The sequence below is a fragment of the Arthrobotrys flagrans genome (assembly GCF_004000055.1).
Source record: "Arthrobotrys flagrans strain CBS H-5679 chromosome Unknown unitig_1, whole genome shotgun sequence".
Taxonomy (NCBI): Eukaryota; Fungi; Ascomycota; class Orbiliomycetes; order Orbiliales; family Orbiliaceae; genus Arthrobotrys; species Arthrobotrys flagrans.
The window spans coordinates 1,217,398-1,285,826 of NW_027137556.1; the positions used below are offsets into that span (position 1 = coordinate 1,217,398).

Consider the following 68,429-nt stretch of genomic DNA (forward strand, 5'->3'; position numbering starts at 1 on the left):
ATAATAGCTTCCCCACCAATCTTTGATATGGTTCTTGACGCGGCTATGAACCCACAGGCACCAAAATGACCGACTAATTTTCGAACCCAAAAGCCTCCTGCATCATGCCCTGCAAAGCTTCTACAGCGCCCTTTGATTTTAAAATCCAAGACAACACACCTCGAACCGTCTGGGATATGATAATCCGGAGAAAGAGAGAGCTCTCCTGGACGTGGGATCCTCTCACGGACACCAGGCTGGATCCATGGGTCGAGATGGGTATTTACAGAGCGCTCTATATGCAGAGTATGTGGCGGTGGAAGACCGGCTATGATAATTTCCGGCCTTGAGATCAATCTTCCCGTCGAAGTTTATGTTCAAGTAAAGCTACAGCTCCCTGCAGGGAAGAGTACAACCGACTATGGGGGCAGCTTGGGGGCGGAAACGACCATGGAGGTAATTGATGGAAATACGCATATATAGACTTTTAATATTGTATTACACAATCAGCTGAAATTCCGAAATGCTACCTGTAAACTAGGAAGTATTTCGCTCTTGTATTTCAGGCACCCGCCGCAGCAATTCCTCAAGATCTCGAAGGCCCTCTGCTACGGCAAGGTCGAGCACCGTTCGACCAAGCCTGTCCTGCCCATCAACAAGGGCCCCATTCTCTAACAATAACTCCGCCATTCTATAAAATTTCTCCTCGCCCTTCAGGCAGAAAAACAGTGGTGTCTGTCCCATGTTATCTCTCGCATTAACAGAAGCTCCTGCATCAATAAGTTGCTTCGCGATTGCATACTGTTCCCATCTCTACTGCGGGGAATAACACAGCAACCACGCTGACAACCGCTCCATGTTTTAATAAATATTCAACAATGTTATTGTCTCCCCTCTTCGTCGCAATATGAAGGGCAGTTTCTCCCTTCTCACTTCTTGCATTTATGTCGGCACCGCTATTGATGATTAACTTCAAGATATCAAGATATCCTTTTCCTAGCGCGGAGTGAAGTTCTCGGGTCTTCTTGGTGTCATCGACTATCGTCCGTTTCTTCAACACCAATTGAACCATACTCAGGCTTTCGGTCCTTATTGCCACTTGAATGACTGTACTCTTTGTGTATATCTGTTCCAGACGCTCTTCTGCGACTGGGTCCATTATATATTCGACAACTCCTTCATGTCGACCATTTATTGCCTCGTAAAGGCATATCCCTCTGTTATCCTCCTACCCCTCGGACTTCTCGATAGGAGGACCATTGTCTTTATGTTCGAATAGAAGTTTCAAGACTTGTAGATGTCCATGCTTTGCTGCTGAACGCGCCGCAGTTCGCCTGTGCTGGCGATCACGGGGTGTCCAAGGAGTTACAAAGACCTGTGCACCCTTCGTTAGAAGGATGGTGACCACACTTACATGGCCGGATCCGGAAGCCAGGTTCAGTGGGGTCCGACCGGCTGAATCTTGTTGTTCAGTATCCAATCCCTGATCGAGAAGAAACCGTACGATCTTCCCATCTCCACGGTTTGCGGCCATATGAAGGGCTGTCAGTTTCTTTAATGTTCTTCAGCAGCCATGTCGGCACCATGGGATAATAATAACTGCACGATCTCGAAATGACCTTCCATTGTTGCAAGATGCAAGGCTGTGCACCCATTCCGGTCCCGTCTGTCGATGTCAAGATACTGTTCTTTCAATAATAGTCGTACACATTCGATGAGCCCTTGCTTTGCTGCAAACATTAGGGGTGTCATATTCGTCAAGTTATCAGGCGTATTGATATTCAGTGTATTTTTTTTTATTAGAATTTCTAGAACACCCAGTAGCCCGTGCTCTGCCGCATACGATAGTAGCATCTTGCCATCCTTGTCTGATATATTTGTTTCGACGTTATGCTGTAGGAGCAGCATTGTCATTTCCGTATTTTCGTGAATTATGGCCCAGAATATCGCAGAGAGACCATCCAAATCGTCGCGAGCGTTCAGATTGACGTTTTTCTGACCAGCGAGGTATTTCATCATGACAAGATTGTTCCTCTTTGCCCAGTCGATGGGATTCAAGCTGACTTCTGGTGTATACCGGGGACTAGATCATCTCTTGCCCCGCTTGCTAGTAGTTGTTTCTTTTGATCATCGAGACCTCTTTCTTCTGCAATGCGGAGCCCAATCCATGCATATTCTCGAACCTTGAGTAAAATATCCGGATCCTTGTTTTCCTTCAACATTTTAGATATGCCGTTAAATCCAAGGTTGGAAATCGTCGTATCAAGCTCTCGCATCGCCGCGTAGTACAATTCTGCGAGTGCTTCAAGGGCGGTATAAGCCTCAACTACGACCGAAGTATTAGATAGCCATTGTAGAAGGCCTTCGGCACCCAGCCATTTGCCGTGGCGTTTGTAAGTCTCGCATTGTGTGAGAATAGCGTTGAGTATATCGCCCACGTTCGGCATGATGTTGAGGTGCTGAAGAACTGGGAAAATGCACATGTATGCATCTTCTCTAGATCCTAGGCCGCTTTTTTCGAATCGATCTGCTAATGATTCGACGGTGCTGTTTTGAAGGGCCATAGCGATAGAGTGTATTTCTGCCCGATCTCGAGTTTCTGTATTCCCCTTAATGTCGTCAATGTCCTGAAGAGCGGCGGATAAGAACAGGCCCGCATATTCCATATAGCCTTCTTTGAACCCAAACATGATACCAAATATTTGTTTTGACGAAGTCTTTGGTTAAAATTATTCGATGATTTAGGATTATTTCGTCTTCCTTTTTATCTCGAATGTCGTAGACCGTTATTGATAAGGCCCAAAGTCCGATTAGAGACTCTAACTGTGATAACCTGGCTTTCCATGATAAGCCATCACCTTTTTCGACGAATAGGGCGAATGTGTCGGATATCGGGATGCCTCCGGAGCCTTCTTGGAAACGGGCTCTTTGAGACAAACCAGAGAGCACAAAAGTCTCGCTCGTGTATCGGCGAGTACAAGCTCCACCCTCTGCAAGTGGATGTGAAAGAATTGTAGGCCGGTCCAGGCTCGAAATCGCAGTAGTATTCACGGTGACTTTCCATTTCAAGATTTCACTGGGTGGAACGGTAGACCCTTTGAGTGCGGTTAGAACCTCCATCACACCTTCAATAGTAGCCGCGAGCTGCTTGGCAGCAACTCTAACCTCTAAATCATCCCATGAAGGGCCCTTGACACTACTGGTGGTTTCGGTTAGTTGTTCACGAGCTTCCAGAGGCTGTGCGACATTCTCTGGGGAACCTCGACCAATGTCGAAATTGATTTCGAGACTGGTATTCCGCACACCTGATGATTTTCGTTTTTGTCTTGGGACGACTAGGCAGAGGGGGTCAGCTATTCCGGACCAATATTATGCGACTTGATGGGCGGAGTACACACCTTCCAATTGCGCGTCTTTATCAACGCTAATAGTCATCGTATCAGCTTGAAGAGATGTAAAGCAAGCAGATCCAACACATGTCCATGTAGAAGCCTTGGATTTTGCGAAAACGGACGTTTCCCTCCGTCCCGACTATCATAAGAACCCAATACATTCTGTATGCTATCCAATCGTTGAGTCCGCAACATAGCTCGTATGACCGCCATCAGTAGAGTGGCGCCAACTTGGAACAATATCACACTAGCATGCATAGCTCTCAATCCAACGAACTGGAGTATGAACCCCAGCACAGAAGTAATAACCGCAATCCATAACACAACGACATCTCCACCTCCCTGATCAGCTTTAATAGACCGAATATAATGTAACTTTTCGGAGTACCCGATGAAAGACCCGAATACTTGGTCCCCGATGTTCTGTCCACCGGGTTGTACCCAATATATCTTACATTTGTTTTTCGGGTCGGGATCACGTTGTTGGTAGTGGACCTCGTCGGCACTGCGTTCGATGATAAAGGCGCAAAGAAACATGCCGAAACAGACTAGAATTGTTCCGGAGAAAGTCATGGGAAAGGCGTATGGTTCTGCCGTGGCGGTTAAGAATTTGTCAGGGTATGTGTAAACTGTGAGAGCTGCAAATACTAGCATGCCTAATATCGTTTTATTAGTCGACAAGTACTAACGACCTCGATTTGTGTATTTATGCGGTACCTGATTGTAGAATCACGCCAACAACTGCAGCGCTATATGTTACCAACTTAGGCAACTGCGTGATCACCACATTGAGAGAAAGATTCGGCCGGTGATACCTCGACTTCAACTTCTTCTCAAGACCCATATGTCCAACACCGCCTCTTAACCTCAAAAGCAAATCTCTACTCGAAATCCCAACTTCTTTCCAAAACGGTCCGCGAACATCTGAAAACAAGCCAACCGTTAATGCCCCCGGACTATCATCCCTACCCTTCACCATAACTTCCAAAATTAGAGGTTCCCCAAAAACCCGGGCTATACCACCTTCATTGAATAACTCTGCAGTAGTCTCCGAAGTGCATGATAACAGCTCTACTTCAGCTGTACCGGGGCTCTCTTGGGCTCTTCCTATAAATGCACGCATGGATGGTGTGCCGCATACTCGAATTGCCGATACAACGGCGGTAAGTAGGCCCAGTGGGGCTATTGCAAATATTACATTGTCCCATGTGCTTAGTGATTCACTTAGGAATTGTTTGGATACTTGTTCACCGAAGAGGGTAATTAGGGGAGCCTTTTTTTTTTTTTTTTTGCTGTCAGCTCGACTCGGTCGTAATTGGAATTTTGTAGCTATACCAAGTCTGTGGCGAAATTGTTCGTAAACTCCTCCCAATCCAGTGCAGATACACAGGGTGCCACAAGGAGAAGAAGAGTTGATTGCGAACTTAAGGGTGTAGAGATTAATTGTGTTTAGTTCAAGCTGCTAGTTTGCGCACTCAGGATAGGTGTACTAACATATGTGTTGCATATTGTATTCCGAACCGTTGACAAAAATCCGGGGATCGCACAAGGGAGAAAAACTTCGTCTAAACTCAACTGAAGACCCACCCGTTTTCGACGATGCAAGGGTTCCTAGGCGTTCAGGATGCTATCGAAATCGATGCATGGTAGCTAAAGCGTCGAGATCCGATCAATGTTCTAGGGTAGTTGAACGGGGAAATTTCTTCATGGTCGCGCCTGCGATTCGACTTTTTGAATTTCGAGTTTCAAAACACTTGTGACCCCCTGCTAATTTTGTGGCCGCAGCTGTAGCCTCATGATGCGACCCATGCACATTCTAACGAACCACAGGCTGTCACGTTAGATTCTTATTCAAAAATTCATGAAGTTCTTTTAGTCTCTATCCTAGGCGGTCAAGAGTTTTGTTAACTCCGATTACTAGAAAATTTGTCAAGGATGTTTTCGATTCTTTGGTTCGCGTCACTCTTCGAATTTATATTTATAGACTCGCGGAAACGGGTAAGCAGTGTGCGGCGACCACAGCGTCGCCCAGAGCGAACCCGAAGAAGCCCTTTGAAATATCTCTTGATCGGCATCACAACTTTCTTCATATAAATATGCATGTTTCATTATATATTATAGCTTCCATCAAGGTACAAAATGTTGAGTTTGTTCAGGCTGTGTGATATTATCTGCATGCATGCGCTTTATGCTGAGCAATTAGCACGAGCAATCGAGACTGTTATGGGGAAGCTCGAGGTTAAGTGTAACATACCACCTATGACGCAAAGAATGGATCCGACTAGTTCCCTTTCCGATGATATATAAACCAAGCAGAGTTTCTTGTTTCCTTCGAAAATTGCTCACTGTTATTTCAACCTTTATTATTAACTTGAAATACATCCTGGAGTTATATCAACTCCTACTTCAGTAAGTTGACTTTGATAGTAGATTCGATTTTTGTGATTTTGTTTGAAATGTACCCTAGGAGTTGAACTCTGAAGTGTTTGTATTGGGCCTTATCCAGGCCTTGAATCCAAATCCCTATCTTCCTAAGAAGGTTGGTGCCTATGCACTAGCTATAGCCATTCACGCATGCTCTTCTGTAGAGCTTGCACTTTCGGGATCTACAGATCTGAAATCTGGGGTCCCGCATAATTATTAGTGCAAATCTGATTAGATAATCCAATACTTCAAAGGTAGAGACAGAGTATCGATACATACTTAACTTTTTCAACGTTAATTACGTTAGTCAACCACACAATGGAAACCCGAACCGCAAACGAGACGCAAATATCATCCCCATTGCCCAGTCTTACGCACCACATAACGGCCAACAATGAAGAAGGAAATGCCGTCATTCATTCCTCCACCCCGGCGACATGGATCCCCCTCCTCAATAACAAAATGGCCTTCAACGTCGTTTACACCAATACCGTTCCACCTCAACTCTCTACCACCGCTGATATCGAATCTTACACTTCATTGATGCAGAAGGGTGGACCGGGTCTTACAATTGAGGGAGGTACTGTCTGCCGGATTGTAGATTTTGGACCGGGAGTAGAACCGGTTATGCATCGAACTCAAAGTCTTGATTTTGGTGTCGTGTTAGAAGGGGAGATTGAATTAAGCTTGGATGGAGGGGAGAGTGAGAAGAGGGTTTTGAAACGAGGAGATGTGGCTATACAGAGGGGTACAAATCATGGTGAGTGAAACAAATCGATGATATTATATATCATGACTTGAATGGTAACTGATTTTGATAGCCTGGCGTAACGTTACACCGAATAACGGGTGGGGTAGGATGTTGTTTGTGCTTCAATCGTCGGAGGAAATCAAGATCGAAGGAAAGGTCCTACGAGAGGACGTTGAAGGTGCCAAAGAGGATGCGGGATGGCTTAAACAAAGATGAGATGGAAACGTTTGAAACTGAAGGGTCTAGCAATAATGGAATTTGATTTGCGGCGACTCGGGCCATATGCATGTGGAAAGCGACCCTGTGCTCGTCCTATGTTGAGTTGTACAATGATTGGGTTTGGTGTCTAGCGTAACTTGCTTTATAGTTTATCCTATCGAGACCAACGCTACTGTGACTAAAACATATCACAATTTTTCCTATTATGAACATACGGCCTCCTGATTGTGCGGATAGTACTACTGCGATGTCGTGCAAATATAAATTGACCGTCTAAATTTACAGCAGATAAGTATCTTTTAAATTTAGTTTATATACACTGCCTAATTCAGGAAAGTAATTTACACAATCATTTTTGTCATCAATCGAAGTCGTACCAGGAACAATAAGGAAAAACAATCACCTCTTTCATATTCCACCAACGTTGCAACTTCAATTATTCTGTCTCTTGCGGAGGACCCTAACCGCAGTCCGGCGAAGCAATCGAATCTCGGGTAAGGTACCCCATAAATCGCCGCAATCGGTTAGTTCTATCCCTCGTCTAGTTAAGGCATTGGGAATAGTAGGCATTTGAGGATTTACCTATAGATCCGAGAGTTAGTATTTATATAAGTAGTGAATGAAAAAGGCATCCATAAAACTTACAACTTCCAGTTGAACAACAGGTGGGGCCCGTCCAGCCAATCCCTCCACACTGCCCCCAAAGGGCGGAGCAGCTGCCGCTACCACCACCTCCATTATTACTTGGGGTGGTAGTTGGATTATTCCCAGTTCCAGTTCCGGTCCCAGTTCCACCGGTATTACTAATAGACTGCGAGGCCGATCCGCTACCGCTCCAACTCTCAACAGCAATAACCTGGAAATTCATAGTTCCAAGTTTCATACCCAAGTTCGCCCAGGCCTGGAAGTGGTTCTGAAGCGTCACAGTACCGCTGCTGCGTGCTCCATTCCTGACGGAGATGAACTGGGTGAAAGTCGATGTACCTTGGATGGAAGGTTGATTGACACGGGTGTTCGTGTAGATGGTGTACGTGCCCCCGTCGCTGGTGACAGAGCCCTTGACGGTTCCGAGGCCGCTGATGCCGACATTTGTCTCCATAACGTAATACTCGATGAGTGGGTTGGTAGTCCAGCCATAGACACCGAGACTCCCTAGTCCACTACTGACGGAGAAAGTGCCAGAATAGGTGATTGCACTGAAAAAAGTTAGTCTACTATACAATCCGTAGTAAAAGGTGGGTAGGGAATAGAAGAATAGTATTTCATACGCAGTGCTACCAGGATTCCAGCCAACTCCGACGACAAAGTCATTTTGAGTGTTCCAGTTGACCGAAAACCCATTGGTTCGTGGCGAAAAATTAACTGTCCCACCAGTGGTATAGTCTTGGTTATAATTAGTATTAGAGCGACGTGCCAGTGTCTCATTGCGACGAGCAATAGCTAGTGGATGGTCTGGTCCGAACAGGAAATTGAAGTCGCCACGTTTTTCGAGATTGTTCTCGTTGGTGGCTGTAGGGATGGCAAGAGCGAGCGCAATGCCTGAGAGCCCGAAGGCAAGGGTAGAGAACGCAACCATGATGACTATAGCTAGTAGTATAGGAAACAGAAGCTTGTCGATATAATGCCCAGAAGATCGGCCAAGCTCGCCAAGTAGGTCAAGCTTTATAGTTTTTGGAGACGATTCTGCGTGGCGTCCTTGGGAGGCATTTTAGCCTGAAAATCTAGGTTCTATTTTCATGAAGCCGGGGCAAAGGAAGCCATTGTTTCCGGTTATGATATATGTACATGTCATTCTCTATAATAACGAAGAAGAGGAATAGAGATTTCCAGGGTCTATTTAGGCATATATTTAATTGTTCTCCGTCGAGTTTCTTGAGAGGGAAGTAGCTGAAGAGCGTCCGGCGTCTAGAGATCGAGTCTGCCTTAGGGTCTAGACGTCTAGTTGCGTACGTACGCATCTGTATCGGAACAAAGGGATAGGAGCTTTTTTAACGACGTATGTTCAGATAATTTATTTCGTCGGCAAAATTTGGATTTCTCTTTAGCCTATAGAGTTATAAGATGAAACACTTGCGGGGTGCATTCGGTAAACCGGATCGCCGGGAAGTGTTTTGCAGCTGCTGATCAAGCTTTGCCCCGAGCCCATCGCTGCCTCATGTCCTGAACGAAAAAACATATGCATAGATTTCTATTTATTAGGGGCTTGCTTTCGACTATAGTTAGTAGCAAGAAAATATTGGTCGGGTACTTTTTGGATTATTGCTAAGCCCTGGTTTAGCTTTACCCAACCAACACTTTGGATCTAGAAAGAAACATAAGAAAGCTGCATTCCATCACGAAGATTACGTCCAATGAGCCGGCCATATTCCCATAGATATTTTCAGAGGAGACATTTATCCGCAGTCGTGGTTCGTATTTTCTGATTCTTTTGCTTATACAGCTTCTTAGATGTATTTAGCCTCAGAAATGGAATCCGGAAATATATGCCTGTATGTGCTGGCTCCAAATGCCGTCGAGAAGGATATTAGATGAACAAGACAGGAATACACCTGCCAGCCGTAGCCATCCATATATATTGCACCCAATGCTTTTAGGCTAAGAGAGGGTACTAGAAAAGCATCGGAGAGCGAAGAGAATGGCCTCGTGGAAATCTCAATCGACCGTCCTTGTCTCGTGTTGCCAGTGGGTATTGGTAATTTTTTCACTGTGTTGTTTTTGTTGGAAACTGTCACGTAGAATTGTGTTGTGCTGATCATGATCGGTGCGCCAGTCCACGCCGTACCAATTGAACTGCATCAACCATTCATATCTCATATCCTACGTACACACCTCAACCGCCGAAGTACCTGTTACCCTTTAAACCTTACAAAATGCCCTGCAAGATTTGGATTACTCCTGCAGACTATGTGGACTATGTGCCACCCAGCAAAGGCCTGACGGATAGAGTCTCTCGATTCCAGCTCGAAGAACGAAAAAGGGCTCATGCCCGTAGACCTCCATGGGAGGGTCTTAGTCCTACCGGGGCAATTAGTTTACTACAACGTATTGGTACCCGTAATGCGGTGGCCATATAGCTACTTTAGTAGCTATTTGGGTGTCATCAGTTGGTGCTGAGAATTGATCGAATTCGGTCCATCAAATTTGAAGAATTCGGCCTCTTAGTTCGTAACTTATTCAGTCAAAATCAGCCCTATCTGGGGCGCGGATTAGGGAAAGATATTGTCTCGTGCAGAGAGATATACTGTGTATATAGCGACAAATTTGCTGGGGGTAAACATTGAACTCTGCACTGCATGCATGCAGCCCAGAAGATTCCAATTTAGTTAAATTAATTTCCCGTTTGATATCAAAGGTGGACTGTCCAGCACTAGAGTCAATATTCATCATTTCCTAGGCCGTATTTCTTCCTTCAACTGATTTCGGATCCAGGAATCCAAGACTAGCGTTTCCCTTTGTATACTTATTAGTATTTAACGTATTCTGGAAATTTAACCATGCCCTGTGACCGGTATTCCTACCCGCTCTAATAAAACTGTCGACTCCTATGCTCAGACCGACCAAATAAACACCGAGTATCTCATAATTCTCGACGAGCTTCATAATTTGATGCTCTTGGTTGCAAAGCTCGATACACTCCTCGCACGCAATGAATCCATTATTAAAAGAATCCGAGCATCGAAACATCGGAGTTCGAATACATAGCTGAAAAGAAAACGAAAGCACACAGGCGTCGAAGAGACCGAGACGATCAAAGCGTCTGGTTTCTCGAGGGCTTAATTGAGGAGAATATTCAAATAACACTTTAAAGCTTTCAACAATCTAGCATCCTTAAGTATCGCATAGATTTACGCAATAAATTTGAAATATTAGTATTATGAGGTTCCTGCGTTCATACGAACTTGGATGAAGGCCTATCGTTAATATATGCACTTTTAGCCTTAATGCAGCCATGCAGCAAAACTCAGGTTTGTTTCGATGTGCATATGCGGGCAAAACTTGTGGGCACTTCTGACTAACATTTCTTCTCTTCAAGAAAGAGAGGATTAATCAAAGTTTAGTTTCGTCAACGTTGCCCTACGCCGCCAGGAGAACTACTAGGCTCACATATTTAGAGGGCGGGAAAGCTTCTGGCCTTCTCGCGCGGTCGGATTCACTCGCGCGCAAGATAGGGACTTAGTCGACTAGGTTCTCTAGATCTGGGCTAAGAAACATTTCAGGCTCACTTTCGAGCTTATCAACCGCAGGTAAGACGGTCCCCTAGATTATTTAATCATCATTTTGGCATCGAAAAATGAATTTGCTAAGAATTCAGTGTAGAACTTGTCATCGATTTCATGCCGTGCATACCCTATACAGGGGTATAAATTCGATTTTATTACAAATTCCGATCCGCTACAGGGCTAGGAGATTCGCATAGGTAACACTGTCCGACAGGTCACTTAAGAGTTTTATTCTCGTCCGGGAGCCACCACATGTTGCAGAGTTCGACCAAACCTCGCTGTTACGAAGGATATCAGGCCTGGTCAGCGCAAGAAATCACATCCTACAAGCGATTTTAGCAGGAGCTCGAGGTAGACCTATAGGTTTCAACATCCACAGTTCCAATCGGAACGATGCCTTGCGGGGTTTATGGGCTTGGCTGCCAGATTGCTTCCGGGAACTATTCGATGCAACGGCGACTTTCAAGCTGGGTAAAGCAGTCGCAAGTAGTTGGGATGTCCTGAAGGGTATGCGGTTTTGGTACCTCGAACGCTACTATGCGCTGCGTCTTTGGGAGGGATCACGTCAACCTGGGGCCTCGATCCTCGCAAGGATGCGAGATGCATAGACCCAAAAACCTATAGATTAAAAACCTGTATATATATAAATGGCATCGACGGAAGTATCCAAGCACAGACATTTGATTCTTCAAATGTGCATATGCACGTTCTGATGCACTGGCCTTTAGCTGCATTTTCCTAGGACGCCAAATTCATTTTCGGTCTAATGTATACTGTGGTAGCGCTACCGGTTGTCAATTTTTCCGAGCTGGTCCTTGCCCCGGATGCCCAATAACAACTGATCCTTCTTACTCATGACGGCGCAACCAGATCTCAGTCTAGGACTCTTCGATCGGCCTCTAGGTTCGGATACTTATCTAAGCTTTAAGAGCTTGAAATACAGGTCTTGAGTGCCGTTCGCAGTTAACTTACCTCTATACACCAATATTTTCACATAGTTTTGGGCGAGGTTTGCGTTCAGTCCGAGTATACCAACGCTGTGGACCACCTCGCTACAATTGGATCCCGACCGTGATAGTATAGATACCTACCGGAAAAATCTCAAATAGCACCTTTAGAAGCAGGACAAGTGGCCAGAATTACAAGAAGCCGGATTGGCCAACGAATGGAGTACGCGCAGTCGGAGTGACGTTTCAGGTGGCTTCTTCATTCCAATGGGAATCTTGATAGAAAATGCCATTGATAACAGCCTATCTCTCCCTTCAGCCTTTATTTTTCGGGTGCGACTAGTAGGTATATTAATTAACGGATGGTTCCTAATCGTATCTCGAATTTCGGATCGATCTGACTTTGCGCACCAAATGCAAAATGCCTTGCACTACGACCGCCTATCCGTTTTTTGATCTTTACGAAGAAAGTATTTTGGGATACCCACAATTTCAGCCTTCTCCAACATTTTGGTGGGCAAGATTGAAAGAAATGATCAATGAAGAATACGCTATCTTGAGAGTCGCTCAGATATATCAAATGGAGGCGAGGGAACCTGCAACGCTACGAAATCCAAGCGAGAACTGTGAACCGGAGCCATTGATTCAGAGATTACGCAGGGCATCCGAACCTAAGCTCTGAGCCAAGCATTTCCTCACGCGCATGATAGCACAACTCAGTACGCAATTTAATGTTGGTCTCTCGACTTCAATGCCTAACTGGATCCTGCAGGCCTGGCCGGATTTCCTCCCAATCAATACCTTCGTTTAAATTCAGGACTTCCATAGCTTCGTCAGCATCATTATATTGCCCGATATCTATAACCCCGCGAAATTTCGACGTCAGTACAAACACGGCGCACGGTAGACGGCCCACAAATAGGTCCACAGTGACCAACCAACCTCTTACGGTTCTATTCGACTAGTCCGTAGGCTAGCTTCCACGAAACTCGGTTCAGCTTCGCGACTTCTTTCGACTCTTCAACCGGGATATAACAGCGATTCGTCGAGTTTTGGCGAATCCAGGCATACAATCGCTTACTTCAATCGAATTCTAAAACTGTGCAGCTGCAATACCTGCACATAGAGCTATCAATTGCAATTGCAATTTCATCCTACAATATAAACTTCTTCATACAATACATAAAATGCCATGCAAAGCATATTCCGTCGAACTTCTACGATTTTACGACCACTCATACTATCGACACGAGTTCAGCCGCATCATCGAAGTTGAATTCCTCGTTCGACAGAGCGCAAGGAAAGAGGCAGAAATCGAAACAAGAGATAAGCTAGAGATATTATTGGCTCGGTTACCAATCATGCCTGCTTTCATAATACAGAGGATACGGCAGCAGCAGATCTAAATTACCGACTTATATAAAAATGGTACAGGGCGTTAGTTAGGTGGTAACATGATTTGAGTGTGGGATATGTATGTTATATATATTATATACCTTACCCCCTTCTTACACTGGATTTTGGGATTCTCTTGTTTTCTGGGGCTGAACCTGGGGTCTGCTACAGATATATGAACATCTGAATGTGTATAATTTTGAGGCTCCTCGAGTTTTAATTTGTGGATTTATCGCCGTACTCCGAAATATAATGATGATAAATACATGAACCAAACCCGAGCTTTCGGGAATAATTCGAGTCCCTAATAGAAAAGATTGAGCTAGACCTTTTGGTGGGGCCCGAATCCTATCACTGATATAAACTACTGCAGTGTATATGGTGTCGAAAACCAAAGGAGACGTCTATCGAATCCACAGGTCTATCTTTTGATGATACGAACATATTATCTGCTTCCGTTCGTCCCGATGCTAAATAACGCGGAGCCTGAACGTTCGAGTTTATATATAGAAACCCATCTATCCCTTTGCCAACTATAACGCCACCGTATCCGAACCCAATTTTTTTTATAGCCCCCGACGAAAGTAAAGATCGAATGTATAAAACTGTTTCAAAAAGTTTTCGTAAGGATATATTATTCGACTTCCAGGATCCCAATTGTCCTCGTGTTTGGGAATCGAAATTCGAAAGGATACAACAGCCACCAACTTTCCACCCAACCAACCAGACACAAAACCATATTTTTATTATTTTGCAGCTACAGCACGGTTTACGCCTGTATTCCCTCTGATCTTCTTGATAATGGGAATTCCGGTGGCCAACTTGTAATTCCAACTTTTGAAGATATTTCTCCTAGCCTCGGTTTCACGGTGTTCTGATATCCGACGACACCATCTGGACTCCGTTGCACATTTTGAGAATGCGACTTCTGTGCCGAGTGTTACTTCGTGGGTACGGTCGATGTACTCGAGGCATATTTCGGTCTCTTCGAGAGGCCAGGCGTGTGCTCTGCAAGGCATGGTTGATAGTTGTAGTTGCGGCGAGGTGTTGGATGAGATTTTAATATGAAAGCCTAAGAATCGAGTTTAGCATTATACCAGATGAGATTAGGAGTTTGGCAAAGGATTAGAACTAACCTATAGGGAAGAGGCAACGTTTCAGCAAGATTGTTTTGATTGACCCCGATATCCCTCGTCCAATAGTCAAGCAAAGGAGGTTCTCAGACTCCTGTTGATGGAATGTGATGTCGAGGATGGTGGGCTGAGCAATTGTGGGTTTCCAGAAGAGACTGATGTTAGGTATACGTTATAGGTCCACGGAAAGTGATGCATATGCTTGAACGTGGGGGAATCATCAACAATTATATAAACTCCTATTCGCAACCATATCTAGGTTGTACGCAGGCATGCTTTCGTGTGCTACATCCGTCAACGCCATACCAAATTAAGTCACACGGGTGGTATCGAGAAGGCTACTCCCGTCGCTGATACCTAAGCTAGAAGAATATGTAAGTACCTAGTCATGTCAAAATTCCAAAGAGACAAAAATCGTTCCTTGGGAGAAACCCGGGACTTAGCTCCACAACAAAGAAACAGTGAATCTTTTGAGCTATGTGCCAGGGACTAGGATTAACGTTGTTGGTTCCGCAACATCACGAAGAGGAGGGACGTTGCATTTTGTTTTGGTTGTTTCTCCTGCTTGGAGTGCCCGCGGCATTGCAATGTTAGGGTGCCATATCAACAGGCTAGGGTTCGCTTTCAGCCTCATAATATACTATCTTTGAAGCCGGAGGCATATGTATCCCGTTGGGATATACAGAAAGACATGTTTAAGAATCTAGTTCAAGTATATCAGTGTTCAAAGTTCTTTGTTAAATTATAGTTACCGCCTCGGTTCCAGTAAGTTAATTAAATTCGGGAAGCCAATCGATTCTTTCAAGCTTTCAGGCAGCGGTTTACCCCGCAACCTACAGGGTATAGTTAATTCGAGGTCTCGCGTGATTGGCTTAGTATCGATCCTGACAGCCTCTAATCTAGGGATGCCCCTGTATAATGTTGCGATTTGTCTTAGGACCTATCTTGCCGTGATCCACATCATTTCAACGACCTTTCCTGAGAAACAGGTTGGACTGGCATGGTTTCTAGTTCAGATCCGTCAATTACATTCAACATTCTTGACATTTCGGAATACCTTCAGGGTGAAATTTCTCATTGTCAACTAGACTCAAGGCGGCAGAGTGCTTTGACGGCAAGAAACCCTGTTTTGAAAGTAGTTCCAAATACGCATACGCTAGGGTGGTTGTTCTCAGTAACCACGATATATACTAGAGTCTAGTTCGTAAAGGCAATTCGGCGATCATTAAGCCTAACATCCAACATTCAACAAGTGAGAAAAATCAGATGCGAGCATCTTTGGTCGGGTCTTTATCGTCTTTTATAATCCTCAATTTTTAATTATTATCTTTAATCCTAGTACTACCTCGTATTTCATTATATTATATCTGTTGCATGTTGTTTTATATACATGCGGCGTATGTTTCTTTTTAGCTAATTAGCTAATTGCGCAGGGAATGCATGAATATTATATCATTGAAAACTCCCTTTATTATAAAACATGATCTGTGACGTAAATGGGCGCAATCAGGAGGTCTTCTGAAATCCTTTCGTTTGTTGGGGAAATCTATAGATTTAGAATCTTCCACTCTAATGTTGAAAATCGGGTTTGCTTCGTCCGGCGGGTAGGCTAGAACGAGACCCGGAGGGGAAACATGTCAGTTAGGAAGCTGGCGTTTCGAAAGCTTCTTGCGATAGTAGTGAAGGTGAGAATGGATTACATTTTATGGGGTCATGTAGACAGTTGCCTTAATAATAACCACTACTAGCTTCTGGGTTGAGCATGGTAGTACTACGCAGCCCAGAAAACCGAAGGGGTATATATATTCTTTGTGGAGACTTCAAAAGCATCGGTAGCCTAATCGTTGTTCACAACTGCCTCGCCACAAACAATTACCGTCTCTGAGTTCGAGGGGGGGGAGGGTAATTACACTCTCAGAACTAAGACCCGGATTCAACTCACTAGTCTACCGTCTTTTTTTTCCTTATTTGCGCCTTTTTTTTTTTTTTTGTTTTCTTACTCCGATATATAAGTAAATGCTGGAACCATGGAGGCCGGCTTGAAGCTCGAGTATCGATCCTGAAGATAGACCCCATGTATATCGCATATTAGTCTTGATTTTGTAGGTGTATTGGGTTTGTGGTATATTGGTCAACCTGGATCGTTACCAAACCACGGACTTGCTCTTAAGTGTCGGCATGACCGTTTCTAATATATATGACATGCATCTATATTTTAATTATTGAAGTGCCAACTGTGTAGCTTATTAGGGTTGTTCTGATCTCGTTTATCGAAGTATAGCTAGGTCTCTGCAACTCTGGGGGCTTATACATCTATACCGGTTGTTCTAGTACTAGCTTTCTAGAAGGCATCTTTCGGCTACCGGCACCTTTGACCTTCAAATCATTTGGTAGCAAAGGCCCTGTACAACATTGAAGTTCCATAGCCTTGATAACTATAACTATAGAAGAAGTTTATAAGGCCTTGCGGACTCTCATTATAATTGTAAAGCCAAATCAAAGTCGGGTTAAAATATAGATACATCCCAGTTCCCATACTCTATTAATATTTTGACAGGAAGCCAAAGATATATAAAGCTCACTGTTCCTGTCATTAGACTTATCGACGAAGCTGAAGACCTAGATTAGCCTGTTTTCCCGATGCGCTACCAAAGGAGTAACTCCTGTCCCTGATCCCCTGTAAAGTTTCCTTTTCGTCTCGACATTCTTGGTCCGCGCGTTTTCCTTTGGATCATTCGCAACAAGTTGCTTCGTTCAGCAGGCGGTTACAAGTTCATTGTCTCTTTTGTGGTATTTGCTTTCCCACCTTTCGATCGACGCTCTCTCAAACACACGACCTTGACTTTGCCTCTTCAACTATCCAGAGGATCGTAAAGATGCCTTGCAAAGCTCACCCACCGCCTTACCCCGCTCTAGATTCAGCCGCAGACTTCCTCGCCTTTGATGTGCACACGCAAATGAGATTATGGGAGTTTAGATGGACGCACTCGACACAACCTTATCAGCGCGTCGAGGGGCCATCTTGGCGAGCTGCGGACACAGAATCTCGTAACGCTAAAGAGGCAAATAGCTCTTTGATAGACAAGATCAGACGAGCGAAAGGTCGGGTTTGAGAGCTATCTTTGCGCCAAAACGCCCGGCCTCCCTTCTCAAATTCCTTCCCGATCACGGGATCGAAATAGTTTTCCCCGCACTAATCATCGAACTTCTGGCCTTTTGCCACTTCCTCGGATTAATGGTGGCGTTCGGCGCTGCCTGCAAGCTAGCCCAACGCACAATGCACAAGAGCCCCCACCATTGACAGCTGTCCTAGCTGTACCTCCGGATCAGCTGAACCCTGGATATTACAACTCCCCTAGGAAAGTGCGACACGAGGCCATGCCGAACGTTTTGGCCAGTAAGGGTTCTCTATGAAGCTGCATCCGATTGACCGCCATGTCAGACATTTGGAGCAGACTAACGAGTTTCTACTGGGCGGCTTGAGGAGTAGACAAGGTGACATTTCCGGGCTGGATTAGGAGATAAACGCTAGGGACCTTGAATGGAGAGACTTTAAATTCTGAGCATGGTCGCCATACTATGCAGCTTAGCCTAGTCCTCCAAATCCTCCTTATCGTCCTTAACGCTTTTATCTATCTCGCCGCTACGACGATACCAATTTTCTACTCCAAGCTACCCACCTTCGAAAATCAAAGCATTAAAAATGCCTTGCAAATCCCACCCACCGCCAGCGGCGAACCGAACCGCAGTTTCAGTACAAGACGAGGTTAGAAGATGGGAATTTACTTGGCAGTACGGGGTTATGAAGGCGAAGCTTCGGAGCCTTGTCTGGGGCTGGGGAGGGTCAGCATGGCATATCGGCCAAGTTGGCGACGGACTGCTCGATCGGATTAGAAGCATCAATCGGGATATATCCAAAGTCATCGCGCGCAGTTCAACGACTGTAGACCTCTAAATCACAGGAATCTCACGAATACCCACTATTTAATCGTTACACCTACCCCCAGGTATTCGATATGCACACCCCTTCGTTATATTGCCATGGTCAGTACACCAATTCCCCAGGAGGAATATGCTACCATGTCCCATCTTTACGTTTATTAATTGCGTCAAAGTCGAAACCGATACCCCCTTCCTCTTCACCCGGTGGACAATTATACTAGCATTCACATTTCCATATATTTCATAATTTCTGCGGCATACCTCCATCCCATAGATCGGCGTTGATAGTAATTTCCTAGTTCAATACTGCTCTCAATTTAATTATGACAACGCAAGAAGGCTTCTTTAAAGGGTTTTAATGATTTCACGAGGCCACTTTTTACCCGCTAACGTAATCCACCCACCTGCGAGATGTACCCCAACGCGAGATGCTAACCGTGTTGGGATTGAGTGGTTCTCTTCGTCAACCCCTTATCCCCTCCGAAATTTCTATCTTCTGTAGATTCGTTCTTCTCTGTATTTACCATCGAAATTCATTAATTTTTGCTCAAAGCCTAAGAGTGGGTTTTTTAAATTTATCGAAAATGCCACCGATTCGACGTCGTAACATCGATCCGAAGAAAGAAGAGAGAATTCGTCTAGCATTAAAAGCGTTGAAAGCGGGAAAGGTATCATTCCTGAAACATGCAGCAGAAAGTTATAGCGTGCCGGTATCGATACTGGGACACCGATTTGCCGGCCGAACCGCCTGGGGGAATCGCCAATTTCAGCATAAACAACTACTTACTCAGGCCAAAAAAACAGTTTTAGCGAAACATATGGAGAACTTATGGAAGTCCAGGTTTCCCTCCAACTACAACATCCTTCAAGCTATGGCAGGGAAAATGACAGGCAGGCTAGTGGGTATAAATTGGTATTATAAATTTCTAGCACGTCATTTTTAATTGACAACAGTCCATAGTCGCTTATTGGAGTCGAAACGTGGAAAGGCGAATAATGTCGAATCGATGCTGCATTAGTTCTGTCTTTATAACAAAATCGTGAAAACTCATAAGATTTTGAACGAAAACATATGGAATATGGACGAAAAAGAGTTCATAATTAGGTTTGGAAAGCCTGAAATCATTATAGTACCCACATCCTGCAGAAAGCAGCGATTCTGTGCTCATGACGCTACTCGAGAGAGTATGACCATAGTCAAGTGTATATCAGCGACGAGAGAATATTGTTCTTCACTCATTATTTATTCAGACAAGGTTCACATTCTCGATTAGCACCGCAATTATGAAAAGAGAGAAGAGTAGCTCTAGGGCACTAGTAACAAAAGCATAACAAACGAATATCTTTCTTTAATTTAATTAGAAAATTACTTTCAATCTACTACCGCTCGAATTACTAAAGGCTCAAAACGACTACTAATCCTCGACAGTCACGGATCTCACGTTACTACAGACTTTATCGACTTCTGTCTCAAAAACAAAATTATACTCCTCTATCTTCCGCCGCATTCTACGCACTATTTTCAACCTCTTGACATCGGACTCTTCAGCTATTACGCCACCGCTTATAAGAGAGAGGTGAACGAATATTCACGTTTTAAGGATATGGCGATTGGGAAATCTGAATTTAAGAAGCTTATTGGTATTGCGCGTACTAAAGTGTTCACGAAATGCTATATTATTGGCAGTTGGAAGAGAACTAAACTCGTCCCCTTCGACGCTTTACAAGTTTTAGAGAAACTGCCTGAATTTCAAAAGGGGGATCACATCAAATCGCTGCGTGAAATCATCCCAGAGCATGAATTACAGCTGCTGCAAGAGTCTGGTGTCCAGCCGTTTCCAACGCCCCAATGCTCACGCACGCTGCAGACTTACATCGATGCAGTAGATGCATTAACTGCGCTGCATCTTAGTTCTCCGCTACAACAGCAATATAACAAAATTATTAAAGTTGCAGCCGAATCCTTCCCCAGGCGTAAGGTTCTCGAAGTAACTAATGAAAAGTTAACTGAGGTATTGAGAACGAAACGGAATAAGAAGGAAAGGAATAAAACTTATTTATCAAAAGCAAGGGTATTAACGGATGCTGAAATTAAGGCAGCTATCAAGGCAACTAAAAAGCGAATAACTGCTCGATCTCTGGGGATATCTTTACGAACCCATAGCACCGATAACAGGCAGCTTAATTATACCCAGCAGTTTTGGACCTGGACCCTGAAGGATCAGTAGCACCCGAGGGGGGTTATGGGGGTGCCGAGACGAATTGCGTTGTGTTATTGCATTTTTTTACTTTTTTCGACGAAAACCGTCGATTTCACAAATAATTTATTAATTTTTTTTAATAATAATATAAAATTAGTTAATTAAAATAGTTTTCACCACCATTTTCACGTTTTCGAGGTCCCGGAGGCATTAAATTTTGAATTTTCGGTGAAAAATAGCATCTCGCGTTGGGGTACATCTCGCAGGTGGGTGGATTACGTTAGTTTGCAGAGAGGTCTAGATTCACAAATCTCAAGGTCATGAGGATGGAAGCGCTGAATACTACTTTAAATTTAGCTTGAGGTTTCTTATTTGGAATTGGAGGGCGTCTTAGGACATCTATCACAGCATTTCTTAATCAATTGAGCGCACAGATTTATATATAGGGTGCAATTTTGGAACGAACAATGTTTTTTTTTTTTTATAAAAAAAATAATTTATACGCTAATTTTCACCATCCTTCGAGGTCTATCTTCTCCTGACACCAGTCAAATTTAGTGAAATTTTACGTGGACATAAGAACTTCTCATCGATGACATTATAATGGGTTTCACCAATAAATATCTATAGTCAACCAAAATGAAAACGAGTGTCGAACTCAATCGCTGGGTGCAATTTTGCTCAACAAAATATTCGAGACCTCAGACATTGCGGAAGAAACCGGTAAGACTGGCGCGTCCGTTTCAAAGGTACGACGTCTAAACTAAGGCTGAACGAAAAACCATGTAACTCACTCACTTGCTTATCCACGCCGAATATACATCGTTGGAAACCCTAAGCCAACAATACGGGTGAGATTCCGCATATTGGTGTGGAGATAATTACGAACGAACCTCACGCTTGCTTTAATTGCGAACCATTCGCAACCTCCGGCCAACCATGCCCTGCAGTGCCTATTCCCCGTGGCTACCCGTCCCTTTAGGCCTACGGCTCCGCAAGGATGAAGTCTGGTACCGAGAACTCATGTATAAACATCTGCAAAGGGGCCCCGAACTCCTCGAGAGAAGGTGGAAAGAGTTCCATACTCCCAGAATTGACCCACCGGGGCAGGCCATAATCGAGCGCATTCGAAGTGCAAAAAACCACTAAACCCGCCTTCGATTCAAGCCATGATTGCCTCGGGTTTGAAAAACAATGGCGGTGAAGTGACGCTATACTGAATTCTCACCAAGTCACCGTCGGAATTGGTCTATCCTGCAAATTTACCCAACTGCCCTGCTCAGAGGTCTGCTTCCGAAGAGGAGAAGGTGATGCAACAGGGACAACACAATCGTCGAAAATAGGAAATTAGTCGTGCGACACCATTCCAGTTTTAGATCCGATTTTGCACGCAGGTAACGACCACCAGACTATTTGATTCCATCCACCAATATACAGTCTAGTATTACAATTATGCTTCCATCGGCGCTAAAAGGTATAAGGAATTGTCGGGCGGCCACGATGAACCTTTTGCTTACTTGGGGTTAGCAAAGACCAGCTCGGATGGCGGCGAGAGTTCCGAATTTCACATTTCAATTTTAAATGCGAAGATCTGGGGCAATTCTTCTGCTATATAAAGCTGGTATCAGTACGGTTGATAGCTGAGAAGAATAGTTGGTATTGCGCAGAATCATCATCTCTGCTCTAGAAGTCTTTCGGAAAATTCTGTAAAACTTCTTGAGTATCAATATCAAAGATGAAGTCCGCTTCAGTTCTCACTATTCTCTCGCTCCTCCCGGCTGGCAGTTTTGCCTCATGGGCCGGGAATCTTAATTACCTTTCCCCTTCTATGCACCATCCATCTCTTGGGATCTCTATCCGTCGTGTGGCCAAGCGACATGTCCCGGGTGCGGAATACACACCTCAACAGCTTAATTTCACACATGGAGTCGCAAGTGGTGACCCGCATGCTTCGTCTGTTATCCTCTGGACTCGAGCTGCGCCAATGATGCATTCCGTTAATGACGATGGAGCCGTTACTGGATTATCACCGATGTACTGGCATGGACCCGAAGTTACTTCTACGGCTCCAGTGTGTGTGGAGTGGAAGGTTGCGAAGGATAAAGCAATGAAGCAAGTAGTTTGCAATGGAAAGGCATATACAAGCTCTGATATCGACTTCACAGTCAAGGTAATGACAGATCCCCTACTATTTTCTAGAGCCCGTCTAGCTACAAAAGTGGGACCTGCTCGAGCTCGTGCTAATTTATACTTGTTGTCGACAAATAGGTTGAAGCCAAACATCTGAAACCATTCACCAACTACTACTACCAATTCAATATTTGCGACTCGAATGTTAAGAGCCCTGTTGGACGAACAAAAACCGCACCAGGGGAAAATGATCACGTCTCAAGAGCACGCTTCGCTGTTTACTCTTGTGCCTTCTATGGTGGGATTCCCATTTTCCTCAATGCTTAACGCTAAACAAAAATCACGGTTCTAGTTGTATCCCAATGCTAACTAGCGCTTCCTATAGCTTATGGCTACTTCAATGCCTACGGCCAATCCGCCAGAAAAGACTCTGTTGATTACGTCATCCATTTGGGTGATTATATCTACGAGTACGCACGATACGGTTATACAAATGAAGGTCCTGATATCGACCGTGTCCCCCAGCCTGAACACGAACTCTACACTCTCTATGATTATCGTGAGAGATATGCAACTCATAGGACTGATGAGGATCTCCTTTTGTCCCATCGAATGTTCCCTTGGATCCCAACCTGGGACGATCACGGTAATTAAATACAACCCCCCTCACTTATGTCGAGTAGACGTGATACTAATTATGAATTCACAGAGGTTGCAAATAACGCCTGGCGTGACGGTTACTCCAAGATGAACAATACTGAAAACAGTTTCATCGAGGATGACCCGGTTTCCGTCGATCAAAGGAAAATGAACGCTGTTCGTGCGTACTTTGAATGGATGCCTATCCGACAAGTCGATATGGATGGTAAGCTTTCCCCAGCTCTCTTTATATGGGTGCTGCTAGTTTCAAGTGCTAAAAGCTAGTTGATGAACCACAGACAATCTTCGAATTTGGAGATCGACCGCCTTCGGAAACCTCGTTGATCTAGTCATGTTGGATACCCGCCACTACGACCGCTCTATCACTACCCTTTTCTACAACGATGATTACATTGGAAAGATTGCCAATGAACCGAATAGATCTCAAATGGGCGGCCGCCAGGAAAACTGGTTCTTCCGCCAACTTTCTGAGTCTCATAAACGTGGGGCTACATGGAGACTTGTCGGCTCGCAAACCGGTACGATACCAAAATAACACCATGAGTAACTTTCGTTGAATTTTACTAACAGAGATTTTATAGTATTCTCCTATTTGAACGTCAGTGATCCTACATCTGATTGGGATATGACCTACAGATACGACGCATGGCAAGGCTACGTTGCTTCCCGTAACCGTACGCTTCACCACCTCTACAGCAACAACATCCCCAACAACATCGTCCTCGCCGGTGACTCCCATGCAAGCTGGGTCTCCGACCTCGTCTGGTTGAACTCTACAGACCCAGATCCAAAACCAGAGGATCATCCAGACTACGATCCAAGGACCGGACGCGGCGCCATCGGTGTCGAATTCGCTTCTACCTCAGTTACATCTCCTGGCGCCGGTGGTTGGGATCCAAAGGTTGATGAAACACAGGCGAAGTCTGATCTCTTTGTTAAGCAAAACCCTAGCTTGCAGTGGTCGGAGCAGTACCATCGTGGGTATTTGGAACTTGATATTTCGCATGAGAAGGTCAAGACGACTTATTTCGGTATTCCATCTGTTATGACTCGTAATCGCAATGAGATTCAGATGGGTCAGTTTGAGGTTTATAAGGATGAGAATAAGGTGCACAGGCCTGCCGGCGGATACAACGTTAAAACTGGATCCGCAAAGAAATACCTGAAGGCTTAATCAACTTCAGGATGTCGGAGGCGTGTGTCTATTATATTGCCAACACACTGCCTATATGGTTTTCTTTACGATACTCTAGCTACGATTTGTAATTATTTATAATTTAATATATTACCGATGAGATACACCGAGACTGGTCGACTATTATCAAGTAAATTATGTAGATACTGTTAGTTTTTCGAATTGAAGTAACCATAAAGTCTTATTGTCGTCCAAAAGTCTCAATAAAGCAACCTTAACGCCTCTGCTATGCTGTAACTAAGATATAATATAAACATGGGTCCCTCTGACATGGAAATATTCCTCCCTTAAGCTGGAGTTTCGTTTTGTGTGACACCATTACTAGCTTCTCCGTTTTCATCCGCCTTCGGCTTCTTTCTGGGCTGCAGCACATTAACTACTGGCTCTGGTTCCTTCTCTGGCTCCTTTAGCTTTTTTCGTGGCGGAAGGACATTGATAGTCACTGTTTCAGTGTTTGCGCCCCCATCTTCTTTTCTCCTTTGTTGGAGTAGATTCACCGTTAGGGCATCGCTGGCACCAGAACTCTCCGATTTCTTTCGAGGTTGCAAAACGTTAACCGGCACGTCTTCGCTTTTGGATTTTTTTCTTAGTGTTAAGACGTTGGTAGCCCCACTGCCCAGCTCCTCTTCGCTCTTCCTCTTCCTCATTGTCAAAATATTGACCTTCACTTCGTTCTCCTTGACGGGTACCGAAATACCATCTCTTTTGACGGCCTCGGGTAACTGCTCCTTCCCTGCCATTTGAATCCATAACTCCGAGCTTTCCTTTGCGCACTTCTTCCCTTGGAAATCGCTATCTAATAAACTGTGCATTAATCGGTCATAGTCCTTGTGACTCAGAACCCTGCCCCTTCTCCCGCGGTCGTTGGGAGATGCATCCGTGCTAGCGAAACTACTTGAGCGGCTGCTCAGTGTGCTCGACCGCCTTGCGATAAACTCTCTTGTTTTCGGATTTCGTAACAATGATGCGATAGTATAGGTGGATGCGGACTGGATGTCGTCCGGCAGCTTGACCTTCCTCCTCTTCGGTGTATTGTCCTTAAAATCTGAATTCGGTGAGTTCCGTTTCTTTAGAGCTGGTGGGCTTGGCGACTTTGTAGATTTCTTGCTTTCTTGACTGCCCTGGCTACTATTCAGGACATCTGCCTCCTTTCCTCCTCCATTCTTTGCAGGTTTTGAAGATTCAAAGATCAGACTTAAAAATCCCACACTTTTCCCCAGACTACACTCCTGTCGAAAGGACATCAGCTCCCAAAATTCCTTCATGTTCCTGCAGCCTTTCCATCCTTCCTCCTCCAGTTCGTTCAAAAACCGAGCCTTCGGGTCGTCTTCAAATTGAGGAATACATTCCCTAACGGGTTTCGAAGGATGCGAATAAGGATGTCCGTGAATCCATTCCTTAGACGGAATAACGTTTCTAAGGTCGGTCAATTCAAGACCAGGAACGAGGAGATAACTTTTTGGCGATTCCGAAAAGTGGCCAAGGTGTGAAATAGAGCTCATGAGGGGATCAAAAACCCGTGCCCACCAACGGATTAATTGAATATCAGAGAGGACATGTTTAGATTTGTTATTAACGGAGTTAGGGAAGAGGTATTGGTCCTGAGCTCGAGCGAATAGTGTTAAATGAGTTGGAATTCCAGGACGATTGTACTCGTTGATGAGGTATTCGAGAAAAGCTGTTGTGGTAGCGCGAATTGGAGATGCCGAACCCTTCGGCTTTGGAAGAAACCCTGTGCTATCGGCTTTCGAGACGAAGATAGTGGTTGAAGACCGAGTGGTGTAGATATGGACTTCGATCGCGTATACGATAATCGATGTGGAAACAGAAGATACGGCAAGAAAGTGGCGAGTTAGTCTCGTGGTTAATGCTTTCTGGCCACGGGGAGCAGAATAGAGTGGGTCGCAGATAGTGGGAGGATGGGAGACATGATGTATATTGAATTCTGAGGAGAGGAAGCCTGAGAGAGCAGACGCGAAAGCCGAAGGTTGCTGAGAGGAAGCTGCCTGAGGAGGGTCAATAACAGACGCTATTGCCGAGATGGAAGTACGGGTTGAAGCCATTGAAAATGGAGGAAGGATATGGATGAAGTATCTTGATGAGACGATGCTGAGGTTGGAATCGAAGCTTTAGCTGGGTCGCAGTTGAGGCAGTCGGCTTGCAGGCTCAAGCCTAAGTTCAGGAGACAGCAACAGGAATGTGTTGCTGGGCGTGTTGTCGGAGAATACACACGGGAAATAGAACTTGGTGTGCAATCGTGAATACTGATATCGAGCGAATTAAACCACAAAAAATACAAGATCCAAATAAGATAGATAGAGCATATGGACCCGGAGAGTAAAAGCCGGGTAAATGACTGAATTCACCATAATGCTCTAGCCATTCTCTTCAGCCTAACCATCCGCCTGTTCACTTTCTCCCACCACTGCTCAGACTCGCCGGCGGGAACATATTCGCCATTGACCCAGCGTATCTTATCTAGTAATGACGGCATGGTATCTTCTGGGCGGCGAGGAGCAGAATACAGACTGCGATACAGCCGGTCTATTTCTTCCTGGATTTCCATACGCCGTTGGGTCCGGACATGCTGACCCCAGAGGCGGGCATAACTATAGCCATACTTTGCATCTGCGGTTGGGACTGGTGATGGGAAGGCAGAGCAGGGCATTTCGAAGAATCGTCGTCGGTATGAATTGACCTTTCATACTATAGTTATTATCATCATAATCAAGATTATTTGCTGTGCTAATATTGTGTCCAACGGGCCTGCTAGCATGGTTAGTCCGGCGTGATCCGATTCAATCTAATCTAATCATATCTAGTTAGCGTGGTTGATCTAATCTAATCTAATCTCCGCCAAAACTCTTTCAACTCGCAAAATTCCACAACTTCAAAGCTTCAACTTCAACTTCAACCCAATTGACATTTTTTTTATATCTTCCAACAACTCCTCCAAACACCCACCAACCCGCCACTTGGAAGGCTTTCCAACCCTCGCAATGGCCTCTTCGCGGTCCTGTCTTCGTCCGATTCTCTCTTCTTCTCGCCAATCCCGTACAATCTGCGCCCAATGCTCCTCCAACCCACGTCCACATACCCTCCCCACCAATCATCAGCGGCCATCCCCCTCAAATAGCTTACCAACCCGCCAATTCCATGCTTCTGCATCGCCAGCGATCAACAGGCCTCTCCAACAGGTCCAGCAGCAACCTGTACCTCCTCAAATCAATACCCCACCTGCCGGATATCGCATGAACAAGATCACTCGTCCATTCGTTCCAGTCGCAACCCATATGCGAGTTCCGTTCGCCGTTAATACTTCATTGGATGTTCTTAACGACATGTACAACAAGCTTCTCGGAGAAGGTGGTGCGAATGCTCTTACAGACGACATAAAATGGCAGTGTGTAACACACAAAAGTTTCGACCACGGGTTGCAGCCTTATAACACCAAGCTTGCTTTCTATGGTTCGTATTTTATTCAATACAAATGACATTTGTGAAATAGAGATGCTGATTGAGTTGTTATATATAGGCCGTAGAGTAGCATACCTTCACACTACGCTTTCCATGATACATCAACCCGTCACCCCTACACCCCAACCTAACGCTATAATCGCCGGAAGAACAGAACCGGAAATATCGAACGATCCGTCATTGAAGCTACCTGTTATCGCTAAGAGAAATCCAGTCAACCGAGTTAGTTATATTTCGGTACAGAACCACCTCAACTCAACAAATCTCTACGGTATTGCGCAGGCATCGGGTATGGTTCCATGTCTGAGGTGGAAACCCAGAAATGTAAGTTCTGATTTTTCGGAACAATTCTGCTAGACGAAGAATAGCGCTAACAGTTCATAACTACCAGCCTGCGAATTTGACGGATTCCGGTGTTATCAAAGTAGCGGAGGACACAATCATGGCGATTATTGGTGCAGTGGCACTTCAGAAAGGTGGAGATGCGGCGAGAGTTGTCATGGAAGAACGGATATTATCCGCTGCTAGAACAGTGTCTAGGCTAACGGAAGAAAGGCGGTAAAGGGGAATCAATATTTTATTCTTCCTTAGGGTAGGCGGTTTATACTTCTACATGTATTATATTTCAAGGCGATAGAGTATTTTTTGTATAAAACCATATAACGGTATAATTGAGCTATTAAAAACAGCGGAGCAGCGGTCCTCATTCCCAATATCCCCAGTATAAATGCATTATATGCACAATGGCCATGTCCGTTTCAACAGCTGAATGTGACTAAGCTTTCTTGTTTCAATATTAACAAATGCAATTTAGGCAAACAGACAGTGCAATATCGCTCTGCATGAAGACATGCATCAGGCGAGACGCGAATTAATTCCAAAGAATTAATCGAATTTGGCGCAAGACCTTAATTCTCATGTAAAGGATATGCATAGCGCACTTTAGCCTAAGCCACACAGACACACTTGGACATGGAATTCTCCGCCTCCATTAGATGTAGACTTTCACCCATAGGCCTAACGGAAAGGTAAATAAATAGTAGAGGTAGAGTACAAGTGGAGAAATGTTAAAACTTGACGAATATATATACGGTAGTTGCTGCGCAGCTACGAGGTTGTCAGTTTTTCATAACATCTTGTTCGTTTTGTGCGAATATTTCACCAACTTTTTATACTCTGTGTTTACAACTTGCTCCAGTGCCGACTTGCTGCTGCGACATTCTAATGAATCGGCCCGGCGGATATTCCAGTCCGAAAGCGCCAGCGAAAGCGAGAATTTTGGCAAGGGTAGTTGAAGGCTGATGAAGCCTTGGCCTCGTCTAATATTGCTATTATCGTAACTCTTCCAAACAGGGTTCGTCTGTATGTTGAACAATTCGTTGTGTCATAATGCCCGGTATCGACTCAGAAGCTGGAAGAACAGGCGGGATGTATCATATCAGTCGATAGTGGTGACCGTGGTAGAGAATATTTGTAGGAGACAATACATAGTTTATCGATGCAAGGAGACGGCATAAAAGTATAAATTGAATGGCTTTCGTCTGATATAGACTCCATTCTGAACATTTCGGTAGGATCATTCCTTAGACTTTATTAGTATATCTTCTATCACCGAAGTAACATAGTGTACTATCGGCTCGATCAAAGCAAATAGAACAAATTATACTTATAACTTTGGAAACCTATATCGAGGCACGCAATTCAAACCCCACCTCACAATGGTTTCCGTCAAAATCATGGCCATGGCATCCGTCCTGCCAATCGCCTATGCGCAGACTCAGACACTCTGGGGTCAAGTAAGCATACAATCCCAAACCCATGGCTCTCCTAAGCCGATCACTAATTATTAATCCAATTTCAACTTCAAGTGCTCTGGTGTCACCTACGAAGGTCCAATCATCTGTGCCGATGGCGCCACCTGCACAGTCTACAACCCCTACTACGGCCAATGTATCCCCGCCCCCACCACCACCACCACTCCCCCACCAACAAAAACCACAACCACAGCAAGTTGCACATCATCCGTCTCCACTTGTACCACTACCGCTCTCCTAGGCGCCTGCGGTACGTCAACATACTGCTCAACCTACTGTGCTACTGCGGCGCCGCCTAGGATTACCGTCCCAGTTGAGGCCCTTGCGAAGAGATGTAGTCCTTTTACTTCGACTACTGGGTGTAGGACTACTACGTCTACTTGTACGACAGTCGCGTTACCTATACCGTGTGGGACGGGGCTTTTTACTTCGACGTATTGTTCTTCGTATTGTGCTAGTACCACAGCGCCGCCGAGGATTACGGTACCGGCTCTAGCTCTAGAGAAGAGGTGTAGTCCGCCTGTTACTACTAGTGTTTGATTTGAGTGTTGGAGGTTAAAGTTTGAGAAGTGGGACTTTCGGATAATTAAAAACCCGGGGAACAGACGTCCGTACATATGCATGCATCGAGACAAAATGATAAAACGGCCCATTCGACCGAGCTCGGTACTACCATTCTATGAGATTCTTTGTATACCATATTAATAGAATAAGTTTGCAAGAAAAAAAAGAAAGAAGAAGAAAGAAAGATATTGACGACCAGGTGTACACGTGTTCTGCCATGATATCCCGGTTCGAACCAGACATATAATAACTATTCGAGCCCACGTACAGGCATAGCCTACCATTCGAGGGCACAAATCGCATTTAGTAATATACTATTCGCCAACTGATAGCAGTGGTTATTTGAAACATTCGGGTGCTTCTAGGTGTCCAATGCTTCCCTTTATTCATAAACCTGACCTCTTGTTTTAACAGGACTGTGTTGTTTCTGTTGTATAATTTTGTCACTATCGGAAAGGTTTAAAATCTCATGCCGTACGTTGATACAATTCCTTTTGGCTTCTTTGTGATCGATATCTAAGTATGTTACTCTATTTCGGTCTCAACACTGAGCTAAAGTATTGTGGTGTTGGTCTCCAGAGCTCTGCTATGTAGACCAAATTCTATATCTCTAAAGAATTATGCCCAAGGGCATAGCATAAGATTTAACCATATCCTCGTTTAATTTGCGTAAAGACTAACTCGCCACAGAATTCCCTTTTAATAGTGGCTTTGTATATTAGCCAACGTAAGCGGCCTCAGTTACATACGGAGCCATAGGGTGTGTGTAACCCAAATGTCGGAGCCCTAGATCTCCGATTTCCAGCTATGCCAATCAGGGCCGCTTGCAGCACGGACTAAAGAAGTAACCAATAAGGCAGCTCCGTTTTCGCCAAGCTGAATATGAACCAATCAATGGAAACTTCGGAGAGGAAAATACCGAGAATGCGAACCAAAAAAAACATCGGTTAGAGTTAGCCAGGGGCTGTTCAAGCTACCTGTGCAACCTTCCTGGTGGTGAAGTCCGGAGAGTCGGCTTGAAGCTTCACATGTTTCGACAATTCTAGGCTTTGAGGAGAAAGTCTCGGGAAGCACATATAAGGAACGTCGTGCCTCAGTTGTCAAAATCTCTGACGTTCAACCTCACCGCAACACAATCGACAACACAGCTCGAGGCTACGGCTGGTACCACGCTGCCATTCTTCGGATCCACGAGGCTACGACACGACCCCGAGACTAAGTCAGTATAAAGTTAGCCGATTACTCTCAAGATGGGGCTCCCATCGAAACCCGTGGGAATCAAGACGATCCCAACATCGGACTACAAGACTCCTTTCACAGACTACTCTCGTTGGCGTCTAAAAGACGACCACGGTCGTCAGACATGGCACTATCTCTCCGAGGCTGAAGCTAAGAAGTGGAAGCAGTCAACTGCAGACAAATACTTTCTCGGACTAAACACCGTACGTTCCCATCTCCATAGTATCTTATAGAAGTCAATTGTCTCATTTGTGGGATTCAATGATAGGAACAACCCGATCTACCGCCTCCGAAAACCCCGTTAGGCGTCGCCCGTAATGGTCTTACTTTCTTTTCGAAACTCCAATTGCCCGGCGGTAACTGGGCATGCGACTACTCTGGCCCCATGTTCCAACTTGCTGGGATGGTTATGTGCTGGTATTCGACTGAAATCCCGTTCCCAGAGGATTGGGCTATTGAGATCATTCGATATCTATGTAATCGTGCCCATCCTGAAGATGGTGGTTGGGGTCTACATACCGAAGGCGAGAGCTCTGCATTCGGCACCACGATCAATTACACAACTCTCAGGCTTCTGGGAATGCCGGCAGATCATCCTGTCGCGGTAAAGGCGAGGCAGACGCTTCACAAGATGGGCGGAGCTCTGGGCGTTCCCCACTGGGGTAAAGCCTGGCTCGCAACGATCGGTTGCTTTGAGTGGCAAGGAATGAACCCTATTCCTCCAGAACTATGGTAAGACTGCCTATTTCTGTCTCTATATCACGGACGGTTCTAACATTAGTTCGCCAGGTTGCTTCCCGACTGGATTCCTCTCCACCCGTGGCGCTGGTGGATTCACACCCGTGCTGTCTACCTCCCAATGTCTTATATCTGGTCAAAACGTCACTCTCGCCCTTTGAACGATCTAACTCGTGCTCTTCGTGCGGAACTCTTCACTCAACCCTATTCGTCCATTAACTTCGCCGCTCACCGCAACACCGTCCGCGCCGAGGACATATACCACCCGCACACCCTCGCCCTCGACTTATTTAATACCGTCTGTACGTTCTGGGGTAAATACTTACTCCCCAATTGGTTGAAAAAATGGGCTGAGGACTATGTCTACTCCCTGGTTGTCCGAGAGGACGAAAACACTCTATACGTAAATCTTGGTCCTGTAAACAACCCACTCCAGATGTTGTGCCGTTACATGGCAGAAGGTCCAGATAGCCCCGCTGTTCTTGGCCACATGGATCGTCTCCGGGATTACCTTTGGGTTAACGAAGAGGGTATGTTGCTTAACGGTACAAACGGCGTGCAGGTTTGGGATACTTCGTTCGCGGTTCAATCCGTTGTAGAATGTGGCTTCTCGACTCAATCCGAATGGAAAGACATGCTCGACTCGGCACATAAGTTTTTGGAAGACCAACAAATCTCCCTGGAGATCAGTGATGAAAAACAGAAATGTTACCGACAACAACGAAAGGGTGCTTGGGCTTTCTCGACTCGTGATCAGGGTTATACCGTCTCGGATTGTACTGCAGAAGCTCTGAAGGCCGTTATTCAGATTCAAATGACACCAGGATTCCCAGAGCTTGTCTCGAACCAAAGAATGAGGGATGCCGTCGACGTCATGTTAGCATTGAGGAATCCAAGTGGAGGATTTGCCAGTTACGAAATTATCAGAGGCATCAAACAATTAGAATGGTTCAACGCGGCAGAGGTCTTCGGAAGAATCATGATTGAATACGAATACCCCGAATGCACAACGGCCGTTGTAACAGCATTGGTCTACTTCCAAAAAGTTGATAAAGTCTATCGCGCTGAGGAAATCAAACAGACTATCAAGAACGCTGTTGATTGGATTATATCCGCCCAAAGAAAAGATGGAAGCTGGGAGGGTTCATGGGGTATCTGCTTTTCTTACGCCATGATGTTTGCACTCGAATCTCTCCGTCTGGTTGGATACGACTATGAATCCTCAGACCGAGTTCGTCGGGCCTGTCAGTTTTTGGTAGACAAGCAGATGCCTGACGGAGGATGGGGTGAAAGTTATATGAGCTGTGTAAAGGGCCAGTGGATCGATCACGAGAAGAGTCAGGTCGTAAATACAAGTTGGGCTGTGATTGCTCTGCTTCACGCTGGGTATCCAGGGAAGGAGGTTATCAAGAGAGGTATTGATTTGTTGAAGAGTAGGCAGCAGAAGAATGGAGAGTGGCTACAGGAAGGAATTGAGGGTGTCTTTAATAGGAGCTGGTACGTATCTCCTCGAATATCTTTTTCTTAGGTAATGGTGTTCTAACTACGTCTTGAATAGCATGATTACGTATCCTAACTACAAATTTACGTTCCCGATCAAGGCTTTGGGAATGTATGCAGCCAAGTATGGCGACGAGAAGCTTTGGTAGATTTTTGGGGTATTGGTAACTTCAACCGGGGTTATTTGGCGTCCCTTGTTAAGTACCTAGAATGGTTAGATTTATCTATATACTAGGGCCCTTTTTATCAAATAAAAGTATTAATATGCTTAATTCCAATCGTCACAATGAAGTTCAAAACAATATGCCTGGTTGCAACTAACAAAGCATTATATGACATCGCCACAATCGATCAGAGACGTCGGCGCCCAAGACAACCTAAGTCTAACATTCGCAAGGCGCACACGAATCCAGCATTGAAAGAAGAGGCGCCACTGTCCGCAGCCGACCCCCACCCCGGCCTGATCCTACTGCATGTTACAGAGCAAAAATGAACTTGCAACCTGGCTATAGCTTACGGTTGCGCGCTTAAAAAGGAATATGGCAGCGATGTTAATATTGTAGATCAAATATTAAGATCTTAAGATCCTATATACGTATTATATCTTACAAGAGACTCTTAAGCTTTTGTTTTCCATAGCCATGAATTTGATATCGAGAAGTGCCACATCTTGATGGCAAGCTCAAGCTTTGTGCTAGAAGTAGGTATTATTAATAGCGCATGCAGGCGCGCCCCTCCCAGCTTCCAAATTGATTTGCGATCTTCGCCTCCACTATTAACTTGATTGGGCAAATGCTGGGACGATGACGGTCGTTAATTGGTTGGACTGGCCTCAGAAACTCGCCAAGGGTTGATGTAACACGGCACAAGCTCATAAGGGATAAGATTCGATAAGCCTCAGAGGCCTGTTTCAGGGAAAATCCTCAAAATCGGAAGTAGTGGATTTTCTTGGATTTGAATTCTCTCCATGTTTATACTCTTTTACTTTCCCTCGCGTCTACGATCTAGCCAAGTTTTTTGAGATTCGGTGTAATTCATATATTGCGAACATTTCAATCTTAAGAAATTGAAATCGCCATGAATATCAGCGCTCTCGATCCGAGATTTGATTTTTGTTCTGTTTGGAACCATGCCTGTAAGTCGAACGTTATCCAACGGCGCAGCTACAATGAATATTCATACCTTTCCATGGCACTCAAATCGAGATTTGCCATGCGCATGCATAGTCGCAAACATGTTAACGGGCCGGCTATGGATGCTTTATATGTATTCTCCGCTAACTAAAACGATACTCTTATGAAATAGCAATCATCTATAGAAATAAACTTTATATTATCCAGGGCAATGCGGCCTACAAAATCGGCGAATCAGCTACGGGCTCTAATCTCGTTGTCGAAGAAGGAAATAGTATGTCGAAAATCTCGTTGGTTTAAGATCATTTGCAATAAATTTAAATCTAAAATGGCACAGCTAACAAGAATCCCGGCGCGGAACCTCAATTCCAACAGACCCTTGGTTGCGTTATATTTCTCTCGATGACTCGTTTTCCGTCGGCGATATCGGAAACCGTATATCCTTCCTTGCTCCCGATGAAATAAATCTAAAACTCCCATCGCGAAAGAATCCGATACTTTGGGATATTGCGGGCCCCGCATGGTCGGACGGCGGGAATAGGGGACTTATTGTATACAGTTTAGGGCTCCCAATTGGCAATGTTACCAATACCGTGGGTAGTCGAAACTCCTTGTGGTACTCGATAGCTGGAAATGACACGAGCGGTCCGAACTTCGGTGCCTTTTCTTTCCCAAACGGCGCCATCACTATCGATTACCCCTACACGGACACCACGAAATATTATGCCTCCAGGAATAGTTATTTCGATTACGATGAAGGTATCGGGTACATTGTGGGTGGAATAGTAAACGACACACCCACATCTTCGTTCCTGACCTATGGTCCGGGCTCACAGGCATGGCGTAACAGCAGTTTGCCATGGGGTGTCACAGCTGGAGATGGCGCTATGGGGACTTTTAGAATCAACAACCGCACTGTTCACGTATATACCGGAGGCGAAGTGAACGGGGTGAATTCCAACTTCGACATAGCCCGCATCTTCGATTCACGCTCTAATATATGGTACGACCAACCTCTGACTGGGTTTCAGGGAAGAATACCATCGCCTCGCCGGGGTTCATGTACAACTGTGGTAGCAGCTCCGGACGGATCTAGTTACCAAATGCTTATGTTTGGTGGTGCCTCCGACGATGAAGGCTCATTACCTTTCTCTGAGTTATGGGCTTTGAATATACCCGCGTTTACTTGGGTCCTCCTGGATAACTCCGCGCCAAGGTCCGATGCTCCACATATTCCAGGTGGACGATTCGGTTCGACCTGTCATTTGATTCAGGGGAATAAATTGATGGTTTTCGGAGGGTCGAAAGTAAAAGTAGTGGAAAGATTTGCTGCGCCGTCGACTTGCGACCTCAAATCAAACGCAGGATTTATCATGGACCTAAGCAATGCCGCATGGCTAGAAAACTACGACGGCAAGAAAGCGAACTATACAGTACCTGAGAGAGTTCGGGCAGTAATTGGAGGTGATCCTACGGGTGGTGCAACTGTAGGACAACCTGTGGATGGCTTCGCAGACCCTACACTGTCAGAGATTCTCCGAGTACCCGTCAATACCGCTTCTTCCAGTCCAACATCAACAGAGTCTGGCAACTCGCCAATTCCGACATCTGGCTCCGGAGAGGGTGGTTTAGCTACCGGAGCTATAGTTGGAATCGCAATTGCCGCCGTAATCATCGCCATTGGGGGACTCTTCTTCTTATACCGATGGACAAAGAATAGGAAACGCCAGAAATTGGAAGGAAGCGACCCGGACAATCTCAATAGCAAATCCGAACTGCCTGGCCTTCCAAACAATCTTGGATACGACGAGCAAAAGAAAATATATAGAGACCATGCAGGCAATGTTATCGCGCGGCAGGAGTTAGGAGAGGACTCCGTCAACCGTACGGAACTCCCCGCCGGATATATGCAGGATCAAAATGTGATGGAGCTTCCTGCTAAAGATTCGACGCATCCCGTTGAACTCCCTGCCGATGTACCATACGCCGAACTTCCAGACGGACATTCTCGACAGCTTCCGGCGCCACCGGTTCCACCCAAGGCACCAGGAGTGTAATTTTAACATACTATTTATTTGATTCCAAGCGTTTATAATTACCTCGAGGATACCCTTTCAGCACTACTATATACCTACTTGAGTAATCCGAACATATAAATTACATTCACATATTCTTTAACGATTTTCATGATACCTGTTAATTATTAATTGATACCCCATTATTTATGAAATCCCAGCAGCTAGTGACTGTGCTATCACTCAGTTAAGAACATTCATGTTTTGCATTTATTCTCTAATTCCAATAAGACTCTCTAAATAACAAGTAACGAGCAATCTCGCCAAGGCGCCAACAAATGCGCATATTTGAACAAAAAAACATTAAGCAAGAGGTTTGGACCAATAATGCAACCTATAAACAACCAAAACGTAAAGAGGATGAGAAATAAAATGCATCACGGCTCCCCACACCGACATCGTATTCGCAGGTTATGTCACTGCAACCCTCCCATAGCTGTTAATTAGATATTGGATATGGCTACTTGCGAAGGAATTGACAGGGGCGACCTCCTCCTGACTGAGCCGATTTTTCCTGTCGCTCTAACTGAGCCGATTTCGCAGGTGGGGCGTCATTCCAGGATCAGTCATGAAGCTTTGTTCATAATCAACTTCTCCTTCGCTACCTGACTCTAGGATGGTGGGAGTTGGGGTTCGTCTTAGTGCTTGAGTTGAGCTTGCTTCGGGAGTACCGGTTTCCTTCTCGCCCTGGATAGTTGCTTTACCCTTCCCTTTATCCTCGCGGCGACGATGGTCAGTCTCATCGGTGTCGTCTCTCCCGATAGTGCCCTCTAATCCCTTAAGCTTGAAGCTTCCCCAAGGCAAAGAAGAAAGATCCTTCAGATCGACTCCCTCAAAGTCAATTTCACTACCTCGTTCCAGGTTGTAGCCCTGTTGGTTCAAAAGCTGAATAGCTTCTGAAATACCAGGGTCTGTAGCAATAATTGCCTCTGTGAGCTCCACTTTCCAAATGTCTTCATCTAACTGCTCCAAGAAAGGTCGAATCAGGCTTCCTCGATACCCAAGCTTCTTGAGAGTATCACGAAGGTGAAGTCGGCCTCTGAAAGCAATCCGTTGCTTGTGTTCGTCTTTCCCATTCATGCTGGGAATACTGACAGTAGGGTCAAGAAGTGGATCTTCGTCCAGACGGCGGAGGCTATCGAGGTTTTTGTGATAGATACTCTCCTTTTTTCGAAAATCTTGAATCAATGATTCAACGCGATCAGAATGATAGTGCTGGCTTTTGATCAATCCTTCCTTGGTGTTGTTGTCCTGTAGATATGATGAAGGGTTTTGACCGCGCTTGAGTTCCTTTGCGTCGACTTTGAGGTTTGTTCGGTAGTCCTTCATGGTGGATTCGATACGCTTGATGGAATTACAAAGGCTCTCAAGGGAATCAAGAGTTTCCTCAAGAGTAACTCCCGAGGGGGTGTGACCATGAGGATCTTGAGTGGAATCCATGGCTCCCGAGCCGAAAGCTTGTGGGTTGGCAACCTATAAATGAGATTAGTTGCTAAAGTACTTATAAGATCGTAAACACTAAAGGCACTGTACTTACCGGTTCAAGAGCCTTTTGGCCTGAACTAAGCTGAAGCAGCTCTCGAGAAGTGTTACCAGATTTTGTCGTAGATGCGTGGTTTTTCAAAGCTAGGGTTTTCTTCTGTTCTTTTACTGAGGCTGCCTTGATACTCTTTCCAACAAGCGGCGAGTTGTCTTGGAGATCTCGAAGGTCTTCGTCGCAATTACTCAACCCGGTGAGAGCTGACCTAAGGTTGCTCGCAGAGGCCTCCTTTAGTTGGAACCGTGCCCGTCGTGAAGTAGGGAGACTCTTCCGGATAACCGTAGAATCTGCTGGAGTTGTCCTTTCGGAGCTGCCCTTCGGTGTTTCCGCTGCAACCTTCCTCAGGGTGTCCCGAATGTTATGGGCAGTTCTCATACCAGGGAAAGGTGTCGTATGTTCTGGGGCCAGGAACGACAGTGGCATTTCTGTAGGTGGTACTGGACGTCTAGCAGGTCGAGGGCCGTGTGGAGTAGCCAAGGCTGCCGAGTTTCTGCTCCTTTGGGTCAAAGAAGATGAGCTTAGACGATCAAAGACCGACTGGGTCGTCGGGGGTGGAGCCGGTTGAGTGGAAGACCCTGCAGTTGGCCGGATGTCCACCATGAAGGGAAATTTTGAACTTCCACCGATAGGAGGAGAAACATATGTTGGAGAAATTCGGCGGCCCCCTCGTTGCTGCGTGGTAGGCCCAGCTTGCCCAAGACGTTGTCCAGTTGGCTGATCCATATGGGAATAAGAGACCGGCCCGATTGGTGGAGCAGTGCGTGGGCCACCGGTTCCCCTTGCCTGGATACCAGCTCGGAGAGGACCTGGAGTTCTTGAGAATTCCTGAGGAACACGTCTGGCGCTTCGGCGAGGCGCTGTTGGAGGCGGTGTAGGTCGAGGCGGTGGTGTGATTTGTCCAGGTGTCAAACCAGGTGTGATGACAGAACCATCTCGTTTCGGGTGAGGGGTGATAGCCTCCATTTCCGGAGCTGATACTTCCCTAGTTGGCGAAGACAGCACCAAAAACTTCGAAGGGTCAGCACTGGCTGGAGACAGTGGTAACGCGACGGAAGCTGGCTCTGGAGAGAGCAACCGCCTGTCAACGTGATCCAAAGGATCTGATGCCAGGAGACCCGAATGTTGCTTTCTTCTTAATCCAGGTGCTGATCCGAGAAGAATCACAGTTCTCAAGCTAGGGAACTGAGGGCCTGGCGTTGGCTTCGGTTGAGGTGTCCGTAGGAATCCCTCCGGTTCAGAGACACCAGTTGATGTCCCTGACTTTAACTCACGCTCTAGCTCGAGGGCACGAGTTCTCGAGTCAAAGACTCGAGGGGCGAAACGCTGCTCCATCTGCAGCATTCCCTGCCGGAACTCCTCCGTGCCTGCATTGGCCGGAGGCTTCGGCTGTACGTGGCGAAAGGGATTTAACTCCCTTTCGCCACGACGGCCTGCAGCCTCTTGCCGATGCTGCTGTTCCATCGCGTAGATTGTCAGAACTAAGTGTTACACTACCAAAGGAAGAGGAAAGAGATAGTTAAGTATCAAGTAACCAAAAACATCTAAGGACGCTAGCTGAAGGCAGATGACAAGGGACAGTGGATGAAGCAGGAAGGGTGGTGAGGTGGAGGTGGAGGTGGAGGTGATGGTAAGAACAAGAAGGAGAGCTCTTGTCAACTTACAGGCAAATAAAATATTTGTGGGCCGAGAGCCCTGAAGCAGGTGGAATCTTCCCGCCGTGCTTCCTGAGAGAAGGAAACAACGACTTCATGGGCGACATCAAAAGCCCTAAGCCCTGAAGACGCTGAGGTGGGCCGATTGGGCCACTTCTCTTCCTTCCCAAGAACCCCGGTGTTTTGTCAATCCCTCCATTATTTCTAGGAACGCCATCATGCGATGGCCAATTGGCCACGCAAAACATTCGAACGAAAGCAGGCCCACGCGGGGCCGCTCGGTGGAGAAGGCTGTGTGGGATGTCGTAGCAGTCGCACCAGGCACTAAGGGAGCGACCAAGGCTGTGGGCATCACTTCAGCTGGTTTATACACAAAATCACCTTCGCAAATGGGCGTGGCGGTCCTATTCAAAATCGGTGAGTTGGCTTTGCTATTGGAAGATCATATAATGCATCAGCAATTAACTAACAAAGAAAGTCGGCCTTCCATTCGGAGATCAAACAGGCTGCAGCTTAGTCCGTGACCAAAGGCTCTGATTCCCACGATGTGATGAGTTCAGCATAAATATTAGAATGCCAAGTTGCATTTCATCGAACCGGGTGATGTTCGTTAAGGAACAATGACTTCTGCTTTTAGGGACCATGCCTTCAGGGACATGTGCCAGCCTATTGAGGGATCGATGGGAGCGATATTACCTCTCACTAGCTTGGAAGCTTCGAAGCTATGAAACGTGGATCAAATGACGGGTGGTGATGATGGTGATGGTTATGATGATGAGAATAATGGACGCGGAGGTGGAGGTGGAAGCGGAGATGGGTGTGGGAATGGGATGGCGATAATTACCCAAGCATTGGGGTAGGTTTCTTAATCAAAGAAAAATATAGCAAACCTTTCTAGTCGGCACTTACCAAAAAGGCTCTCTACCGCATTATTCAGGGGAAACCATCCCAGGCCTTAATAGCCACTTAATCTTCGATGATAGCAAGGCTAACTTCGATAGTAGCAGAAGAGAGCGGCAGCCTTGTCTTATCGCAGTGATGAATGGGATGGTAGTTGGTGATGAATAATTGATAATAGATGGAGGAAAAATAAGTTAAATTTTGGTTCCCAGGAGCGTTTAAATACTGGCTACGATGGGGCTTCTAATTTCAAAATTTATATGATACTCGCCCCGCTCGGCCATCAATAGTGTTTACAATTCACTTTTGTTTATGTCACGGCCAACATGAACGTGCAAATTTTTTATCTTTTCGCCAGAGCTCTAACTTTAGTAAACATTCATTAACGTTATATTAAAAATCCAATTAACACTTTGATGAGATTGGTTGACGCTGAGGGCCTGTGTAACCTTGAGGATGTTGCATTTTCGAAATAGGATATAGCGTGGGTTCATATATCCTAAATCGAGTTCGTCGACAGCCAAATCTTGGCGCACAAACAGTCGCCAGCCTTAGCTTAGCTAAGCTAAGTCAATGAAGAATCGATCACTTGTGGCCTGAGCGGAACGGATAATTAAATTTCCGCACGTCTTTGATATCGGAGAAGCCGCATCTAGATCCGACTGCGAACTACATCTTTCAAAATCCAGCGGATCGGGTCCTCAGTATCAATCCGTGGAACCAAAACTATCGAGATCCGGGGATCCAGAAACAGCTCACAAAATATATTAAGGATCCTAGAAACCGGTCTTTTGATGCAAATCTATACTTCATTGGTACATATGGGGAACATCTACGATGCTGTGCAACTGCACTTAGGATTTTTCTAAGATATTTCAGGTTGTTTGGCTGTACATAGATTCTTGATATCTGACTCAGTTACCCTTTGGAGGCAGGCCTCCGCCACTATCCATGTCTATTGAAGGTCTCAGCCGTAGATTACAGCGGCCCTTGTTGGGTTGGTCCGAAAAAAAAAAAAAAAACAGTGCACTCCTGAGCTCCTGCATGTCGTCCCCAGGCTACCAGCCACTATTTTGAGCGAGGCAATGCATCGATGTCTCTTCAATAAATTCATTTACTTCGGTTTAGACGTACTAGTGGTAACCGAATGGTTAGTAAGTAAGTACCAACAGGCGTCACTAGTTATCAACCCCAGAGTTTTTGAATCTACAGTGGACCATGGTGGATACTACGCCTAAATTGCGCTCCTTGTTTTGTCCCGCAGAGGGCTCAACGGGTGTTGGTACGGAGTACGTTTTCTGAAACTTATTTTTCCCACCCACCTCTCCGACGTCTCTAAAGTCCGGCAGATAAGCTGTGCGTAGACTTTGCTGCTTTCCAAGAAAACCAAGTTTTTCATAACAAGTTTTAAGGAGACCGTTCTCCGAAGGAATTAGACCCTTTGAATGAAGACAAAAGGCCGGTTATCCGTCCAGCCTGGATGCATACGACCAGCAGGTTGGGTATTGTGGCGCTTAGTTGCGATAACATTTATGCACCCCAAAGTGGCGCTCTATCTAGGAAGAAAAGTTGGATTCGAGGCGGGCGAAGGCCAAGCCAACGGCAACTCAGTTCCTGCGAATTAAATCGAACTAAAAGATAACATCTCGAGAGGCTATCCCATAGCAATAATACATGGTATGTGATCGTATATACATGTATTAGTCGCTATGCGGGTCCGACCGGCACTTGTCAAAGTTTTCCGCTGCTAGCGTCCCGTCTCCGCCCGACATTCTCCAACATGCCAGAGCGCTCTACATCCAAGATTGTGGAGAGGCTTTCATGGCAGATAAACTCAAAATCTTGAAATGTCTCTAGTTGCGTGCATCTATATGGAGAGCTAGTAAGTTTGCAAATCAGCGTGGCTACACTCGGGATCCGATGACCAAGTGCTGATTATAGCTGCGCATGTTAATATGTGTACCAGAAATCTGATACCTTGGAAGATATTCCGTGAGAATGGCTGCATATGCCAAGGCTTTGGCATGCGAGTATCAAGCCACCAAGTGGAAAGATCTCAACCTCATTCAACGTGTTACATTTTTTTTGTTCATGAGCTGCTTCGTTTCAATGAAACTAGATGCCACACCATCCTACCTTTCCGTTCACCTCTTCGGCTCGTTTGGATGTAATAAACCACATAATTTATCTTCTACTGCAGCTAGAATCATGAGGGGAAATGTGGACCAAGACACTCACATCCCACACAAATCTGCTGTCATTCAATTAATTGCAGTTAATATATATGTATCTTTTCCGAGGCGCAATCTTAACGGTGTCACACAACAGCATAAGATTAGCGATCAATACATGCACCAAGATTAGTGAACCTGAGGCCATCCACGTTTGACCATTGATGGGATTTCTTGAACGATTATCAAAGTTGATATAGGATGCTTGGTGAGAGTATCACGATATACGAATAGCACTTTCAGTTCGTATAGGCACTTAACTTCGCATCATAATGGAGGTGAAGAAAACATTTCCTTCTTCCCCGGTTCCACTCTCGCTCTCTATATTGATGTACAGAGTATGAGACATGGGGAGAACACGGCTTGGGATGGAAATTCAAAGCGGGGAGGAAAATAGTCAGCTGCCGACCCCATCATGATTCTCCGATTATTCTAGTGGATGAAGAGCTAGCTTCGCTTCACAAAACCTGGATAAACCTAGGAGCGATTAATACATATTCTTTAAGGCAAATTTTTTCGTATAGATTCATCTATACCCTGTTTTTGCCCAAATTACGGACCTGGAGAAGATCTGGATGCTCTCTACTGAGCAAGGGGATCCGTATTATCGTCTCCACTTTGACTATTCTTTGGCTTTACCCAGCATTGAGACGGGCGATACCTGGGCTATATTGAGATCGGCGGTGCCAGACACCTCGTTTGCTCACATGTCCACCAGTAGCAGTAGAGCAGCCTTGGCCCATGCTGCAGAATACACCGTGCTTCAGGCTAAATCTGTGTTGTTGGGGACTTTCCTGCAAGCTGCAGGCTGGAACAACCCTAGTCCCTGACTTTGAATGGATTGCTTTTTTTCTCGAATTACGTCTCCCCTGATCCATGCTCAGGCCGGGTTGGAGCTGGAAAAAGTTAATTGCGGTCTTCGGATGAAATCCCCCTGTGACCGGTGTGATTTTCTTCAGAAGGGTCCAAGACCGAAAGCCGTGCAGAATTGTTCCTCATGAGGGATGGCGCGTGATTCTACAGGAATTTTTTCTACTTGTCATAAGCGGAAAACGGGTATTCCAGAGTCCAGTACGAACAGAATATGAACCTCCACAAACTAATCAGAACTCGAAACAAGTTTTTCCAAGTGATTCTGAAGTCAGTGCTCAGCTTCGTCATTTGCCAACAAGAAGCCCGAGCTCGATGCTCGACGGGATGAAAATCCCCACGTGGAGAAGGGACCCCAAGGATCGTTTTGGGAGTCTGAGCAGAGCACAAGTCCGTGCACGGGAAGGACGGATGCCGCGGCTCGGCCTAGTGGACTGGTCTTCCGTATAGTGGCCGAACTAAAGCTAGAACTTCAGCACAAGCGTCGAATACGCATTAGAATGTTAACTGAAACGTCGTACGTGGAGCATGAAGTGCAAACTCAATAGCAGAAACAAAGTTGAGGAAAGTTTTGCTGTGGCCTTCTTCCTGACCAATTTCGCTTCGTTGGAAACAAGCGAATCTGGATTGCGCACAGATGTGTGATAGTACATAGCTCTGAGGTGACAATGAACCTGAGCAGCGAGTTTTGTCCCGTGCTCACGGTACCGAGTTCGATAAAAAATGCAACACTATGACCCGAATCCCTGCCCTCGAACATTCTATGATATAAAATAATAGTTCCAAGGTCTGATCGACATTGCGAGGGCCGTCCCAGACCGAAATCAAACCCTTTATTTTACGGACATGCAACTATGAGGAATTCATCATGTAAAGCGTGGAGCGGATCCAAATTCATGGGCCGTACTGCATCTATTAAGATCCACGTCAAAATCGTGGTGTAGGTGAAACACGAAACTCTGAATAATGAACCCACCATGATAGCTCAGGATTTCAGAAACAAACTAAATTTCGAACTTTCGAAATTTCCTAAGATTCATCGATAGAAAAGGGGTGGTGTTTGTGAGAGTCATGGAGTCATGGATGCATTGAATTCTGGATTCGGGTATCTAAATATACATAAATATGATATAAACATGATAAATTATATACTGGAGGCGTCCTCCCCTTTGGTCTTTCCCCCGAGCTTCCACTCCCAGCTGACAAAAGCAATTGGGTGTGTGCAGAACGCCAACGGAACGAGTCCCCCCAGGAGATGGAATAATATTTTACAAATGCGCACTATTGTGAGAAGTAGAAGAAAAGTAAACACCCATTTTATGCGCCGCTAATGTTGAAAATGTTCGATCATATGATAAAAAGTATAAAAAAATTTTTGCATTATACGAAACTTGCCAATCTCCATCAGTAGAATAATTAAAGGTACCTGGGTTTCGAGGCTGGCCGAGCACCCTCGTACTTTTCAGCAAATTCAGCCGCTGCAGTTGGAAGAGGAGCAGCGTTGGCAACTGGAAGAGGGGCTGGTGCAGCAGCAGGGCTAGGAGACCTTCTGCGGTTCTTAGCGACAGGTCTGCACTGAGCATACCAACCGCCATCATCAGTGAAACAGCTTGCACCAGCTGGGCAAAGAGTAGGCGAGGTCCACGAGGAAACACTTCCGTTGACATAAGTGCTACCACCGCAACGACCATACTTTTCGAGACGTTAGCATTCACTCGTTTTCTGTTATATCGTAGATTTTACATACCAAAGTTTGAGTGCCGTCTCCAACAGTATTGCAAGCGCTAGTTGGGAGGTTGGGGATATTGTTACAGATACCATAGGAAGGATTGTAGGTGGTGCACTGGTATCCGCATGGGCAGTTTGAGGGACCGGTCCAGCTGATAGAGCTGCCAGCTGCGTTGACAGTGGAACCATAACATTGGCCATATGGTGTTTGAGTAGCTCCAGTAACTGGTGTGCAAGTTGGCGCTGAGGTCGCAACGAAATCGTAAGGAATTGGATAGCAAAGGTTGGTTTTCCAAGCACCCCCTGCTGGCGATGTCGAAGAGCAGAATGCATCATACCCAGGATTTGGATATGTCTTGGTCCAACATTTCATGTTACTTGGGCAGATACCATCGACTTTACCATTGGCCTTATAGCAGTGACCACCACATCGGTCGCTATTTTCACGATTACATATTAGCATTTGCTTCTCAAAATTGTACCATTCAGTGACTGAATGCAATTGAATGTTTAACATACCCTTGAGCAGTGGCATAGGAGTAGCTCTGAGAAGCACAGGCCCAGTATTGTAATGGGTTGACAGGGGTCTGCGACTGAGTGACTGGAATACACTGGCTGTACCAAAAGTTGAGAGGATTGCATCTGTAATTGACAGGGCAGAGTGTTTGCACATCCCAGGCTAAATATTTCTGTTAGTTCATCTCCTGTAAACTAAAGATTTTTGATAGGTAAACCACGAACCTTGAGTGATAACACCATCGACGTAACCACCGCACTGTTGGTAAGCAGTAGCCATGTTTGTGAGTGTGGTTTGCCAGTAGAATTCACATTGTGAACAAGTTGTCACTCCGGCGTATGGTGAACAGGTGGTAATTGAAGGAGGCCCAACGGTCGCTGTTGGAAGGCAGAGACTGCTAGTACCGCTATGGCAGTGGCAGTAGAACTCAAGAGGGCAGATAGTCTTTGTTGCTGTTCCTCCTATCGTTGTAGTTCCACCGCAAGATGAAAATGGTAAAGCGGCCCAGAAGGGGATCGGTGTCAAAGGGTAGATAGTTGCATATGGGTCGACTTGTCTGGGCAAAAGGTCGTTCTTCCCAATATCACCGAAGAAGTCTCTCTTCTTGGGACATCGATTGGCGACACAAAGGGGGAGACCAGCAGTAACGGCCTCGACATAAACCAACAAAGTGGCTGCGGCCACCGCAAGCATTTTGCCGCGAAGCATCTTGGAGATATAGATGTGATCGAATCGTCTTCGATAGACGTAAAATTAAGTGAGGATTGAGGTTCAAGATCTGACCAAGTCTGCAGAATCCAAAGATGAGATGAAATGGTCAACAGAGCTGATCCTGTACCTATTAAGGCCCCTGGACTTTTCTCGGCTCAGGGAGGTCTCTGTGTCTTATATACATTGACGATATGGAGCCGCTCCTCAGAATGAGCTAAGTTGTCTGCAGAATTATCTTTCGTCCCTTGCCCCTGTTTTCTGCGGGGAAATGACAATAAACCACGCAGAAGTTCCAGAGAAGGTGTGAAGAGACATTTTGCCTCGTAGTCTTTGTTAGCGTTCATCCTGTCGATTCTAAATTAATTATGAACCACTCTGCATTTCATCAGCCCGCATATCAGGAATCTGTTTCCGGGCGAGAATGCTCACCAGTGCTAGCGCACTGTCTATCGGTGTTCAAGGGGCCCTAGCCGTCCCTACTTTGCGCAAAAAGTGGCCTAGTATTTTTCTAGAAATGGGCCTGCTTCAGTCGATGGAGCCCTGCACATTTTACAGTGAGTAGTTTGGGTATCACAGCACCGGACCCACCCACCATTTCGGTGCTAAAATTTCTTTTCGCTTCCCCAGGCCAAGATCCCAGATCCCGTGCTCTCAGTGGCTGAAGATTTGCTTACGTTCTTTTTTCTCTTGTGGAGACTGTCCGACTGTGAAGTCCGGAGTAACTGTTTGGGGTTGCAGAGCTAGCCTCTTAGCAGAATGCTGGTGGATTTAGCGGATTTCTTCGCTGTCGATGTTGGCTAAGGATAATTTGGCATTGACCTTTACGGCGCAAACGTGGATCAGTGTACCGTATAACGGCCATGAATCGATCTCCTATGTACATGTGCGCAATGGTTGAATTATGACGGCTGGCAGATGGAATGCTCGCACACACCTTTGCCCTTGTGGTGGTTTGTGTGCGAAGTACACTAATCAATCGAGGAGATTAAACTTGAGATGAATGGAACCACCGTCAAGGTAGCGAGTTGGTACCGACTTCAGCACGTTACAAGTGCATTCACGTTGTGATACCATTTAGACGACCGCATGGCAAAATTACAATATCCATACATCTCTAACGATAATTTCGTCAAGTTGAACAGGCCATCAAGCAGAACGGGAAATCGGCATTCTGCACAAAAAGCAGGAACAAGAAATTTGACCCTGACCACGCCTATGCCCTGAGCGTTTTATGGGCGTGGCGCTTGTCGAGATTTTCTTCTTCGTCAGATTATTTCCTTTCCGTTCAGCTGGGCGAGCCGTTGTCATTACAAGAATTACCAGGCTCGAACGTGGCCGCGCAAAGACCAAACGTTTGAGCTTACATAAATCCTGAATTGGAAGGGACAAGAGGCTGTTGGACCTAAGCCTAAATCAACACGGTCAACCTAATCAGACTAATGACTGGCCACCAAATCTACACATTTCGTACGTGGAGCTGGTTTTTGCCGACATTGAGAAGAAGCTGCTCGATGCCCTGGAGCGCGTGATTAATCTATAATCGTGGAAGGCAAATCTGGACTCTGAAGCCTGATGGCTGAATTCGGGAAAAATTTTCCCGAGATCACTCCTGTATAGTGGGTTCTTTATTATATCCACACCTCTGGCACCCTTGCTCAATTCACGCCTGGGTCAACATTCTGAAAAAGATGTCGAGAAGCTGGCTTCTACGTTGAGAGGAGAAATTCCTCGTGTAGAAGGATTGTAACTTCAAATAGCTGGTATTCCCCCTTCATGCTCGATGAAGTTATCGAATTCAACCAGCAAAAAGAGATATTTTTTTCCTGCCCATAACTTCGTCGAATAGCTTAAACTTTAGATCACAGCATTATCCGACTAGTCCTTCGGCCTTCGTATTCCTCTGACCGTTTTGTCGTAGAGGCACACCAATAAGCCGTGCTCTGCTACGGTTCACGGTTGAAAACTATGTTGAGAAAAGGATGTGCGCTCAGGCGAAGTCTGTGCTCGTATGCAAGGACCATCTTCGTGTCCCAGTAGTTTCGTTTCAAGCAAAGGGATTCTTCTTCCTGTCGCGGTGGTCACAGCGCTCTCCTGGAAAAAGTCGAAAACAAAAAAAAAAAACTTTTGTGACAAGAGTTATGCTTTAACAGGGCATGGCTCCCTTGCTACTGCAGAACTTGGCGCATAGATTGTGACTTGACTGGGAAAAATGCTTTGGTCAGGCGGAAAGACGGCTTGTTCTCCCTTCTTGGCCCTTTGTCAGTATGTCGCTTGGCAGGTCATTGAAGCCCCTGCTACCCCGCTATTTATCCGGCGCCGGTCATGCGGGATTTTCGGCTGATGTTAACCAATCAGGTTCTCGAGTCTGTCGCTCCAAAGCTTCCAGAAGGAATCCCGGAGAAACCCAGTCTTCGGTGCTTTTGCAGTTCAGGCGGACATTGAAAATAAGCTAGCCTTCTGTGAACTAGGCTTGTTATACCCCGCCTTTTCCGTTCTGGAGGTTATGGCCTTACTGAAACAAGCATCCCACGGACGTATCAAAACCAGTTTAGCGATCATCATGTTCCATACTTCTGGCTCCTATTTTCTGGGGACAGTCGCAATCTGGTGGAGATTTTGGTCTCACTAAGGGAAAACCAAAACTCTTGTCCCGTCTCTGCTATGCAGGTTCTTTTTCTCAATGGGAATGGCTAGCAAGATGGCAAATGAAGCTTTTACCTTCGAGACGAGGTAAATGGTCATATAGAACAAGGCTGCGCGAAGGGAAGCTTTTATTGGGCCTGCGTTTCAGTTATTGCTGTGCCGCAAAGATGTCAGTCCAGGATTGTCTTATCGCTATGGAATTTTTTGTACCTGAGTATCGATACCAAGAAGGAGAAGCCCTTGGCCCTGTAATTCAAAGTACCATTGCAGCAGTTATTGGTAATAGAGCTTGTGCAATTATGCATGCTTAAGCATGTATAAAAGGTTTTAGATACGATTTAGGAGCCAGTCAGGTCACCAGGATTTCGCCAAGGGCCTAAAGATTATATCTGCCCCATTATATCGCGCCATCCACAATACTTGCCCTCAACGGGATACCGGCACCCACCCATATTTATATAGCTCGCCGCTCGAGTTGAGCAAAATTGTTCTTTTTTTCCTTAGGCCTCTCTTGTTCTTTATTCGCGACTACATATTTCAAGTCTTTGGGAGAGAGTTGATTATTGTAACCTCAAACCTCCCTCCAAACACACACACAGCTTCAACAAAGTTCCCTATTTTGACAGCAAAATGTCTTCTGACGAACCTTACGTCCCCACTGAGGTGGATATCCAAACAACTGGTTCACTATGTATGTTCTTTGCAGGAAACGCTGCTGCCAAATGGCAAAGCGTTCCGAGTGGCAACATCTTAGAGTGGTTGTCGAAGTACTACCTCACAACCGACACTCCAAGCCCGGCAGACGTTCTCGCGGAAACAGGCTGGAGTGAAGACTTCTATATGACATTCGAAGCAATGATGGGTAACATTAGCGACATCGCACCCGTCTATGCGGATATATTGACCTTGGCACCGCACCCAAGGGTCCATACCTTCATTATCCCTGTATTCGCTGCCTTCACCGCTGTTTCCACGATTGCTCTTGCTCTCAGAATTTGGTCCCGTATCTCAATCGCTGGAAAGCTGCAGGCATTCGATTGGGCGACCCTGTTTGCTTATGTTCTAATCGTCGCGTGGGGTGGACTCGCCGTACATGAGAGCACTGCTGGTAAGTCATTACTACCCATTTATAAACCTCAATCAATATGACACGGATTTTAACATGAAAATTTGTAGTTGGCGGCTGGGGATTCTACTGCGATCAAACTTTCGACCAAGCACGTGCTTATGAGAGAGCATGGGGTATCTTGACATTCACCTATCCGATTGCAGTCTTCGCCATCAAGGTTTCATTGCTCCTCTTCTATCACCAACTCTCTGCCTGGAGGCCGCTCCGCATCAGCGTCTACGTCACCGGATTCATCTGCTTCGCCAACGCCATGTGCGGTGTCTTCCTTTGGGTTTACCAATGCACTACTCCGAATCTCTGGGATCATATGGTCGATCTTTCTAACAACATGAGCTGTCCACTCGACCAAATGACTGTTCTCATGGCCGTGGGTGGAGTTGGCATTTTCACTGACGTCGTCATCTGGTTGATCCCAATCCCAATGGTTTGGCAACTCCAGTTGAACACTCGAGAACGTATCCTTGCTGTCTGCACATTCGGTGTTGGTTTGGTTGCCTGTGTCGGATCTATAATGAGGCTTATTTCAATCCGTCGATTCTTGTACTATGGAAACGAAGATGGAAACGACTCTCGTGACCCTATCAATGCTTGGGCTATGTAAGTGCATCTTATTCCCTTGCGGCATTCACGTTTCTACGATTTACTAACATTCTGTTCTAGTGTTGAAATGAACCTTGCCCTCATCTGCGCCTGTGTTCCTGCTCTTCGCGCACTTGTTGTCAAGCACATCCCAAGAATCATTTCGCGTACTTCCGATGGTACTGATGTCAGCAAAGGCTCCAAGGGTTCATCCAGCTATAAGGGACATGGAAAACCAAGCATTGTTAGCGAGGAGGAAGGAAACACCAATGCCTCTGAGCTTGGAGATTACCCAAGAAACTCCAATACTGAGAAGCCAGAGCCAAATGTTAAGGTTTGGAGCCCTATCACGAATTACAAAGGGGAGGAATATTCTAGGATGCAGGACTGATTTGCGAAACCTGTATGCTTGACCGCGTGTAGTTCTAAATTCTTACCCTCGGGCGATTTCCTTCTCACATTTGTTTTTGGGTCCACGGATTTGAATTTGGGATATTTGGGAGCTATACGGCTTGGGTTCCTTGCAAAGTATTTTCAGTTTTTATTTCTTTTTATGATTCCTCACCGAGAGCTAATGAGCCGTGCCATTGGCTCTTTTCATGACATAATTTTAATATTCAGTTGTATATATTCATAGCAAGGGGTTGGCGACATGGTGTGAACGAAGTTATGGTCTTTGTATACATAGATTGATACAAAAGCAGGAACGATTTCTGTTCAAACTCTGTTTCTCGTATTTAACCGACTATCAGTTGATATTGACGCCACGAGTTATCTCAATATTGTCATTGGTAAATCAGGTCATTGGCGACTTTTAGTTTTGTAGCCAGTTATCACATACGGGGATCCTAGTTCGTTTTGAGATAGGCGAGTCTCATATACGGAGTACTCAACCCTCGGATACTGTTAACTGCGGCCGCTATGCAATGTTGCATAGCATAAACTTTCGGCTCGGCCTAGATATCGGGATCTTGGTACTTGGGTGCTCCATTCTTTTTTTGTGCAAGACTTTTCTGGAAATTCACAGTTAAATTGAGTTGCTCGGCCTCTCATCGGATCCACTCCATCCGAAAGCAATTGAAGGATCCATTTAACAACACCAATTTGTCAAAGTTCTGTGTACTCGTATTTTACCATGGGTCGTATTCAGCTGCCGGGGTACGGTAAAGTATGGCCTGTGCTTTTGAACGCATTGATAACAGCACTTTTCTCGGGGGTTTGATAGCAAAAGCTTGGGTCACTTTCATTTGAGCTGAGCCGTCTTACTGCGTCCATTTCATCAAATGAAACTTTGACAATTATGGTGTATATCACACAGCAATTAATTCCTGCAGTTAAGTGTAGCGGCTTCGGCAAAATTTGCTATTGGAGGTTACATGTTCTCTCTCTCGTGACGTTAAGTGCGAATATCTAGACCAAAAGACGAATCCAAAAAGCCTCCCGCAAGGGGCACATTGCAGAATAAGCCTGGCGAGATTGGAACTTCCCGTGCCCAGAGACAATGCAAATGTGCCTGAGTATTGCTGTTCCTGGGACGGGTAGCCTGTAAATCCATACTTGTATTTAATATATTTTGACGTAAGACTCGCTAAACACCCAAGCGCAGCGCAGGAAATCCATAAACCGGATTATAGCCTAGGTAGATGCATCAATGGTATTTTGGCTATGTTGTTTAAATGTTTCATACCTTGGTAGACGTGGTAGGGGGCTGAAATTAAAACTCACTAAACCCCTCACCAACTTGTTCATGTCCTGTGCTTGTTTAGGGAGGCCTGACAATCGATTTAATTGCGTTGCCATTTTCAGATTTCAGAGCAAGGCTTCGAGAGAAAATCTAAGCACCCTATTCACGGAAGGGGTTGCCGGCCGCTATCGGATGCTGGTCAGAAACTTCTTGGTGTATCTTGGTGTAACATGTAGTTGATAGATGCATGCACAGGGTCTGCCACCTGGAACTTCCATACATGTAGCGGGTGCATATCAAAATGTCTCTCGCCTAAATTCACGAGAGAAATAAGTCATTCTGGCAACGCTTGAAGTATGTTTCCCAACATACAGACGGAGACCAAGCTGGCTGCCATGCATGCATGTAACATCGAAGTTGTCCAGCTATATTTCGCTTGAAAGCTCGGATCACAATAGCAATAGCTACCAGTTTCTTAAGTTGCATACATTGGGTGCATCCAACCTCTCCTATCTCCGAAGCTATGGATGGCGGTATTTTGTTGTATTTAAGCCCTAGGATATTTTATAGACTAAAACAGGCAGTGTGCGTATCATGATTCCACATCACCACCATACTTGCTCCGAATATCCCGATTGCTTGGACAGCGAGCATTCCAAGATTAATTGAAGGAAACCTGGCGCTTTGATATCGATAATTTTGGAAGAATGTGGAAAGTTTGATGACTAGACTGGCGCCATGCTATAGCGCTGGCACTGGATTCCAGTGAACGTTAAGACTTTTTTCCTGATACTATTCGAGTGCTCATTTACACAATTGCCTCACGGATAACGGCTGTCTTCATATCTAGTCTTTTGACTATTGGAATATACTTAGGTAATAGCATACGAAATCCTGTTTTAATTCATAGGTAATGGGGCAAAAATTTGCTACTGAATGGGGATGTGGATACGACGGTTTTTTGAGTCATCCCATTGTGGCGACCAGTCTGTTAGAATCACAGATTTAGATTTAGGAGAATTTTATTACTCCAGGATTAGACAGCTACTTATAATGTCGGGCCGAAACTAGGCATAATCGATTCCCTGGCAGTGCTTGTCTGCTTTCCATCTGTTGAACGGACATTCTACCCCTGATCTGGATCACATCCACATATTTGGCCCTATATTCAAATATTTTAATGTTGAAGCTCACATAGTAATTGAGGGCGAATCAATAAAATAATAATATGATAAAGTGACAAAGTCATTGTACTCTGTCAGTGGTTAATCCGTGAAAATGCGAGCGTCACGCGGACTATATTTTTTCCCGTTATCTTGGTCTGAGTGTCATACGGGGAAACCGCACAGGCCCGAATATTCAAACTAGTTTTGCCTGAGTTCTCCACCATTTCGATTTGATATCATTGCTTGCAAAGGGAAAACGTCTAGATTTCGGTTTTCATTCGAAGTCCGAGAACGGGTCAGATGAACATGAGCTATGCACGTTTAAACCCCTGTGGAAAAGATTTACAAATGGAGAGTCTGAAGCGCCAGTGCATGCTTACAGACCCTGCAGACGGATTCCTTCCCCAGAGTGGAGATTACCCGCTCTTCAGAGGAAAGATTTTCGCTTTGAACTACCCCGCACTCTCGCTTCGATGGAAGATATCTGTCGATCCTCACTGTAAATCCACAGTGGGTTTCAAGGGAGACATTGCTAGCAAGGGTATATAATCGAGCTAAGACGTAAAATGGGTCCTCGAGATGAAAAACTCCTCCAATATGTATGTGTGTATGTATGTGTGTATGTATGTATGTGTGTATGTATGTATGTGATGTATGTATGTGTGTATGTATGTATGTGTGTATGTATGTATGTATGTATGTATGTATGTATGTATGTATGTGTGCAAGAACACTGGTTAGTTGGGTTCATAGGACACCTGATGCAGCCCATCACAAATGCAGGCTTTTGAGGACGCAAGTAGAGATTTGGTTTAAAACGACGAGTGGGGCCATAGTTATAGGACTCCACTCTTGAGCTTTCCCCCTGATCCATCGTAGTTTTGAATCACTCAAAATCGCCTTCATCCTACCTCGACGAAGTAACATTACGCGATGTCGTCGCGTCGATGCACCAAGCGCATCAATGTCAAAACTGTCCATGGTGATGCGTTGTCAAGGTGGAAAATCTTGGAAATGAGGCCTCCACGCCACGCTTTTGCGTTTTGACAATTTTGACGGAACAAATCCCGACAACCACAATGGAACTTGTAAATTTGGAGCTAAGACTTATTCATGATACAAGATTCTTGCCTGCACTGGAATCTGCTGTCCGTGCTGTGCTGGGCGATGCATACGATTTCCAAAATCGATTGCGAACAGACAAACTATGTGGAGAAGCTTTGGCCAAGGCCTGAGCGTTATTCCAAAAAGCAGGTGACCATAACGTGGACTGGAACATTGTGTAGCGAATTGAGTCCGAAAGATCAAGAAACAAGTGTCTCTGAAAGAGCCCTCGATATTTATATATTAATACATCCGATATTTCAAAAATCGTATTATAAAATCATATGATAAGGAAAGTCTAGCTGTCCGTCAGCAAAAGGCCTCCATAGCTGCCTTTGGTTGAAAATCTCGTCTAAGTTTCAACCGCTGGCGGCCGAATAACTCCACTTAGCCTTTATAACACAAGAAGTGTCACATTTGTTTGAACAATGTCGACCTATCCCTGTTAAAAGCAGTAAAATTCTAATAGCGCCTCCGCCCCACCGGTGTGCCGGAGAGATTATGGAATACCAGTTGGACCCACAATAGAACATTTTGCTAAAATAGCACATACAGCATACCTGCATAACCATGCTTGATCCGTGCGGTGCTTCTAGTCCCGTGAAATCCGCATCTCCAGGGAAAACCTTGGCGGCGGGATTTTGGCTAAGGCACAACCCATTGCATTTGCAAATTTTTATTCAACCCTGTAATTTCATGGGTTTCCTTCAGCCGGCTGGGAAGCCGCTTTTCTTTGTCGGAGGAGCGTGGTGGCGGATGGTTTCCTTCGCGCAAGCCCGGATTAATCTGGAGTATCTTGTTACAAGCAAAAGCCGGATCTGTCTTCCCCATACCCCATATCCACCATCCGATTCCGCCCTCCCTTCCTCCAGAAAATATAAGTAACACATGCCACCTAAAACCGGGGATCGATCACATACACTCGTCCAATCGCTTTCTAGGCTTTACCATCCAAAAAATCATACCTCGGAAGGCCAGTCTCCTTACGGTCATATACGACCTACTATCCCAAATCTAAGTAAGTAAACTAACTAGTCAACCATACCAGTTATGAGCAAGGAAAAGGTTACTAATTCGCAGCTTCATAGATCTATAGCCACGCTCAAAAACACTTAACAAAATGGTTCTTCGTCGAAGATGGTCTATTTCATCCGGGTCCGCTCCGGATGTCACTGCGATTGCATCGTTCCGATACCAAGTTGCTATCTCGAATAGCATAATATCTTCCATCCACACTTGTCCCACCCCGGTTTCGAGCCCCATCGAGCTGCCGCGCAGTCGGTCAGGCAGCTCCAGCCTACAGAACCCTCTCCTCTTCTCACTTCTCCAAAGAGCCGCATGAGGAAGATGCCAATATGAAGGCTTCAAGTAAAATTTGGCGTGTTGGCTTGTTTTTTTTTGTTTGCATTTTACAGTAAGTTTAGAAAGCGAACTGCCCACTCGATATCTTAGCGCTAACGGCTTTGTAAAGTATAGAAGTGATACGTTTACATCAAAATCACATCATTAATATCACTGCATCGCTGAGCCGACATTGCAATATAAGGATATTTTCGAGTCGGCGTTAGGTATGGATGTTTGGGCTTGCTTAGCTTGTGGATGGGAGAGAATCAAAATACGGATTTTTGATTAATGCAATCAGCAGAATACTGACATTAATTACCCTGTATATAAATTAAAACATCGGTCTATATCATGACCCTGTACATATCTTAATGCATACTTGAATTGTTGGGACATACAATTTCATTGCTGCGAGCCCCTGTATATAACATGTGAACTGAGATTCTAAGAAATTTATATTACCCGGCCCCATAAAAGCCAGAAGCATGGAAGTTCTATGTAGGCTCACGCCGTACGCCAAGCTTAGATCTCACTACTGACTCTCACACAAAGCAGGGATTCAGCAACACTTTGGAAGTTGATTCTACGAGTGGCTGTTGTATTTTTTGCGTTGAACTCAGAGACCTTTGACAAATAACGATCAGAGGTGGCTAGCTGTTAGCTGGAATAGCATAGAATATAGTGGTATGTACGGAGACGAGAGCTGCGCTAAGGCATGTATGGTGCCAACAAGCTCCTGGTTGAAGACTGATTTGAGCTTGTATCTACGAAAGTGCCGAGTTGATGAGGAGAGTGTGCTAATTATGCCACAGCCTTGTTTGATGCGACTGACAACAGTGCTAGTTGTATAGGAATCATTTTGTGGAGACAATCATGATAGTGTTATGTATGTTCGAAAGAATTTCTAATAAACTTTTCTTCAGCTCTGACTGTTGGTTGGTTGAGATGTTGACATGCATGGGATGAATTTAACATAAAGCTTATGCAGCTTTCAATCGGTTCCGTGAACGGCTATCCAGATTCAATTCTATAAACTTTACGTTAAATTGGAATCTGAAAAGTTGATAGACCGTTTCAGAGAGTATTATCATCCCGCTTGTAACAATTCTATAGCATACCTACTGGTGTGAATAAAATATAACCTCTATATTTTCATCTTAGAGTGTATGTTTGTCTTGCCAGAAGGTCCTCCAGCTTATGGGTATATATACTTAAGTTGATAACCAATATTGCAATATCAAGTGCAGGGGTAATCAAGCCTTGTATAGCTTGGTAAATACTTAGGTAGTTAATACTTCAATCTAGTTTGAGAAAAAATTCAAGATTTGATCTCAGCTTTGCAGTAGGCACTTAGTTTACGAATTTATTTAGCACAGCTTCCTAGAACCTTCCTTTCATATCCTTGCTCTTTGATTTCGCAAATAGTCGACTTGAGCACTCGTGAGTAGAAACTGGTGCAGGTGGTGACTGTGTTGGAAAATGTGCGTTGCGCGGGCCCTTCCCTTTTAGGAGACGCGTAAATTGAAGGTCTTGGCAGGGACAGCTTAAGCCCACCAGCGCGCCTTCCTGTCACTGCAAGCAGTTTCGACGCTTCCAAAACAAATACCGTTTTTATCAACCACTCCAAATCACTATCTCCAAAATCTCCCCGCATCATCTCTCACGACCCCTCATCTACGACCTATTTTTATGACTTGGATTGGGCTATTATCTTCCTGTCCTTGATAGCCGTGGCTGTAGGTAGCTCCCCGATATAAAAATTCCTCAAGAGAGCGGTTCCTAACATCCCACGTGCGCAGCAGCAATAGCAAGCGACCTCTTCGTGCATTCTGTGGCAGCAGTAGCAGCGACAGCTGTCAGATCCTCCCTATCCTTTCGCAAAAATGACATCCGAGCCGGGCCAAGGTGATACGATGGCATCGATTCGTTACGCCATCGAACCGAGTAGTCCGCTTTCCTCTTGCCCTCCTTCACCTTCTCCTCCTCCCAGGAAACGCTCTGTCTCCCCGGCTCCCGTAAATTCTCCGCCTGACACTGAGGCCACCAAAAAGCTGTCTAATCTCGAGCTGGATGGGAAGAATGATCCACCAGCTAAGAAGAGAACGAAGCTAACGCCCGCTGAAAAGGCGGAGAAGGAAAAAGAGAAAGTGGAGAGAAAGCGAGGGAAGGAGGAAAAAGAGAGAGAGAAAGCCAAGATTGTAGGTCATAGCTTCTTGGTTTGGATTTTGGTTTTAGGTTGCTGATGTTCTCGTTATAGAAAGCGGAGAAGGAAGAACAGAAACGACTCAAGGATGAAGAGAAGGCGAAGAAAGATCTAGAAAAAGCGGCAGATAAGGCCAAGCGTGACGAGGAGAAAGCCAAGCGCGACGAAGAGAAGGCTAAGAAGGAGGCTGAAAAGGCAAAGAAGGAGGAAGAAAAAGCTAAGAAGGAGGAGGAGAAACAGAAGAAAGAGAGGGTAAGTTTATGGAATTCTTTTCAAAATAGCGAAATTGGATATCGTCAGAGAGCCATGGCGCTGACCAGATGAAATGACTAGGCCCAACTACGTATGGATAGCTTCTTTACGCGCAAAGCCGCTCCGGCTCCAGCTGCGGCTCCAGCTTCAGCTTCAACCGTTCCACCGCCGACAACCGCTCGTATAAAGACTAGTGACAACCCTACTCTGCAGCCCATCCCAGGCACTACCGCTCCCGATGTTGACATGATCGATGGCCCCGTTAGCTGTGATAACAAAAGTGACTACATTAAGACGTTTCAGCCATTCTTTGTTAGACCTGGGGTAACGCTCGCCAAAGTTGTCGTTGAGGACAGCTGCCAGGTGATGGATAGGGTTCTTTTCAACACTGGGTCTTCTGATGAGATGGATATTGACGGCCAGCCACGCACTGGTAATCGGATAATCGTGGATTCCACCATCCCAGACAAACCTTCGCCATCGGATTTCAAGGTCCTCTTTGGCTTCCCACCCTCAAAATGGAAGAAAGGAAGAATCCCGAAGTTTTCAACGAAACAAATCCTGGCTGGACTTAACCCTTCCCCCGTACCAGATATCTTTGGCACGAGGAAGGCGGACGATACAGATTACGTTGCAGAACTTCAGAGGCTCTCTCGAAAAATCCTAAAATACGCCGAAGACGTCCGCCCTGCTTACCGGGGCACATATACTAGAGTTCCTACCACCTCTGGCCTCCGCAAAGGTAGAAACCCGTTTCAAAGAAGTTTGCCTGGCGTTGAATATGATTATGATTCAGAGGCGGAGTGGGTCCAGGAGCCTGACGACGATGGCGAAGATATCATGAGTGAAGAAGACGAGGATCCCATGGAAACCGGTAGTGCCGATGAAATGGATGACTTTCTCGATGATGAAGATGAAGTTGTCAAGAAGAAAGTAAACATTGCAGGGCCCTTAATTCCTGCTGCGTCAGGGCTAATGTGGGATGGTGAATTCCCCCAATCTGATGAATTGGTGCACTACAAGATCGGGATTCTGATCGGTAAGTTGGCCTGTCTCAACCCCAGCCTACGCGACGGAGTCTACAGGGGATCTAATTTATATTAAGAGGGTGGAACAACACCCATTAACCCATTCTCCAAGGAGTACTGGACCGTAGACAAACGAAAGTTGGCGGCTCAGCCGAGGGCGGCACAAGTGGCGCCTGAGAAAGTGAGCACCTGGTGGAATGCGGCACCACGACAATCGCACGGCGCAACACCTTTAAAACCTGGTTCTACGTTGCAACCCGCAATGTCAGTCTCACAAAGGATTGGACCATCCCAAAATCCAGGTGGGCAAGTTATTCTCCAATATGGACAAAACCTTCCACGCACTCGAAATCCGACCTCCTATAATATGTACGATAGATCCCCTTATGCGACACATTATCGGGACGGAAAACCATATATCGAAAGCATAAAGGACCCAACAGCTAGAGCTGCCATGTTCAAACTCCAGGAGGATAAAGGTCCCGTCCCCCTTATTTCCCTAGCGGACGCCGAGTTTGCGCGAGCATTTGGAATTTCTCCTCAAGAGCACTACGTATTCTTTAGGGGTTACCACCACATCGATTACTGTGGTATATTCGAGTATGAATCACTGGAAAAGTGTCATAGTTTCATAGTAGGAAATGATGCTACCAAAGTAGCCATGCTTGAGGCCCTTAAAAAAATGTAGGTCGGAAGATCTTTTTTTTTTTTTTTTTTTTTGCTGGTCTGATTCTGTATCAGCCCCAAGACAAACTTTTTTCTAACCACAAAGAAACTCCCTCGATTATAGGTTCGCCGGTACAACGAAGCCCATGCTTAAAAACTTCATGGACAGCTACTGTAATCGCCTGGGTCCTCCTTCTGACAAGAAATGGGGATGTGTTTTTAGAAAGAATGGTGAGAATCTGCATACCTAGCCCGATGCCCTAGAATAATACTAAATGAATGACCCTTTTCAGAATTTTCCTACTGGGAACTCGATCCGGAAATTTGCAAAAGTATCCCACCCGGGCATCCCGTAGCTCCTGCACCTGCTGTAAACCAAGCAGGATCCTCACAACAACCATAACACCTCCTCCTAAACTACAATTGACGACCCGACCTTTTACTCGATTTTCTATTCACCAACCCAACTTCTCACGAACACTCGATCCCTAACTCGATACGAAAAAACAGCGAAAAAGTCACTTCGCATCCCCCTTACGAATCTCTTGTTCTAAGATTGACTAGAAAGCAGGCATTGCATGATAACCCGGCGTTTAGGTTTCGATTTCTTTTTTCAACTCCTTCTTAGCTAATATGCTATTTTCCTAGGCCTCCTATTCTCATTTGTATCCATCCATCTCTTGCTCGGGTTATGCTGTATGAAGATGGGTAGTTACTGTATTTCATGTTTACTTGTTTACCGTATCTATTCCCCCCTGTCTTACGCCTACCATTGTTACGAACCTCCCTCGAAAATTAAGACGTTGTACTTGTTATTATCATCCCATGATCTCCTCGGAGGTTGTACTGAACACTAGGCATTGTATCTTCTTTAGCGTTGGTATAGAGAACCGAATACTTATTTATCGATAGTCATGAAGGACTCGGCCGTATGCAAAAGCCCTGTTCTTAGATAGTTGGTCTTGAGGCTAAGATAAATCGACGTTAACGCTACCGTACATGAATGACCAAAGGCGGCATACCCCATATTCCGGGCCTGTAGAATTCTACCACCTTATATCTTGCAATATCAATATCTGGGACACACTATACTATGCTATACCGTTCGTTTGTATTCAAATCTAAACATGTCGATTGATCTATTCAAATATAAAAACAATGGTATTCGTTTTCGCCAACCCACCCCCACCCGCGCTAGATTGCTATGCGTCAAACAAACTGAATCCAAATGGTCCAAACCGCTATATATGCAAATCGACATTTAAAAAAAAAATAACATCCCAATCTGCAAAAAAAAAGATCTAATCGAAAGACAAAATTGTATATACCATCCCACCATTAAACCATTCAAAAATATTACTTCCCCGCCCCCTTCCCACTCCTCTCATAATCCCTCGCCGCATACGCCGCCTGATTTGATGGTCCAATCCCCGGACTATTCTGCACACCCCCCTGCCTCTGTAACCCCGCCGGACTCATCAACACCGCTCCAGTCCCTCTATACCCCGTCGCCGTAGCCCCACCACCACCATCCCTCTCAACCTCCATACTCCCCCTCCCCCCCGTCCTTGTCCTCCTCAGACTCAACCCTGCCATCCCTTCCACCGCTTCATCCGCCAAACTACTAGCATACTCTTCACTCCCATACTCCTCACCTTTCCTCTTCCCATCACCTTCCTCACTTTCGCTATAATCATCTTCATCGTCGTCATCGTCTCCATACCCGTTATTTGTAAGGTAACCTCTAAACCTCTCGGCTGCATTCCCACCCCCTCCACCACCACCCAACGTAGCATCACCGCCACCCGCTCCAGTCGGTGGTCTCTTTCTTTCAAAATCCTGCGCGTGGGCAGTAGTCATCAATGTATACGCCCTCAACAACGGTGTACGGTCAGGTAACATCTCCGCCGTTTGAGGTCTTCCACCAACAACCATGGGTGGTAAACCACCCGCTTCCATTGCACTGGGGCCGATCCCTGCTGCGGAGGTTTTACTGGTGGTACTAGGTCTTCTACCGGTGTGGAGGGGTGTGCCGCTTACTGCAGCGATTTCTTCTTCTACGCGGGCTTCTGCGCCTGTTACTCTTGCTTGGGCGGCTGAGATCCCTGGTGCTCTACCGGCGGCGGAGGAGGTACGGCGGTGGCGGGAGAGCATTGATGGGAGTGGGATATTGTAAGGTAATGGAACGTCGTCTTTGTAAGCTCGGAATTTGTTGACACTAAAATCAAGAAATAGATGTCAATTAGACAACCTTAAAAAAAAAAAAAAAATTTAAAGAGAGAGGAAAAGGGGGGGAAATCCATACTTCGCACAATGTTCATTCTCCATCCTAAAAAAACACCAAATAAACCGTCTCCCAACCTCCGCCAAACTAACCATAAAACTCAACAACGCCGAATGCTGCACCTGATTTGCAAATATCACGTAGAATATCCAACTAAACCTTACGATCGGATCAACAATCATGGCGAGGTAGTAGGCTATCGGTCTTCGGAAGGCTAGTTCTGTTCGTAATAGTCTGTTCGGAGCGTACCAATTCAGGAGGGACCAATCCATTAGGAGATCCCATGTTGCTTTAAGAAAAATATGGTTACTACCGGTACGCCAGAGGCTAGATGGTAAATGACACTCACAAGCATAAAAAGCATTCACCCCCGCAAAAATAATAAACGCCGCTTTAATACCATCATTCCCCTTATCTACCCTCCACATACTCAACGTCATATAATACAATATACCACACCCGTACTTCGCCGCGTTCGCCAAATGCGGGAATGCATTCCGGGTATCATGATAACGACGAAAACACTGTAGAAGACGCCATATCGATGGAAGTGCCGTGAAGAATCCTAGAAGTCTAGAGTGCGAGGAGTCGCATTGGCCAGGTGTATCCCAGTTTACGGACCAGAGACAGAAGAAGAGGGGAATGTTGCCCATGGTGTAGGTTAGGCTGCAGAAGATATCGCCGGACCAGAAGTCTCGGAATTCGACTGGGTAGTAGCCGGCCCAGAAGAGACGATACTGGTTTTTCATGTTAGCGGGGTAGCTATAGTATGTCCTGTGGGTGAAACTTACTAGTGTGTATAACAGCCACTTTCGGGTGTGAAAGTAACCAAATTTGAACGGATTAAAAAACACCACTAATACGAGTCCTACATATATCACCGGGAACCATATTCTATCGAATCCATCGCCCCAAAACGTTGAAAAACAGAACCACATCAGTAGCACCTGTGCGAAGGCGAACATGGCCGGAAGCTAGTATTCTCACAATCATTAGCAAACCCTACTCCACATGTGGCTGGGATAATAGGAAAGCCATACCTCCAATAACTCTCTCCAATCGAGTTTATTCCTAGTATCAAACTCGAAGATGAAGACATAGTTGATCCGAGCTCTCACCCACGCTCTACAGCACACACTAAACAGCAACATGAATATCGTCGGAAGCGCAAAGCCTGCCCATATCTGTAGCAAATAACTAACTTGCTCATCATGGCGCATGCCATATCTGTCTTCCAGTCTATAGAAGGCTTGGTATAACGCCTGTATCAGTAATGTTATTGACATGCCCAGATATAGCCCAGCCCGGAAAACAGCCCCCGAAGCAGGGAACCTTTGTTCTCGAGTCCTCAAACGTTCAACGGCATGTTTTCTTCTTCCTTTTTCGTAATGCGTAGCAAAGATATCCTCTGTTCGAGCGATTAACTTCTCGATCTCTTCCGAACTGGCAAAACTTGTCGGGTGCACTTTTTCTTCTAGGTATTTGCTGGCTATGTGCGTATGCGCCGTCTTGTCAAACTTCTTGAGGATCTTCCGGAACGCCTCTCGGTTTAGTAAGGAGTAGGATTTGAGAAGCTCGAGTGAATGATAATACTCGATTAGCGCAATCTTCAGCTTTCGTTTCGCGGTCTTATAGCGAACGTGTTGGGTCTGCGTGCGTCGAGCGTAATCATCCACCGAAGGATCAGTCGTCGCGCGATGGGCCGGTTGGGCTGGACCGGCTGCGCCTTCGAGGGCAGAACTGGCTAGCTTTGCGATTGTCGGACGACTAGCGGTATCATCTTCAGCCAAATTGGGATTTGATTTGAAAATGTTCCCTTTGGTATCCATTGATATTCGTTTCTTCACCGATGAAACGATCCCCTTCGGATGCTTCCAATCGAAATTAGGAGTCGCACTGAGTTCGGCTTGTGCACGTTGTTCCCTTTCCTTTTCTATAATACGATTTCGGGTCATTATGGAGACTTGGTGTTCTATACGCGCTAGACGATCTTTGGCTTCCGTTTCCTTTTCTATGTAAAATGCATTGATCTTTTGCAATTGCTCGGCTAGGTAGTTGAAGAACTCCCTTTGGGCGTCCTCTGTCATTTCGAGATATATCTGGGCGTTTCGGATGTTTGGTAGAGACGCCGGGCGTCGGTGAGAGTTAGAAACCCGGTTACGGAAGGTATCGAAGACATTCTTGAAAATCGGGTAGCTCTCGCTACGGGAGTTGGAAGGACGTTGAGGAGTAGAAGGTTTCAACCCATAATCATCCGTCGGGAGGACGGTATGAGGTTCTACATCCCCATCATGAATATCATGTACCACGAATCGCGGTGTCCGCTCGCCCTTCGGTGGACCGGTGCCAAGTGATGAAAGTGAAGAATCGTAGGTACGCGCCCGTCGTATGGACATAGACGTCCGGTCTTCCAACGGTCGTGCAGGTTCCGGGAGATCTAGGGCTGGCGGTAATGATGGTTTGCTGGGTATGCCGGTAAGGTTTGCTAGACGTAGAGTCGCAGGTCCGGGCGATATGCTGCCGTATCCACCACTTCCTGGAGGGCGCTGACCAGCCTCCGGCAAAGGATTGAGATGTCGGCGTTCATTTTCATCGCCTTCCTCGTTCTTTGCGGCCTTCCAGGCGGTGTCATCGGGTGTCATCGCACCCCGGCGAGATGCAGGCGCTCGTTCATCGTATTCGTCCTCCCCCTCGTCCTCCTGAATACTCAAAACCGACTGCTGGAGATGTTTCCGCTGGCCGGGAGTCAAGTTACCAACAACGGGAGAATGCACCAGTCCATTGTGAACCGGTGTAATCGGACTAGTTGCCGACTTTCTCGGTGTCGGGTGACTTCCATTCGTATCGTTTATCGGCGATGGTAAATGCTGCTTTAACGATGATGCTGCATTCTGCGAGGTCGAACCTGAGCGAAACCTTTGGGTTATACCGGCTGCGATACGAGGCGATGGATGCCCGATAGTAGATGCACTAGCATCTTCGGCATTTCGAATGGCGCGTTGTACGGTCTTGAGTTTCTTTTTTGCGCCCTTTTTTCGTTCACCAAAATTTGTCAGTACAGTAACGGCAGCACAGAGAACTTGGAGTAGATAGTAGGTACCTTGTAGTCGAGATACTTTATGCGCCACTCCGGCACAAGATTATTTTCCAATTGCCTGGATACGGAAGGTTAGAATTAATCGTTTGGCGACGACGACGGGATCTAGAGAAAAGAGCTTAGACTCTGTGCGAAAGACGTTACGTACTTTGCGAACTTCATTGCCGAAGTTTAGGATTAGATTTGCCCACAAGACGCACCCCTGACGGCGAACCTGGTGGCCGGTTTCTAGGTTATATCATTGGCTTCGCCGGTTATCGGTATGCAAACGTAAACATGAATTAATATCGACGGTTCTACGGAGTATATACGGAGTAGCCTGTCTGTGGCAAGACGATGGAAAATAAAAGAAGAAGAGTCAGAACAAGAGACTTCGCCTCGGTCGCTGGTTTCCTTCTTCAAGAGCTGCCTTTCAGCCGGACCCCGGCCAGAGCACCGATGATAGCGCCAACGCCACCGCTCTGCATGGCCAGACGGGTTATACTTAATCCTAGATCCAGTTAACTACTTACGTCTGGTTAATATTTAGCTAATGTCATAACCAGAATACGTAAATTCTTAGTCAAGATATCACACGTCCAGCTGGCCAAAAGCCACACTTCAGAATTCGATTAGAAAGTACCATGCAGCTGCCGTTTTGAAGAAACATTGAAGAAATTTCTGCTGTGAAACGAAGGGAAAAAAAAAAGACTGCCCTGGAAAAGGTTTCAGTCGCTGGTGGGACGGGAGCGGGCTACACAAGAAAATCCGGCACATGCAAAATGTTTATCGGCTGTTCCAATTGGCTCGCTTCTGAAACTTCAGCTTTTAACGGCGACAGCCATTTACAAGCTGTCCTGGGTGCCGCAGGCTCATGCTTTGTTCGACACCAGAACATATTTGTGTGCTATTCGATGGGACATTGGTTTGGGTCGGTTCGAAGTCCAGCGACAGCATTGCAAGCATTTGGACCTGCACTTGCTCAATATCCTACTAATGCGCAAAATCGAAATCCGTTCGATTTCGATTTCGATTCAATTCGACAAACGCGCACGGCTTAAGCGAAGTTGCAGTTGCATGGGCCGATGCAGAATTCTGGTTGGACAATGCAATGTCGACTTTAGGTGCAATGCCGCCTGTAGATAATCTAATAGATAGCATTGTATTTCTGTGCAACCTCGATTCCCTCCGCCAGATGATATCAGCTAGTGTTATATCAGGCGGTAGACAGAGATCATTATCATACGACCTACTATCGTGCTACTTATAAGCTGACTAAGTATGTAAGTACGCAAGTAACTCAGGTCGGTACTTGCCGATGATGTATGGCCGGTTAGGTAATGTCATCCGGACACCCATTCTCCTAGATTTGTCTCTAGCTTCGACTCGAGGCTAATTTGTTTCTAGCTCTGTTACATCCGTTGCACGCTGTATACAAGCCTTAATTATACAGCCATGTAAAACCACCCAAGTAGTCAGCTGGCAAAAAGCTAAGGCGTATAAAACTCGTCGACTGGCACGAGACCAGCCGTATAACACCACTGAAGTAGTTGTGGCTGTGTGCACGCGTTTCCATGTCGACATGTCCTCTCTACCGGACATTTCGGTTCATTAGCCAAAGGATGGGATTCAAACAACTGGCAAAAACCAGCCGTGTAGACCGATGTGCGCAAGCCAGGCCTGCATGTCGTTTTCTGATAATACCATCTGGACTAATCCGCTGTGAATCGAAATTCAACCTCCATATAGTAATGACGTCTAACCAATTACCAATGAAAACGATGATTCCCTCTGTAAGAACATCCCCTAGCAATTCCAAAACTACGCGTATACGGTAATTCTTCAAAGCAATTCAAAAGCTCCAGCATTTCCAGTATCTCTCATAATATTTCTTCAATCCGTAACGACCTCAAAATCAAATATAGTACTAGGACGGGTGCTGTCCCACCAAAACGAAATGTAAAAACTACATAAATTACGGAGGTTATATGTCG

At 45.6% G+C, this 68,429-nt stretch overlaps 19 protein-coding genes across 19 annotated transcripts; 10 read left to right on the top strand and 9 right to left on the bottom strand.

The window, feature by feature from the left end:
• Nucleotides 1-516: 516 nt before the first annotated feature.
• Nucleotides 517-1,138, bottom strand: DFL_008361 (uncharacterized protein; the record flags this gene model as incomplete). Its single annotated transcript, XM_067638083.1, has 2 exons — nucleotides 517-714; nucleotides 782-1,138. The coding sequence occupies 2 exons, from the start codon at nucleotides 1,136-1,138 to the stop codon at nucleotides 517-519; spliced, it is 555 nt and encodes a 184-aa protein (XP_067486008.1).
• Nucleotides 1,139-1,533: 395 nt separating this feature from the next.
• Nucleotides 1,534-1,998, bottom strand: DFL_008362 (uncharacterized protein; the record flags this gene model as incomplete). The annotated part of the gene is made up of 1 exon (XM_067638084.1): nucleotides 1,534-1,998. One exon carries the CDS (start codon nucleotides 1,996-1,998, stop codon nucleotides 1,534-1,536), a length of 465 nt encoding a protein of 154 aa, XP_067486009.1.
• A 35-nt stretch (nucleotides 1,999-2,033) lies between these two features.
• On the bottom strand, nucleotides 2,034-4,494 carry DFL_008363 (uncharacterized protein; the record flags this gene model as incomplete). The annotated part of the gene is made up of 5 exons (XM_067638085.1): nucleotides 2,034-2,696; nucleotides 2,764-3,314; nucleotides 3,378-3,510; nucleotides 3,579-4,027; nucleotides 4,089-4,494. The coding sequence occupies 5 exons, from the start codon at nucleotides 4,492-4,494 to the stop codon at nucleotides 2,034-2,036; spliced, it is 2,202 nt and encodes a 733-aa protein (XP_067486010.1).
• Nucleotides 4,495-6,113: 1,619 nt separating this feature from the next.
• Nucleotides 6,114-6,762, top strand: DFL_008364 (uncharacterized protein; the record flags this gene model as incomplete). The annotated part of the gene is made up of 2 exons (XM_067638086.1): nucleotides 6,114-6,555; nucleotides 6,617-6,762. 2 exons carry the CDS (start codon nucleotides 6,114-6,116, stop codon nucleotides 6,760-6,762), a joined length of 588 nt encoding a protein of 195 aa, XP_067486011.1.
• A 544-nt stretch (nucleotides 6,763-7,306) lies between these two features.
• Nucleotides 7,307-8,341, bottom strand: DFL_008365 (uncharacterized protein; the record flags this gene model as incomplete). The annotated part of the gene is made up of 3 exons (XM_067638087.1): nucleotides 7,307-7,347; nucleotides 7,411-7,961; nucleotides 8,034-8,341. 3 exons carry the CDS (start codon nucleotides 8,339-8,341, stop codon nucleotides 7,307-7,309), a joined length of 900 nt encoding a protein of 299 aa, XP_067486012.1.
• Nucleotides 8,342-10,706: 2,365 nt separating this feature from the next.
• Nucleotides 10,707-11,182, top strand: DFL_008366 (uncharacterized protein; the record flags this gene model as incomplete). The annotated part of the gene is made up of 4 exons (XM_067638088.1): nucleotides 10,707-10,730; nucleotides 10,799-10,908; nucleotides 10,983-11,009; nucleotides 11,083-11,182. 4 exons carry the CDS (start codon nucleotides 10,707-10,709, stop codon nucleotides 11,180-11,182), a joined length of 261 nt encoding a protein of 86 aa, XP_067486013.1.
• Nucleotides 11,183-14,073: 2,891 nt separating this feature from the next.
• DFL_008367 (uncharacterized protein) lies at nucleotides 14,074-14,850 on the bottom strand (the record flags this gene model as incomplete). The annotated part of the gene is made up of 3 exons (XM_067638089.1): nucleotides 14,074-14,399; nucleotides 14,464-14,615; nucleotides 14,843-14,850. 3 exons carry the CDS (start codon nucleotides 14,848-14,850, stop codon nucleotides 14,074-14,076), a joined length of 486 nt encoding a protein of 161 aa, XP_067486014.1.
• Nucleotides 14,851-22,338: 7,488 nt separating this feature from the next.
• DFL_008368 (uncharacterized protein) lies at nucleotides 22,339-24,567 on the top strand (the record flags this gene model as incomplete). Its single annotated transcript, XM_067638090.1, has 6 exons — nucleotides 22,339-22,773; nucleotides 22,872-23,031; nucleotides 23,119-23,379; nucleotides 23,443-23,598; nucleotides 23,672-23,911; nucleotides 23,975-24,567. The coding sequence occupies 6 exons, from the start codon at nucleotides 22,339-22,341 to the stop codon at nucleotides 24,565-24,567; spliced, it is 1,845 nt and encodes a 614-aa protein (XP_067486015.1).
• Nucleotides 24,568-24,875: 308 nt separating this feature from the next.
• On the bottom strand, nucleotides 24,876-26,651 carry DFL_008369 (uncharacterized protein; the record flags this gene model as incomplete). Its single annotated transcript, XM_067638091.1, has 1 exon — nucleotides 24,876-26,651. The coding sequence occupies one exon, from the start codon at nucleotides 26,649-26,651 to the stop codon at nucleotides 24,876-24,878; it is 1,776 nt and encodes a 591-aa protein (XP_067486016.1).
• Nucleotides 26,652-27,072: 421 nt separating this feature from the next.
• On the top strand, nucleotides 27,073-27,414 carry DFL_008370 (uncharacterized protein; the record flags this gene model as incomplete). Its single annotated transcript, XM_067638093.1, has 2 exons — nucleotides 27,073-27,274; nucleotides 27,362-27,414. 2 exons carry the CDS (start codon nucleotides 27,073-27,075, stop codon nucleotides 27,412-27,414), a joined length of 255 nt encoding a protein of 84 aa, XP_067486017.1.
• Nucleotides 27,415-27,587: 173 nt separating this feature from the next.
• On the top strand, nucleotides 27,588-28,627 carry DFL_008371 (mitochondrial 54S ribosomal protein mL57; the record flags this gene model as incomplete). Its single annotated transcript, XM_067638094.1, has 3 exons — nucleotides 27,588-28,056; nucleotides 28,124-28,389; nucleotides 28,457-28,627. The coding sequence occupies 3 exons, from the start codon at nucleotides 27,588-27,590 to the stop codon at nucleotides 28,625-28,627; spliced, it is 906 nt and encodes a 301-aa protein (XP_067486018.1).
• Nucleotides 28,628-29,783: 1,156 nt separating this feature from the next.
• On the top strand, nucleotides 29,784-30,419 carry DFL_008372 (uncharacterized protein; the record flags this gene model as incomplete). The annotated part of the gene is made up of 2 exons (XM_067638095.1): nucleotides 29,784-29,861; nucleotides 29,934-30,419. The coding sequence occupies 2 exons, from the start codon at nucleotides 29,784-29,786 to the stop codon at nucleotides 30,417-30,419; spliced, it is 564 nt and encodes a 187-aa protein (XP_067486019.1).
• A 1,274-nt stretch (nucleotides 30,420-31,693) lies between these two features.
• On the top strand, nucleotides 31,694-34,069 carry DFL_008373 (uncharacterized protein; the record flags this gene model as incomplete). Its single annotated transcript, XM_067638096.1, has 4 exons — nucleotides 31,694-31,885; nucleotides 31,951-32,414; nucleotides 32,472-33,917; nucleotides 33,979-34,069. The coding sequence occupies 4 exons, from the start codon at nucleotides 31,694-31,696 to the stop codon at nucleotides 34,067-34,069; spliced, it is 2,193 nt and encodes a 730-aa protein (XP_067486020.1).
• A 928-nt stretch (nucleotides 34,070-34,997) lies between these two features.
• Nucleotides 34,998-37,110, top strand: DFL_008374 (uncharacterized protein; the record flags this gene model as incomplete). The annotated part of the gene is made up of 3 exons (XM_067638097.1): nucleotides 34,998-35,055; nucleotides 35,226-35,327; nucleotides 35,399-37,110. The coding sequence occupies 3 exons, from the start codon at nucleotides 34,998-35,000 to the stop codon at nucleotides 37,108-37,110; spliced, it is 1,872 nt and encodes a 623-aa protein (XP_067486021.1).
• A 540-nt stretch (nucleotides 37,111-37,650) lies between these two features.
• Nucleotides 37,651-40,129, bottom strand: DFL_008375 (uncharacterized protein; the record flags this gene model as incomplete). Its single annotated transcript, XM_067638098.1, has 2 exons — nucleotides 37,651-38,601; nucleotides 38,666-40,129. The coding sequence occupies 2 exons, from the start codon at nucleotides 40,127-40,129 to the stop codon at nucleotides 37,651-37,653; spliced, it is 2,415 nt and encodes an 804-aa protein (XP_067486022.1).
• Nucleotides 40,130-45,737: 5,608 nt separating this feature from the next.
• On the bottom strand, nucleotides 45,738-47,274 carry DFL_008376 (uncharacterized protein; the record flags this gene model as incomplete). Its single annotated transcript, XM_067638099.1, has 4 exons — nucleotides 45,738-46,013; nucleotides 46,069-46,486; nucleotides 46,569-46,728; nucleotides 46,791-47,274. The coding sequence occupies 4 exons, from the start codon at nucleotides 47,272-47,274 to the stop codon at nucleotides 45,738-45,740; spliced, it is 1,338 nt and encodes a 445-aa protein (XP_067486023.1).
• Nucleotides 47,275-50,550: 3,276 nt separating this feature from the next.
• Nucleotides 50,551-52,057, top strand: DFL_008377 (uncharacterized protein; the record flags this gene model as incomplete). The annotated part of the gene is made up of 4 exons (XM_067638100.1): nucleotides 50,551-51,028; nucleotides 51,097-51,646; nucleotides 51,710-51,962; nucleotides 52,052-52,057. The coding sequence occupies 4 exons, from the start codon at nucleotides 50,551-50,553 to the stop codon at nucleotides 52,055-52,057; spliced, it is 1,287 nt and encodes a 428-aa protein (XP_067486024.1).
• Nucleotides 52,058-58,809: 6,752 nt separating this feature from the next.
• DFL_008378 (uncharacterized protein) lies at nucleotides 58,810-61,478 on the top strand (the record flags this gene model as incomplete). Its single annotated transcript, XM_067638101.1, has 6 exons — nucleotides 58,810-59,124; nucleotides 59,184-59,381; nucleotides 59,463-60,420; nucleotides 60,487-61,093; nucleotides 61,200-61,306; nucleotides 61,369-61,478. 6 exons carry the CDS (start codon nucleotides 58,810-58,812, stop codon nucleotides 61,476-61,478), a joined length of 2,295 nt encoding a protein of 764 aa, XP_067486025.1.
• A 953-nt stretch (nucleotides 61,479-62,431) lies between these two features.
• DFL_008379 (uncharacterized protein) lies at nucleotides 62,432-66,618 on the bottom strand (the record flags this gene model as incomplete). Its single annotated transcript, XM_067638102.1, has 7 exons — nucleotides 62,432-63,293; nucleotides 63,381-63,648; nucleotides 63,709-64,096; nucleotides 64,151-64,333; nucleotides 64,400-66,388; nucleotides 66,460-66,514; nucleotides 66,605-66,618. 7 exons carry the CDS (start codon nucleotides 66,616-66,618, stop codon nucleotides 62,432-62,434), a joined length of 3,759 nt encoding a protein of 1,252 aa, XP_067486026.1.
• Nucleotides 66,619-68,429: the final 1,811 nt, after the last annotated feature.